Raw genomic sequence first — 72089 nt, 5'->3', positions numbered from 1 at the left:
AGCTATGATATTTAGAATTTTCTTGATCTGGTTGCTGACATCTAATGGTCATCTGGATCTGTGCAGGACAGATCTGGTAGCCTTACCTAAATGCTACAACAGGTTCCTTAGAAACAAACAAAATTAATATAAGCCATTTCAGCATACATAAATGTAAATATTTGCTTAAAGAAGAATTAAACAAACAAATATGGATCTGAAGAATAACAGCCATGGCAGCAGTACATGAGAAATGATTCTATAGATTTTCTCCTTGTACATTCTATCGATTTTAGTAAAACTCAAATAATCAGAGTCTTAATTTCCAGGGAATGAAGTACTGAAACAGATAGCTCCTTCTCACATCTTACAATGAACAAGGCAGAAATCCCATTTGTAAGTATGCTTAGTCTAACATTGCAGTTAAATAATTTATTTCTATTTTGTATAACCATAAAAGGGGATGTAGTGGCTCAGTGGTTAAGATGCTGAGCTTGTCAATCAGAAAGGTTGGCAGTTCAACAATTCGAATCCCAAGCACCATGTAATGGAATGAACTCCCATTACTTGTCCCAGCTTCTGCCAACCTAGCAGTTCGAAAGCATGTAAAAATGCAAGTAGAAAAAATAGGAACCACCTTTGGTGGGAAGGTAACAGCATTCCATGTGCCTTCAGCATTTAGTCATGCCAGCCAAATGACCACGGAGACCTCTTTGGACAGCTCTGGCTCTTTAGCTTTGAAATGGAGATCAGCACCGCCCTGTAGAGTCAGGAATGACTAGCACATATGTGCGGGGGAAACCTTTACCTATAACCATAAAAGCTTAAGCTAGGACTAAGCATGGAGGGTTTTTTATATTCTAGCAATGATACAAAGAGAAAATTCCCCTAGGATCTTATCATTAATGTTCATAAAGAATTTGCACATAGCAAATTATTTACTAAGATACTAGCTCATTCAAGGCAAGAAGAATTATTTGGCACCTCAGTGAACTATGAACAAGGGAATTCTTTGAAGGATCTTTTTTTTAAAAAAAACTCAAAAAGTGTTTGCATAGCAACTCTTGTCTTTCTCTTCCTTCCTTGTCTTCCACCTCATTCCAATTTAAATCGGACATCAATTTACTCGGTCCATGCATCTGATGAACTGAGTTGTAGTTCATGAAAGCTTATGCCTTTTAATAAAATTTATTAGTCTGAAAGGATAGAACCAGACTCCTTTTGATTAACTAACTCTGCTCTCAGTCTACCATCAATATATCAGCAGAAGTAGAGAGTGGATCTATTCCATTTTCCATAGACTTCTTCAGTTGACTGTACAACAAAGCTTGAGGTTGATTGAACTTTAAAATGCAACTTTTCTTGAAGTGCTTAAAATACCTTATTTACTCACTCACTAACTGGGTCTTTTATGCCTCACAATTTAAATGAACTCTGGTTGCTTATATTCACATCATTACATTAAATTATTGAAAACTGTTGATGTTAGGAGACCATTGGTAAGTTTAGTAATCCGAAGACAAAGGCAGATAATTCCATCTAGTGTTTCAAGTCTTTTTAAATGCTCAGATTTCAAACTGAAGTGTTTGGATTAAATCAGCAGTGTAAACTTAATTTAACAGCTAGGCTACTACACTACAGGTGTAATCACACCCACCCACCAACAAAACACAATATCAAAAGACATATAATATATATCTATTGCTCTTCAGTTATTGAGAATGTAATTTTATTTGTGTCAAAACTTCCCTTGCTTAAGCCAGCAATCAAATTCACTTAGCCACAGGACATAGTCATTGATTTTGACATTATGAAAAGAGTTTGAAAAGTATAAGAATGTAATGTGATTTGAGATAGATATTAAAGGGTATTAAAATGCATCAAATATTTTTGATATAATTATCAATGGTATGTGATATTGTTAAGTAAAACACGTGTTTAATAATGCCACAATGTATTGCTTGAATTTTATGAAGAACATTTAAGGAAATTGGATGCTTTTATGTTTGTTATCATAGCAGATAAGATTTTAAAAGAGCAAAATCAGAAATTAGAGGTGATAGGCTGAGTTCAATACTGTATTTCCTTATTCGTTTTGGGGATAGATGTTTTTAAACAAACAGGACTTATTAAAAAATGAACTTATTTGCTTTTTTGAAAAGAGAATAATTTAGCCAATTTGCTGCAGTTTCAATTTTATTTACTTATGTGTAAGAATATCATGATTTATTTATGTAAATAAAGTAAATAACTGTATTGTTTAACCATAAGTCAAAGTGATATAACTTAAACTAATATAAAGTAAAGTAACAAGAAAATAACCAAAAGAGGGCTGAATAAAAGATTACATCAAGATCTTGTTCTATCTAGTCTAAAATCTTCAGGCCAAATCAAAAATCTTCAACCCTTATGAAGTTGCTTTTGACCACATTCAATTGGCCAGTGACCTTCTAATTCTACATCCAAATCTCCCCTCTTATAGCACCTTACCCTGCAATATTTTAAATGCAGAGGTTGTCAGCCAGTCTCCTTTGGAATGGAAAATGTCAGGATAGTACCCACTCTATACTGAGTAGTTGCTAGAATTCATATAAGAGGTTTTCAAAAGGATGTACCTAGATATTTAAAATAGCAATAGCACTACCAATTAGACTTATATATTGCTTCACAGTGCTTTATTGTCCACTCTAAGTGCTTTACAGAGTCAGCATTTTGTCCCCAACAATCTAGGTCCTCATTTTACTGACCTCGGAAGGATGGAAGACTGATTTAAACTTGAGCCTGTTGAGATTCAATCTGCCAAACTGCTGCCAGCCAGGGATCAGCAGAAATAGCCTGAAGTACTGCACTCTAACCACGGTGCCACCACGGGTCTATAGAAATAGAGACATTACCCTATTTTTTGGACATTAATTGTCCATTTGTGTTTGGTATTACTTCTATCAAAGACCACTACCTTTGTTTTATCATAATTTATTCTCAGTTTTTCTCTTTCACAATGATCAGTTAATCAGGTCAACAATCTTTTAAGGCCCATCTTGGTGCAAAAAAAAGGAGACATTTAATCACATTAACGCCTCATTGATAGGCCTCTTTTATGTTTAGTGGTATCACAAACTGGAATTTGCCACATGGGATCTCTAAAACCGTCCTACCCATTTGACCAAATCTTTTGGGAACAAGAATTATTGATCCCTTGACCAGGAACTCCTTTCATCATTGATTAACTTAAAATCAAGAGCTAGGATTCAAATTGCAATACAATGTCATATGAAGTAGATAATCCCTAATGTCAAATATATCCCCAGTGTTATCCTTCTACTCTCTATTTGTTATGTGATGAGGTACTGATTTGTACTTGTGTAGCCTAACTACATGCTCATTCTATGAGAGATGAATATTTTGAATTTGCATCACAGATATTGAATTCAATAGCTTAAAGAATGACCCCTTATTCTGGGTCTAGTTTAGTTTATGTTTTAATTATATGATAAGGGCCTTCAGGTTAGTTATCTGAAACAGCTTCATATCTAAAGAAGAACATACATTCAATCAGATTTTTTTTTTAGTCTTTTCAATGGAAAATCTTCTATTGCATGCAATAGCATGGGGTTAATAAGCACTAATAGGGAAAAATGAGTGTACAAATATTTGAGTTCTCAGAAATTTTGCCCAGGCCTGTTAAGACAATCAGTCAATATCATGCTTGATATTAATTTGTATTCTGTAGCTCATATTAATCTGTTTTTTTACTACTGGGTACAAACCATAAGCAATAGAAAAATAGGCCATTCTCTGAAAGAAGCAATATGATTTAATTGGTTCTTCTTCTCCCATTTATGGCTCTTTTTGCTGAAGAGAGGAAAATCCTCTTTGCTCCCCATTGATTCCAGGACTGGCCATCTTTTGTATACTGATATTTATGATCAATCTCAAATTAAAATATGCTCCAAAATGAGAATAAAAGAGAGGAGAGAGAGGGGGAAGGGAGAGAGGGAAATGTAGATGATAAAAAAATCTTTGAGAAAGAGTTGATGTTTTCTCTGAAGATGTTGGATCTTGATGATGATGATGATGATGATGATGATGATGATGATGATGATATATGTGTGTGTGTGTGTCTTTGGTTATTCGGGTTTCGCCTTGTCTTGGCAATGTTTCGACGAAGTCTCATTCATCATCTTCAGGCTTCGTGCTTCCAGGAGCAATGCGTCGCCAAGACACCTCCAATTTTACGCGGGAGAAAACCTGAATAACCAAAGACCTACACAGTAACACCCGCGAAAACCTCAGAAAACATTATATATATATGTGTGTGTGTGTGTGTGTGTGTGTGTGTGTTTTATTTGTGCTGATAAATAAATAAAGGGTAAGGGTATGGCTAGCCTATGAGAGCTAAATAGCTTGAGATAGATCTATACTAGTCTCCCTTTATTTATTTATCAGCACAAATAAAAAAACACAAATATAACAAAGGCAACAGTAAAAATATTGGGTTTCTGTCGTGATGGACTCTTGTGATGAGCCCATTGACAGATGATGGAAGCGGTTGGCTTCCTCCCATAATTGGGGCTTACCAGGGGTTGTAAAAATCTAATAAAAAAAAATCTAATATATATATAATATAAATCTAATATATATACACATACATACATACATACATACATACATACATACATACATACATACATACATACACACACACACACACACAGAGAGAGAGAGAGAGAGAGAGAGAGAGAGAGAGAGAGAGAGAGAGAGAAATGCATTTTCTCCATATAGTTTTGAATTTGAGTACTCATTTTCTTTGTAATACTCACATTAGGAGAAAGGTGGTTTATCAATCAATCCTAACTAACTAAACAAACTTAAACAGTAAAGTACAGAACAGTACAGAGAAGTAAAATTTGAATTCAACTATGAAATATTGAATGATCTTATGATGAGTCAACAAAAAATAACTTTCTAATATTTTCCAAATAAGAGTTTCATAGAATTAACTCTAACACAAATCATCACAGCTTCTTCCAGTCTTTACTTTGTGTGCATTCTTCTAGTAATTTCTTAATATGTATGCATTATATGAGCAATTTAATATTTCAGCACAATGTTTATGCCTTGTTTTGAGAGCCTAAGTGAAATTCAAGAGTTTATAAGCCTTGTGCATATCCTCTGGAAGGCAGTAAATTTCTCTGCCTGTGAAAGAAGTTTGTTTTAAAATGCTCCTGTTACACATTCTGGCTTTAATTAGGAATGGAATTAATATCTGAGTAAGATAAACAATCTATCTGGTACAACTTACCATATGTTATATAAAAAAACAAGCAATAATTTATCACAGAGTGATTCTGAATGCATGTTTCCATGAAGTAATTTAAGCAAATAAGTAATAAACCGTAAACCCTCACTCAGAATTAATACTTGTGTTGATTAACTGATTTTGATTAGTTGGTCAGTAGTTACTTGCAAACATACACTGAATTTGAAAAGATAAAGCTGCAGTGTCTGCACTTAAAACAAGCTTCATGTTTATTGGTTGCAAATGGGGGCTGCAAACCTATTTTGGTGTGCAATTCTGGTTCTTACATTATTTGGGAATGTAGGATGTTGTATGCTGATGTGTCTGGATGATGCTAGGTTGAGGAAAACAGTTGTATTCACTTAGGTGGAACTCCCTCTTCGAAGTCACTGAGATTTCTTTCAGAATAAAGTACCATAAGAGTGCAATTTTGTTAAAAACCTAAATACTCTGACTATAAAATATATTTTTTTCATAAGCATATCTATTCTGTGTACAATGTTCCAGTAAAGATACTGTAGGCATTTTTGGCTGTAAGTTGCAGGGTCTTTATGTTAACATAGAGATGGAAGTAATTTCAGAATTCCTTTGTGCTATATCTTTCTTCAAAGCCTTTTCACAGCTGCCCTTTACATACATACCTTTAAACAAATTACTAGTCTTCTGGGAAATGATGTCTCAGCTCCTGTGTACCTACTAATTTGAAAGCATGCAAATGTAAGTAGATTAATAGGTACCGTTTTGGTGGGAAGGTAGCAGCATTTCATGTGCCTTTGTCGTATAGTCATGCTGGCCACATGATCACTTAAATTATCTTTGGACAACTCTGGCTCCCTCGGCCAAGAAACAAAGATGGGCACCGTGCCTTAGAGTTGGACACAACTTACAGGGAAACCTTTACCATTTATTAGTCTTCTAATACTGACGCTATCCTCAAATGTGTGCCTTCTGGTAATGCTAAAGCTAAATTATTCTAATATATTACCCTTTATAATATGTGGTTCTTGTAACTTTAGAATTACACAAGATAGTATATTTTATCTCAGTGTGTGACAGCACTTGGATGTCCTTGTTTGTGTAGAGTCGGGTAGACCTAATTAATAATTAGTAGCTTGCAATAGTGGTTTGCAATAGTTAACAGTTTCCATATTGATGCCAAGAAAATAACATGCATTTGGCCAGGATACAAGAGTTTTGAAAAAGTAACTTTGCAGCCAGTCCCCACATTTATTACCATTCAGAGGTGGTATTCAGCCAGTTCTCTTCAGTTCGGGTGAACCAGTAGCAGCAGCCGAGGGAGGCTCTGCCCACCCACCCCAATGTAATGTGCGAGCACTACGCATATGCAGAAAGTGATGTGCATGCGCAGATGTGGTGCATGCACTCACCTATTGCAAACCAATAGGGAAGGTAAGTGAATCCCACCGCTGTTACCATTGCAGAATTTTTGCAATCATATGATCATCTTTCAGGCACTTCACAACTGGCTATGCAACAATTTGTGCTTGTTGCATTGTCCCATGGTCATGTGATCACCACTTGCGTGTTACACAACTGGATTCCAAAAAGCAGAATCAATGGAGAAGCCAAAGGTTACTTGATGTCTCGTTTAATGACACTGGTTAACAACATTTGTGATTTGCTTAATAATGCACTGAAAGTGAAGTCATAAACCCATTGTGATGTCATGATGTTTTGCTTAACAACCGTATCACTTAGCAATGGGATTGCTGATCTCAGTTACTAAGTTTCTAAGCAAGGACTACAATACAATTAGCTTTTCTCCAGAGCACATAAACTAGTTGCATAAAATATGATGCGGGACATTCTTCTAGTGTAACGTCTTGGCAAAAATCTCTCTAGCACTCATTTCGTTTGTGAGGAAAACTGAAACTGCAGTTGCAACCTTAAAAGACAGCCTCCTCTCTTTAACCCATACCACCTGTAGAAAAGCATTCACTAGCTGAAATCTATGATGTTACAATGTGATTTCACTATTTTAACATTGCATTGGTTTCATTGGGCACATAGGATATAAAGTATACATGTTGCTGACTACTGCAACAACTGACTGCAGTATTTTCAATATGATTACTCAAAGACATTTTAACAGTACAGCCCACACCCAGTAGATCTTACTCTCAGGTGGGCATGCATAAAATTGCAGCTTTAATCTCCACATTTTAATGAAATTGCCCTGCAAAGGCTGCTTTGAGTTTTCAGACTTTGGAAAGGTGAAAACGGACCATTTTAATATGCATATTCTATCTGAATATAATTCCAGATGCAGTCAATCTGGAATTATATTATGTTTCAGCAGCAAATCCTACACTGGAAACCTCCTTTACCCTGTTTGCTATGCCCTTTTTATGGGGATAATGATACATATATTCTAGTTAAATGTTAAAATGTTATAACCTCAAGCATAATCTCATTCTTAAGCCTCTCTCAGTCATCTTACTAATGTCTATTTGAAAAGGGAAAGAACTCATCTCATTGAAGTTGATGATGAATTAATGAATTAATCTGTGAAACATGTAATGCATTTCATAGAACAGGGCCAGGGGTCAGACTAAGAAAATAGATAAGTGGAAAAAGATAAGTCATATTGACCCATTGTCCATATAGTATGATTATATGCAAAAGAAATTTAATTTAAATCTAAGCTAGAAGGTCACTCTTTCAAAATATTTACTGTACTATTAGAAATTTCCTATAGTGAGTTTAAATGGGAATGGAGAATTAGATGACCTTTTCACACTTTTAATAGTAAAAGGCCAAAGGAATCTTCAAGAATTGAGATAGAAATCAAAGTAAGAATAAAGCCAGAAGGTTTGGCAAAATGTACAGTGAAACAACCAAAAAAATAAAAGTATGATGTATTCTCAAGCACCTTTGTAGTTAAACTTTATAGTCACACTAGACAACATGTACCATGGTGGGTCATCCTTCTTTCCCTCCATCCACTTCCTTTCCTGCTCCTTCCTTCCTGCCATTCCTCCCTCCCTGTCATTCAGTTATTTCTTTTCTTCCTTCTCTCCCCCCCTCCCTCCCTCCATGAAGATGACATGCCTGGTGATAGTACGAATTGGAAAGGGTATTATCTCACAGATCAAGTAGAGTGTGCAGGGGAACAACACAGTTCAAGAAGAATGCATAAATGTTGCAGGGAGAATATGAGGGGATTAAGGTGCAAATGGTGCCACATTAATCAAGGAAATCATCTGGGGAACTGGCAGGGGTGAAATTCAGCAGGTTCTGGAGAACTGATAGCGAAAATTTTGAGTAGTTTGGAGAACCAGCAAGTACTACCTCTGGCTGGCCCCAGAGTGGGGTGGGAATGGAGATTTTGCAGTATCCTTCCACTGCCACGCCCACCAAGCCACACCCACAGAACCAGTAGTAAAAAAAAATGAATTTCACCACTGGAAACTGGCATAGGTTAGGAAGGGTGTGAGTGAACAAGAAATATTATATGGGTCAGGGAAGGTACATAAGGAGTGGCATTGGTCAGGAAAAGCATGCAGGAGAGGCAACATAGATCAGGGGAACACGTAGGGGAGTGGCATGATCTAGGAAGCGAGTGCAGTGGTTCCTCCCTCTCTTCCCCTTCTCCCTTTCCTTCTTTTCCAGTAAGTAGTAAGTGGCTGCTGTTAGTGGGGGAGGGAGAGAGGGATTGCAAGACTGGCTAGGAAACTGTCATGGAAAATCACAGGATTGCAGCATAGCAGCCACTAGAACTGATACAACCACTACTTTCCCAAATTTCATTCCCAGAGGAGTCATGGATCCTGAATATTGGGCACATTCTATAAGTTCTGTAAGTCAGCCCATTTGAAGTATTTTGCTTCAAAAATTGTTGCCCTATGAAGCACTGTTTTACCAGGTATAGGTCATGACAAAAATTTTAGTAGTATATAAATAATCTATAGGAATTAGCTGAATTTGTTGTTGTTGTTATTTGTGAAGTCATGTCTGACCCATCGCAACCCCATAGATGACATTCCTCCAGGCCTTCCTATCCTCTACCATCCTCTGGAGTTCATTTAAGCTCATGCCTAGTGCTTCAGTGTCTCCATCCAGCCACCTCATTCTCTGTCGTCCCCTTCTTCTTTTGCACATAATCTTTCCCAGCATTAGGCTCTTCTCCAGCGAGTCCTTTCTTCTATTAGCTAAATAGTATCTCTAATTTTTTTTTAAAAAAAACCTTCAAGTTCTATTCAATACATAATTGTTCCTAAAGCAATTCAAAAGTGTGTTGATTGATCATCTCAAAAACAATTTTAGTGGCAATAAGACAAAATGAAGGTGGAAAGTGGTTGTCGCACAATTGATGTATCTAGAAAATGAGACAATCAGGCAAGAATACGTTACTATGTATTATCAAATCAACAAAAAAAAATCATGCTACTGCATCTTTTTGGTCATTTTTTTTTTCTAATTTTGACTGAACATAGAATATTGGAATTTGAGGTAAGATTGTAAAAACTATGATGGGTGTTTTATACCTTGCTCTGGTTTCATCCACAAATTCAGAATAAAGATGCCTAGGATAAATACTTTAGGAGATGGTTTAAAACATTTGTTTGTATAGAGTATTTGGTTCCAATTGACCAATCTGGAGAAATAGTGCAATATCTATAGCAAGCTCTAAGGATATAAACAATTAGACACAATTTCTAAACAAATAGACCAAGTAGCTGAGATAGATTTCATTTCAATTGGTTTGTTCATTCACTTTTCTTTTGTTACTTCCCAAATTTTGTAGAAACATTGTTTAGTACTTTTATCCAGGTTGCCCTTAGGGAAAGTCTATATTGCCTTTCACTGAACTCATTTCTTGTAACTCAGAGACATTTTCAGTTTTCTTAGCAACAATATGTCAATTGTTTGCCAACAGATAACTTCCAGGCTTTTTCCTTCCTTCCTTCCTTCCTTCCTTCCTTCCTTCCTTCCTTCCTTCCTTCCTTCCTTCCTTCCTTCCTTTCTTTCTTCTCAGCTTCCTAGCCTACAAATTTGAGATTCCCTGGTGTTTCTCATCCATGTACATACCAGGTTCAATCTTGCTTAGTTTTTTGAGATCAAGTAAGTTTTGGAATCTGTGTTTCAGTTCACACAGTAATCCTCAAGATGCATGTAGGGAGACCACAAATAGAAGATTAAAGCTCCCTCCTCTTCCTGTTCTCTTGAATTTAGAAGGCAGAATGCCACCATACCTGGAGGCAACATTCAATCATCAAAGCTTCTGGCCATTTCTTTGAGCATTTGCTGTGCAAGACAGTTCCTGAATTGGCAATTGTCTAGAAAGTTGAGTTTTCCTGTCATACCTGAAAAAAACCTGATATTGCAACCAAATTCTACCTATTCAATCTCTGGTAAGTAATGCCTGAATAGAGATCTTTTAAGCTAATTTCTAAAAAAAAAAAAAGGACAGAAGTGATATTGATAGGATGCTAAACATTCATTGAATGAAAAATAATGTTCCATGAGTAAGAAGATCTGAGGAATGTTATTTATTCTTTGCTTGACATTTTATAGAATTGTAACATGTGCTAAATCAGCAAGAGTCCCATGAATGATGCTGTATCCTTGGAGCAATCAGCAGTCATGAAATAATAAAAAATGCAGTACTTCTTTTAACTAATGCATGGAATGCCTTAGTCATCAAGGTGAGAAAGAAAGCAACATTGCGTTTTGCAGGAGAAATCTGAAATAGTGCAAAAGTACCAGATTTATTGGCCTGTAGTATAATTGCAATGACTTTAACATATTGGAAAATTGTTAGGACAAAGCAGATTGCTATATCAGCATATCCATGGGCTTTTTGATGAATCAACCTCTTCAGTGTAATCTCTTTCTGGTCTGGCTGGGAAAATAAAAGTTCCAAGGTTTTGTCAGCAGATGCCATGGGAAGGCAGAATTGAGATTGCTGTCAAAATATCATAATATATCTTCCCTTTTTCCTACATTTTAATGGCTTATATTTTAGTTTGTTTTTTAAAAAACTAGAAAAATGCATTTACCTGTGTCAGGAGGAATGTGGTCATCAGAAAAAAATTAATAGTTGAAACATGTTCTAATCTTACTGACATCCAGAATAATTTCTGGATAAATTGTGGATGCCAAATTCATTCTATAAACAGTAAAAGAGAGCATCAGTGTCTCATGACCTGATGCAAAAGATGAAGTGAAAATGAAGAAAAGTCTATAATTTATTGCTGGTAACAGAAAATGAAGATATGTGCAATTTAATCCATCTTCCGGCTAACAGAATGAACTTCCTATTTGCATTCATTCTAACATGCTATAGTTTAACCAAATTGAAAATATTCTCAAAAAATACTTGAAACTTGATACAATTCTATAAAAGGAATATATTTGGACAAAATTATTTATTGTGTGTACCTGCACAAGTACGTGTGAGTGCACTTCTATATGAAATGGAACATTTATTCTTCCCAATCTCTCATAATCTTATACCAAGTTATAGATTATGGAATGGAATAATTATTTGCTACATGATGTCTACAAACTCATAAAATAAATAGGCTCACTTGGCAGTTGCTGGCCATATAAACTGAACAGACAATCAAAGTAGTTCCATCTTTTTATCTTTTTTTTCCTTACAAGCAAAGCACTAAGCAGTCTCTGTACCAACTATTAGCTCAAATGTATTTGCTAACATTGGTCTTTAAAAAACAAACAATCAAGGTTAGATTTATTTAATCTAGCTGGGATAGGAGATCACTAGGAAATCTCCAGGCTAAAAGATAGACTGGAAAGTGTGGGAGGTAAGGCAGTATTAAACTTGTCATCAGAGGCTAAACTCAATATCAAGAATGTTTTATTTTTCTATTTTTTCAGAATAGATAGATCAGAATTGTTAGAAATCCTGTAAATGAACTGCAGTAGCAACCAGTTTCAGAAAAACAGACAGCAAAATTATGTTGCCCTTGAAAGAGAGACACTTATTGAAATGCATGAGGGAAACATTACACAATAAATTTTCATTTTACAGCAGTAGCCCTGGGGTTCACACCTCTCCCTATTTCACCCACTCACCGTCATTTTTATCTCTTTGAGATCAAACCACTAGAAGTAATGTTGTGCTCTGGATAGTGTAGTGTCATACTGCTCATACTTACACATTCATTAACTCTCTAATAAATCTCAGTCTGGAGAAGAGAAATCATTTAAGGAATGATGTTTGTTCTAGGGATGACATCATTTCCAATGCACTCCAGTTTTGTAAATCATTACCCCAACTTCATATTCTTCTGTAGGTCTATTTGTTTGTTTCATTAAATAATAGCCCGTTAGATAACTTTTTGAAAAAAAATCAAGGGCCAGCATTCCCAACATTGGAACTGAATCACATCCAATTTTCTTCATTTTTATTTGGATTACCATTGACTATCTGTCCTGCAGTCTTTTAAATTATCTTGGCTATTGTTTCAACAAGTAGAGACTAACTTATGCTGGGCAAAATAGCATAAAATTCCATCAGTCTGCTTTTGCAAAAGAATTAAATAATTCTTTTTAGAAAGAAGTTTTATAGTTGAAAATCAACAGTGATAATGCAATTAAGACTGCATTAGTTCAGAGTAAAAGTTAAAATCAAACTAGGAAGAATCACTGTCACTAAAAAATATGGCCACAAGCATACCAATACATATGTTTTAGCTGTTGAGAGAGAGAAAGTAATTTGTGACAAACAGAATTAATATTTTCTGCATCTCTTTGCTGACATCTTGTGGGTATCTGGAGTTTTGCAATCCAAATGTAGAAGCTGCAAATAAGTAGTCTCAATTAGTCTTCAACCACTTCATTAGGTAATAACTGAAAACAGGCAAACCACACTAAAAGAAACACTGTTAAAATAAAAATGCTACTCACAGGATAGAATCTTCCATGATATAATCCTTTTAGAGATTTTTCAGAACATTTTTTTACAAGACTGGAAAAAGGGAAACTTGGTTTACTTACTAGGATAATTCCACATTAGCCCAGATGGCCCAGTTCAGCTAAATTCTCCTTAAAATATGAAACAAATTAAATCTTAAGCTTCTTAACTGTCAAGGTTTGCCTAACAGTACCTTATTTTTTATGCTGTCATTGCAAATAATTTAGATGTGACAGCTGAGATCCAGACATAAATGGACATGAAATTTTCTCTGGGAATAGTAAAGAAATGTGATGTGTCATGACTTATGGAGAAGGATATGAAAATCTACTCTGCTTCTAGGCTAGTTTATTGTTGGTTATATGTTGGTTTTCAGGGTATTCCATTGTACTGTGAATTCTTTAAAGTAATGCCATTTTAAAGCCATTTGGGAAAGTTGTCAATTAAGTAATAATAACAAGGCAGTCAGATTATTCCAGAGATAGCATTCATCATCCATTCAAAAAGTCCTATTCAAGGTCATAATCAGAACTCTGACTTTTAAATATGAAACCTCATTGTGGATGCTTCCTTCTACTATCACTGCCAATCTTTAAAACTGATGGCTCCTAAGATAAGAAACTCTGGCATGAGCCTTCTTGATGCCATTTGAAGGTTAATCATTAATCATTATCAATATTCTACTGTGGTCCACCACTCGATAATCTATTCATTGTTGATTCTGCCTAATACTTCTCAACATGCCAATGCATAAAGAGCAGGTGTTTACAAATGTCTAGGCAGCTGTACTTTTTCTGTTGTATTCTCACATGTCTCCAAGAAAAACTTTTCGTGGTGTTTCTTTTCAACTGACTCATATTTTATTAATGCATTTCTCAACGTTATTTATATTTATGACTAATAATATTTCCTATTCTATATTTGTTCATACACTTTAAGGTCTCTAATTATTAAACCTCCATCCCTTTAAAAATTCAAATTTTCCTATTGTTCAGATATGTTCCTAGGATGCTAGAAGGATGCTTTTCTAGGATGCTTTTTGTACAAAGGTCATTTAGAAACCAGTTCTTCTGTTTCTAACAAGAACAAAAATTATTTCTGCTGAAATCAAGTTTGACAGAAATAGAAAATTATTAGGAACAATTGACATTTACTAATTTGCTTAGTGGAGCGGTTTGAATAGGTCTCAGAAAGTATCCAATTTCTAATTAGTGTAGAAATATGGGGCTGAATGCATACAGTGTATACTACTGTTATTAATACTAACAATTCAAAAGCCAAGGTAGATTGCTGTACCAAGTAGTGACTATTAATTGATATGTGTGTACTATGTAACTTTATTTCTCCTACACATTATTAAAGTTTCCTGCTCTTTTCAAAAAGTAGAAAAAAATCCCTGCTATATACATGTTTGTGTATATTTCTGTGTGTGAGACCGAAAGCAAAAGAGACACTGCCAACAGATATGTCTTTTAAGCATTTTAGTGTAATCATTATTTTTTCATCTCCATATAATGATATTGTACCAAAGTGATATTAATTATCATGAATGATATCACTGCTGGTCCACTCAAGACTTCTTGCTTCCTGAGAATTGCCAACTAAATCATAAGCCAGTTCCATCAATAGAGTCATCTGCCATATGGGAAAGCATCATAATAGGATAGGGAAACAGGGGAATATTTAGGGGTTCAAGGTGGATTACTTTATTTCTATGTTAATGATTAAAGGTGGAATTGATCTTGTTGACATTCTACTCTTTGCCAAATAATGACTTCAAAAATGGCAATATATCTGTCCTTTAATATTTTCCCCTTGTCACTATGACAATCTTAAGTTTGAACAGAATACAAAATTGGAAATCCTCATGTTGCCTAAGAGCAATGGGAGAGTGCCCTAACATATGTATCAAAAATTAAGCCATAGTTTATTCAGCAAAATATAATATATGGACTTATTGTATCACTTATTATATTCTATTGCATTTGTACAAAAAAGGAAGGAATACTGTAAATCATATTGCTGGAGAGGAAACGGGACAATGTTTTCATTATATCTTAAAATTGTTATATTCTCAGAAAAATATATCAATTCCATTTTGTACAGCTGCAATGGATGCCAACTGATGGAAATGGATTCACCATGCGTTCTAATTGCTAAGAGACTTGTTCTTCAATAATAGAAATATAAATAAAAGGCCTAATTTCTTCAAAGTACTGAAGACCTGATGTAGAATTGCAATGTATGACTAAGTTGCTTACAGATATACAGTACACTATAAATGGATGGTTATCTGAAATATAGTAGCAATAGCAATAGCAGTTTGACTTATATACCACTTCATAGGGCTTTCAGCCCTCTCTAAGCGGTTTACAGAGTCAGCATATTGCCTCCAGAGTCTGGGTCCTCATTTTACGCACCTGGGAAGGATGAAAGGCTGAGTCAACCTTGAGCCGGTGAGATTTGAACCACTGAACTGCAGCTAACAGTCAGCTGAAGTGGCTGCAGTACTGTACTCTAACCACTGCGCCACATCGGCTCTGTTTTATAGTGTTATTTCATACATGAAAAATGACTATATATTTTCTTTTTTCCCCTGCTACTTTTTCCTGTGGGTTCTGTTTAATTAAAGGCAAACCCAAAAATAAAAATAATTCAAACACAGTTTAATATATCTCAGTCTAATGGACTTTAGATATAGTGGATTTCTTTTTTATTCGGTATAGAGAGTTTGTCCTTTTACTAAAGTTTAATTGGAATGTCACCATTTACATAAATTACATCATTACATAAATGATGTAAATTGAAACAAATGACATAAACGCTGCAAATGATGTAAATTCAGATTTAATGAACATCTGGATGTGGAGGATGCCAAAATCTATTAAATTGAAGACAAGGATCCGATTACATGAATGTTTTAGGGAAAATGCTGTTAAAAATTAAGATTTCTATCCTAAAGGCCTGAATGGGGAAGGATTTAATTTCTTCCTTTATCACAATCTCATTTTTTAATTTGTTCTGATATATATCAGAACACACGTGTGTGTGTGTGTGTGTGTGTGTGTGTGTGTGTGTGCATGCGTGCGCGCGCCGGGGGAAGAGGTGGTGGATGTATCCCTATGTGTACACACACACACACACACACACACACACCAAATATATGTTATGAAAAAATAATATAAGGTTTTTCATCTGAGATGAAGCTCATGATGAGTCATTACACTTGAATTACATTTTCATAAATATATGTATTTACATGCTTATATTGTTATCTGCTTAAGATATTATATACACACACACAAACACACGCACACATTTGATATATGTGCCACTTATCTCATCTAGGTAAATGAACATTTAAATCAATATGTGTCTTAATGTGGCCTTCTGCTCCTAAGCATCCTAAGTCACAAATGTTCTACTTCTGATATGTCACACATATTTTTTTGCAAATCTCTGGATGGTTTTTTATTATTAAAAAACTTAAGGTTCCACCCTAACCCATCCCTCACCCTTTGATGGAGATATGGACATCTATAAGTGAATATTTCCCCTCTGCAGTTGTTCAGAATGGTAGAAATAGAGACAACCGTGAATTAGTCAGTATAGACCTTTCCTATCTGCTGAATTGTAATTACTGTTTCCACTAAAATCCATCATAAGGGAAACAAAGGGTATGATACCCATACATTCTAAGGAGTAACTGTTGATAAGATGCATTAAATATCTTGGAAAATATTCCTCTCATATTTGTTGTGATTTTTCTGAAACTCCGTCTTTGGATATGTGAGATATTGGATACAGCCTCACAATTATGTCTGCTCAGAAATTTTTAAACAAAATTACCTCACACAGAATGTAGTCATCAGTTTGCTGACTAAACACACATTAAACATAAATATTGCAGTAACTTTCACAGAAGATTTATATAAATACTTGAATTTGCTGTTGCCATTTAGCAGAGAAGACAAATAATTCAATCAGGCTTAAACAGTTACAGAACAACTAAATCGGACCTTTCAAATCAGCATATTTTGATGCAAGAGAAAAGATATAGAAATGATTCAAGATCACAAAAAAGTTATGCATGAAGATAAGAAATAATAAACATTTAAAAATATGTGCTGGAGTAATGTAGGAAGTTAATTAAAAGTGATACATTGGCAGAAAGCTAAAGTAAAAACTAAAAGGTGTAAAATAACTTCAGGGAGCATTTACAGTAAATGCATGTACACACTACAAGTTTTAAAAAATGCAACTGAAGTTGATAGAATAAATATTTTATGTAAGAATTACTGTGATATATGTGAAAATTGGAAAATTAACAATTACAACCTAAAAATGAAACATAATACGTTGTGAAACATGATAGATTTTATTACTTTATTTATACCAATGAATACATTGCTTGTAATTTCAAACTCTGCTTTCTGAATGTTTAGGAATAATGGCTTGAAACTGGCGTCTTAATGCATGTGGTACATAATATGGTAAAGGGACAATAAAAAGGAAACAGGTGCGGTCAGGCCATTGAAAAAAAATGACATCAGATCAATAGCAATAGCAATAGCAGTTAGACTTATATACCGCTTCATAGGGCTTTCAGCCCTCTCTAAGCGGTTTACAGAGTCAGCATATTGCCCCCAACAACAATCCGGGATCAACTTCTGATACATTACAGACTTGAAGATAAATTAGCTTCCTCCTGTTTGGCAGAAATTAGAGATAGAGAAAGATCCAAAAGCAGACAAATAGCTACTATTTAGATTTAGATTGCTTTTATTTATAGGCCGCCCTTTTCCCTGAGGGGACTCAGGGCGGCTTACAACCTATAGGGAGGGGATACACGTAATGACATATACAGACAGTACATAATTAAAAAATAGAAGCAACATTCATTCATCATTCGGGTGGGGACGGATCCCAATCTTTAACCCCAGGCCTGGTGGGATAGCCAGATCTTAAGGGCTGTGCGGAAGAGATTTAGAAAGAGTTTGCTAACAAAAAAAAAATCCCAGCTCCTCTTGAACATAGACAGTGGCATTACAGATAATGCTATCCTTCTGAACAGATTGCATATGAAGAGACTGTTCATAAGTCCATTTGGTCGCAAATCAACCAACCATAAACATGCACAGTTCTTACCTTGCAATATGCAAGCAGATCTGTAAATGATATTAGAGTGCAGAAAGCACATAGAGCATGCTGGAAACTAACCATTTCCCTCTTCCTTCTGATTTCCTAGACCTTCTAGATTGGAGTTGTGGACAGGTTTGTTTGTATTGATAGAACTTTGTAACCTTTGTAAGTTCATAAGTAGAGTAACATCTGTATTCAAATGTGAGCAATGAATAAAAATAATTTGTTCTCCAACTATGATTGGCCAATTAGGGTGGAAAAATGGCTTACCTACATATAGCTGGGAGTAAGCAAGATATCCCGTATTAAGTACACTTTATCTCACCTTGCATCTTTTGGTCCACTATATTGCTGTATGATATATTGCTGACTAAATAATTAGATATATTAGATAATATATGAAATATAGCATTAACCATTTACCAGCTGGATGAACAGTTCATAGGGGAAAAAAATTGCCTTCTCTCTGCAGTTATATGTCTTCTCCCAAAACCTTCCTTGGTGATCTTTGGGATTGGCTCAGGTGAGTGGAGGGAAAACATTTAATTGTACAAGATGATATCTGTTTACACTATGGTGGATGTGAACCCTAATATTGTGATATTTTAATATGATTATTCTGTCAGGGTTCCAAGTAACAACCCCTATGAAATCAAAACTCCAAAGCAGGGTTCTTCAAGTTATAGACTTTTTAGGCATGTCATACTGGCACAGCTGGTGAAACCCCAAATCTGAAGTTTCCCGGGTTTTCCCCACCCTGTTCAAAATCCAAAGTTCTTCCTCCCATCACACACGACCATCACATGCCCCAATCACGTCTCTCTCTCCATCCTGGATGCCTTCCATCCATGTCCCATCCAGTGCTGGTGAGAGTGTCCTTGGTTCCAGAAGAAATAATGTTATTTTGGCTACATCTTGCCCCAGCTATCTCTACTCCCCCCTCTTTTTCCCACAGCACCATCCAGCCTCACTGTGGCAATCCTGAAGATGCTCAAAGATGGCTACAGGATTGACATTGACATGTTTCTTGCATAGTCAAGAAACATCTTAGAATAATGATTCAAACATGGATTAATATAGAGGGAATGAGGGAAGAAAAGTCCCTGTGTCTGCCACATACATATCTCCACTTAGACAGAATATTTACTGTAACACTAACTTTTAGCTACATTTCTACAATTAACAAAACTACATTGAAAACTAAGTTTGTTTATTTTGTCATTTAGCTTGGTATGCTTAGTACATGCTAAGGACTTTTTAAATTTTCTACTTTTAATGAGTGTCAATAGTGGTTACAGATTGCCTTCATTAAGATTAAGCAATTTTTAAAACAAAGTATCAGTTAAACCTATAATACAGGATTACTGATCTCTTGAAATAAATCTGTTGGCTACCATACTGCTATTCTTAATTAAAAAAAAATATAAGATCAAGAGCATTCAAAGAATTTGCATATTTTACATTGTCCTTTGTTGTATTTCAGGGATTAGTGAAAGTAAAATACTTTCATTATTGAAATAAACCAGCAAATCCTGCCTTTCAGATTCTTTTATGTAATTCTGATAGAGGCATGTTGAATAGAAATTAAAATGGAGATTGCTTTTAAATGTAATCTTTAATGGAAACTAGCAACAGTAGATTTATTCATAAGAAACCAAGTATCTGAGTCTTACAAATGTAAAGAAAGGAAAACCTGTATGAAAGAAAGGGAATGGAGACATTCCATAGTAGAAAAAGATTGAAAACATATTATACAAGAAAAAAATCAACAACAGAAAGCAAGGGTTGCATAATTTCTGCATGCTAATAATTATTGCAGTCTGGTCAACAAAAGGTTTTTTTCAACAAATTGTTTCCCCTCCCTACCTAAAAAGTAACATTAAAAGTCAAGATACACATAATATACAAGTTAAACCACTTTTTATCAGAACTTGAATCAATTACAAAACCCGTAACAACATGGAAAGAGTACTACTAATGGATCCATTAAATTAAAATGTAAGTTTATCTCTGGGTAAGAGTTACCATATCTGTTAATGTATCACTGGATGTCTCTTAAGATACAAATGATGATTGCAGAATAGAAATAAATTACTTTGAAAATAAAAAAATGGATAAAGATTTCTGGACTTCCTCCAAGTTGGCTGCTGCATTTTCTTCTCTTGCTGACAATTTTCTAATTTTACTGCTTGTGCTGGTTCTTTGGCAGTGCTGTGCCTTGATTTGAAGGGGAGCACTTAGAAATGACTCAAGAAGATTTTTGGGTGATTGTGGACCCAGTTGGAGGTGGGGAGAGGACTTGAAGATTACAATTCTCTCTGGAAGAAGTCAAAGTCACTGGGCATATATATCCTCCTGTCAGCAATTTTGTTTTCTTAAGAATGCCCAGGTATTAACTTTCACTTTTTGAACGTATTGTTTCATTTTGTTTTCTGTTTTTAAAGTTGAATAGTGGTTGAATGTTAATTTATTTCAACCCCTTGCTGGACTGTAATTGAGATTTTTTTTCCTTTTTAATGTATGTTGTTCTAGATAACCTCTGTCCTCTCTGTATAGAAGCACAGCAGATATTTGGAGGGGGGAGGGATGTTGAAGAGCTTTCAGACTCTTACCACAGGATTTCTGTACTTTATGAACTTGCAAAATATCTGGAGTTTCTCTCCACTGAATTTTTCTTTTAACTCCCTAGTATGCTCGGAAGGGTCTTCCACCTCCTGGAAATTTAGAATAGTGCCAATCATCCCATTTAAGCTTTGCCATACATAACTATGAAGAGAATAGTATTTAACCACCGGCTCAATAAAAGAACACAGTATGAGGTATCACTAGGAATTTACATGGATATTATTTACGTTTCATTTATTCATTCTATTGGATGCCACCCAGTTTCAAATGAAAGGGACCCCATTTCTTTCCAGAACACTGGAAAAACTTTAAACATTTTATTTTATGGTATTACCCTAAATTTGGAAGAGCCAGTTTGGTGTACTAGTTAAGGCATAAGACTGGAAACCAGGAGACTTTGAATTCTAGTCCTACTTTGGGCACAAAGTCAGCTGGGTGACTTTGGGCCAGTGATTTTCTCTCAGCCATGAGAAAACATGAAACCACTTCTGAAAAAAAATGTGGCAGGAAAACTGCATGGATTCCCCCAGGCTGTCTCTGAGAATTGGATATGATTGAATGAGAAGAGAAAAAAACCAATAAAACATTTTTCCTCAGTTCCTTCCATCTCTTTTTATAGAACTCTTTTGCCTGATCATCTTTGTTGTCCTTTTCTGGACCTTTTCCAGTGTACATGATGAATCCTTTTTTTCAATGTATGTTAAATTTTGTTCTGTTATCTTCAGCTTCTTTTAACCCATCAATACATTTTGGGGGTAATATCTGATAAATGACAGAAGAGCTTCTGAATATTCTGATAATATTTATTTTATTCCAGGCAGATGACGTCATCTTCACATTTCTTTTTCTTTTTCCTTTTGTTTTCAAGCATAGAACCAGGGGGACCAAGCCATGTCAGTATCATTCAATCAATGCTAAAAAAAAATAATTGTCTGTCTTGGGGTTTGCTGAATGATATGGTCTAAAAGGTAGGGTGTGAATGAATAGGTACTAATAGCCTGTAGAGAGATTCCATAAAACTCTGACTCTCATTAAATCTCTAGGATCACAAAGCAATTTGAAATAGCTGAACAGGAAAAGTGTTTAGAGATTAAGGTACTATATGAAATTGCCACAAACTTGGTAATGGATGATTTTAATTACTATTATTGATTGGAGAGCTGCCTAACAATAGAGCAAAATACTGTGTGAAGAGTGAGCAAAAGGAACTTTCTATACATTTTATTAAACAGCCAATGTCGTCTAGGTACTATTATGTATTTTGTTCCTCTTAATCCTAGGAAGGAAAGCAAATATGATGAATTATTGAAGAAACTGCATAAGTGGGAAATAATCATTGGAGAAAAAACATTATAAAGAATTGTGGGAGTCAGTTGTTCCTTCCTTCCTTCCTTCCTTCCTTCCTTCCTTCCTTCCTTCCTTCCTTCCTTCCTTCCTTCCTTTCTTCCTTCCACTAAATTTACCCTATCACATTGTAAGCATGTTTCTTAAAGCTAGGGGTTGGGTAAATCATTAATAACCATAAATGATTATGGAATAGAAAGAAGATTTCATTACTTTTATGGATGCACTACTAAGTCATAGCACTCATGGCACATGTTCATCCAATGAATTGCCCATCCGTATCTGAAAAATAAAACTATTGACCTATTACCATATGTATCTTCACATCTTGAATGCTCAAGTTTGACAAATTAAAAAGAGAAAAAGAGATCAGAAACATCTTGACCACAAATCCAGGTACCCATGACTCCTAGGATTCTCTATACTATTTTGTATAGTTTGGGTTTTTGTAATTTGGGTTTTGTCTACACTGTTGTGTAGACATGGAGTCACCTGCTCCTTAACTTTCTTACTGTTAAACATGTTTGTCTCTCCGTGTGTGTTTGTATGGGGGGGAATGTCAACATGGGGAGCCAAACACAGCCCCCTTTGCATGCATTTGATGCAAAGGGCGCACATTAAAATGGAGCCATAGTTTGATTACCTGGTTGCATCTGCCAGTGATTCCCAACACCAACCCACATGGACACTTGTGATTATGGTGATGAAATGTATCATATTTCTATTTAAATCATAGTAATTATTTCTAAATTTGCATCTTTACATAGTCATTTGCACACATTTTATGCAAATCTAGTTTTTCATTCTGGGGGATTCATTTCTGGTGTCCTTTTTTATTTGTCCCTTTCTTTCCTTTTTTTTCACATGTAGGTAAATGAACCTTGCTCATTGAACATTAACTGCCCACAGTTGTAGCTAAATTATTTTTAACAAACTAAAACAAAACACAAACAGCAAAGTCGATAAATTATATACCAACTATCAGAAGAAAAGGTGTGTGATGCCCAAAAGAATTTGATGTTTAATCTTACAATGTTTTAATTCTTATGAAACAGTTGTTTCTTATTAAAATAAGTCTCTTAATTTTACTGTATTTTTTCCTTTTTTTTCTTGTTCTCTATCTCCTTTTTCTGAGAACACACACACAACTCAAACACACAATGAATACATACACATACATATTAGCACACATACACATTATGAGTTTGCTGCTGAGTTTCACTTTCACTATTTAGAGGTCTTGAATGATTGTTGTATCTGTCTTTCTCCTTTACTAAGAAATTTAATTAAAATTCTGAGAAAGATTTAAAATTTGAAGTCTTTCAGTAGTGACCTTTTTAAAAAAAAAAGAAAAAAGAAAATTGTACTTCTAGGGTGAAAAAGAAGAAAAAAGACTCAAATATCATTCTCTTTTTTAGTATTCACTTCTTTGTGGTCGCATATGTAAGCTTTAGCATTTAGAGCAAGCAGATTATAAATCTCACTTATTACAAGGTCTAACTCAAATTAAAAACTGTAGGTTTTCCTCTGGCAACCATGTCCTGAGAAATAAAATATTAAAAATCCTTACAAGAATTTGATGTTTTACTTTGCATTTCCTAGATACTTATATTAATTCATGCATCATTTTCTATGGGCAGACGTAAATACATAAAATTTCTTCTGAAATTTGGGGCTTTTCATTCTCCTTAGTCATTGCAATGGAATAGCTATTAGTATCAAAAGTCTACTAAAATTTATTTTTCCCACAATACATAGATCAACATCAATCATAATTTCACCCAAACAAACAAAAAAATATTTTGGTAAAGTTAGACACAGCTGACTTTAGATGATATATATACATACAAAAAGTCTGTACTGGGGAAATTAATGTTAGGGGACAAAGATGGGTTTGTTTGCTCATTTATTTATTTGAATTATAAAGCTGCTCATCTCATGCAAAACACACACACACACACACACATATATATATACACGTACACGTACACACACACACACACACACACACACACACACACACACACACACACACACACACACAGATATATATATATATATATATATATATATATATATATAATTTGTTGTATAATTTATGTTAACAGATATGAAAATTAAAGGAAGAGGTTTACCACATCTCTACAGTATGTTTTCAGATCATCTATTAAAAAAAATAGGGTAAAAAGCTTATCTAGAATATTGCCATACCAACACAATTAATAAATGAATCAGAGTTTTAGGAATTGACATACAGTATCTCTACCTGGAGATGAATATACTTAGAAAAGTAATTAATGCAACATTTTAACAGAAGCCCTAATCTTGGGATTTCCATTGTTCATTAGCTTCTCAATGCTAAGATTGATTGACAGAACTCAGAATAATGAGCATATGATTTCCTTCATAGTACTGGTTTGAGAGTATGTCTGGAAAAGAAAAGAACTTTGCCTCCTACCTTGTCACACTCTGTCACTCTCTTGTCATGTTCTTGTCAATTCCATCTTGTACTGCCTTCTCTTTCCTTTTATAACATGGGACTTCCAAGATCAGATTTGGCAGATTCTTTGAGAACTAAGAGGCGATTGTAAAGTTAGATCTTTCCACCCACAGATTATTCTTCATTGACAAATCATTTGGCTTCTGAGAAGTTTCTTGGGGTCATTGGATTACTCCAACTTCAGTGGCACTTAAAACAAAAGAGAGAAATGGGAATATGGTTTTCAAAATTCTCTAAACAGATTTTCACTGTTTGCCATTCTATTAAAAATGTTTGCTTTGTTTTCTTAAAGTGATAGAATGAGTGTTTATTTTTCTAATAAACAGTCATTCAGTTGTATCTAGTAAGGATAGTAGTGCCTATTCACTATTTGGTTAAGCTTTGCTTACAATAATTTCTATCTGTTGCCCATTTGCAAAATAAATATTAGAATACCCTTAGTTCCCAAAGCCTAGTGTTTTCATAATTTTCTAATTTACATATCTATGTTTGTTTTGTGAACTAAATTATGTTTACAGTTTCATATCTTCACTTTCAATTCTAAGGCTGGTTGTAATACTTGTCATTATTTTGGACTTCTTTATATTTAATCTAATCCATTTTTTTACTGTGCTCCTTGACTTTAAATTCTAGATTCTTTTAAACCAGGGATGGGCAATTAATTTTCTCAAGGGGACACATGAGAAACTGAGACTGTTGTGGAGAACCAAATCAATTGTGAAGATGTGTAGGCATGCACATGTGCACACATGTAAATAAAGCAGTCACCTTCAAAATAAAAGCAACACAGTTGTCTTGTGTGCATGACATATAACTTTCTTACATTTGATTTCTAATTTCTGATTGACCTCACACGCGGTCAATCAGAAAGACAGCCAAATGACTTTTTAAGCTATCAGGGTAATATCATCCACATAGTGCAGGTTATTGATGTTTCTGCCTCCAATTTTAACATCTTTCCTTAAAATATAGTGTGTGTGTGTGTGTGTGTGTGTGTGTGTGTGTGTTTGTATCTCTATCTATCTATCTATCTATCTATCTATCTATCCATCCATCCATCCATCCATCCATCCATCCATCCATCCATCCATCCATCTATCTTATGAAAGATCATACAGTTGTTTCACTCCTTTTATCATATAGATAAGTTGAAAAATTATGAAAATACAAGGAAATGGGAACTAAGGATATTCTAATATTTATTTTGCAGATGGGTAACATAAATTATTATAAGCAAAGAGTAATTAAATATTGAATAGGCACTACTGCACTTGATTTTTGCCCAGAGTTGTATCCTTGAGATGGTCATTCTCAGAAGAGGTCAAGCTTGCCAACAATTATGTCAGTCTTCTTGGATTTAGATGTTCTGACACCTAATAGTTCTCTGAAACACTCAAGTTCCTTCTTGGCTTTGGCTTCCCTTTTTTTCTTGGCAATTTCCATAATATTTCTGATATCCAGTTTTATTTCCTCTGTTTTAAAATATAATTCTTACGATCATAAGATTAGACTGATTCAACAGTAGAATATTTTTCTATTCTCTCAATTTTTTAAAATTTATGTATATTGAAACAAATGTTAAAAATAGGGTTTTTTAAAAAAAATATTTAGGTATCAGCAAACACTACCACACAAACACAAAAGAGCTGACTTTTCCAAGCTATACCCAGAAGGAGTCAATATCTGCTGAAGATAGAATCCATGTAAGTATTTATTCCCAAGTTTGCCAACCAACCAAGTCAGTCTTCCTGAAATCAAACTAAATCCATGATCAGAAGCAACAAAACCATACATATCCAAAATGATAATTTAATGGGTATTGTGAAAACCTTATTGTTGTGAGATACTTGAAACAATCCAACAGAGTTAATGTCCAATAATGAATCTATTACTCTTGCTGTTTTCATCATAATATAAAACAAGACACAGGTTTGTCATTTTGATCTTCACATGAATTGAATTATGACAATTTTTAACAGTGCATCCCCAGTTGTGGAATATAAGCTGATTTCCAAAGACTAAGACAAATTATGATATTGATTTAACTATAATTCCTTCTCCGTCTAAAATTCTAGACATTTTTCTTCACTGAAATGAATGATATCTTACTAAATGCTTTGCAGAAAACCATACTCTAAGCTACAAGTGCAGCTATTGTTTGAGAGAGTCCTGAGTATAGACTTGTTATAAAAACAAAAAAGGTATAATGTAGGTGCACCCTAATATGAAAGTGGGAGTAATGTTGTGAGATTGTAAAGAAAAGCTCATTCAGGTAATGCATAAAAATGATACTGCAGTATTGCAAATGCTTTTTGTAAGTTTTATATAAAATCCAGTGCCTCAGAGGTTTTTTTTTTATTATGAACCACACTTATCCACGGAAATTGCCATATGTATGAAGTTGATCAATGAAGGAACAGGATATGAATTTGTCAGGCAATTGTAGAAGGAATGTATTCAACCATCAGCCCTCAACCTTCCTATTCAACCTTCCTATTCCAATTAAAGTGGATTTTTTAAAAAGCTGTTGAATGTATTTTCAACCTACTGTACTCTCTGATTGAGAACTGAGTCACTGCACCTCATCACAATGAAAGAAAAATGTACCTTGCTTGGAAAGAGCTAGCAACTCTGACTTTCTCTATGGAACAATGAATAGCAAAAGATTACTTCATCTCCTATCTAGGCCTATAATCAGAAAGTATTTGGAGTGTAGAATAAACATTTTGAGAGCACACTTGAAAATAAATGCAAATGATTTAACAAGACATTATGTTTCCTGTTTTGGAAGTTTGCAGTGATTATATGAAGAAGATGAAAAATGTAGGAATGCCAGACCTGGATCAAGTTATGAATATTTTATAATTTTGCTTTTAACCTTGAGATACCTCTTTAAAAGCAGTGTTTTTCCAAGTGAATTCCTTGTTCTAGTATTTTTGCTTGAATGGAGACAACTTGCATGTCTTTCTTCGGAGCTACATTGTTTGCCCTCTATGTTTTATAAAAATGAGGAAGATTTTCTTTTTAAATAAAATGGATGGCATAAATATTTATTGTATACTAAAGAGAAGATATTAGTAACTGAACAGCTTAGGTGGGATGTTGAGCTGCTTTAGAGATTTGATTAATCTGATCTTGCCTTCTGAAATTGACAAGTATTTTACCATTTATGCATGTGGAGCTTTGATTTCAGTATTTATGGATTTGTGCAAATTAATGCATATCTATATGCTCTTCCCGACGCTCTGAAGCACAAATTTGGTAAGGTTGCAGATGCACATTGATGTATTATATTACCCTGCTTTTTATTTACTTATGCTATTTCTGCTTAGCATGCAATGAATTTACTCCAGGAACTAGAAAAAATAATAATTCAGTGTAGCCAACAGCTGAACATCAAATATTGCCTGTTTTTGAACTTCTGCTCATTTCCCTAAGTCTTTATTGAAGATTAAAGTGCAGCCAGAGTTGTGTTTTTAATACTACTCATGAAGTTTACTCAAGAAATAATCAACAAGGGCTAGACACTTTGTATTAATGTTTGATTATGTAATGCCAGAACTACTGGGTATGATTTGGCAGAATTTGCACTGAGACATTTTTTTTTCCTTTCACTTAAGTGCTTTCTCATAAATATTTTAATTTTTAAAAATGTTCATTCTTATTTTCTCTTAAAATCATCAAAGATAAAATTATTGGTAGAAGATCAGTATCTGTGGGCCTCATCCTGTATGAACCCCTCTAGGTGGGAGAAACATCAATAATGATATTTTTGCACATACAAAAATACCTGTGCCAGTAGAGGAGAGATGTTGTGGGCCCCATTAGCTAAGCAATTCTAGCTGGTGAGCTCCAGGAGAGAGCCCTTCTCTGTCATTGTTGTGCCCTCTGAAACATCTTGCCTCCCAGAAGACATGCCTCTGCCATTAGGTTTGGGGCTCCAAAGGAGGGGCTTCATGTTGGAGGTAATTGATAGATTAATATCAAATCCTAAATCGCCCCCCATCCTACTCCCTCCCTCCCCATCTTTTAACTATTGTATTTAATATTTTGCAGTATTTATATAGTTTTATCTTTTAATACTATAAGCCTTTCATAAGTTACCCTGTGGTAAGATGGGCAGTCAGTAAATTTGATTAAAAAAAAATTAGATAGTGATACCAAGGAGACATCTGAGGTAAATATACACCCCAATCACCTAAATATATTTTTTTTGCAATGAGCTGTTTTAAGGAATAAATAATATCAATGTTAATGTTACCATTAATTTTTATACATATACTAAAGATATGTGCAACCTTAAAGTCAGCATTGGGCAATTGGTTGGACAGGTTCCTGCAGTTTTCTTAGCAAGAAGGTAGAAGAGGTTTTCCATTGCTTATCTCTTAGGGTTGAGGGAGGATGATTGACCCAAAATCAGTCAACTGTCTTTGTACCCAAGACAGGACTGGAACTTACAGTCTCCCAGTTTCCTTATTTGATACCTTAACCACTACACCAAATTAGCTCCTTAATATTTATTTATATTATATAATTTATTTATTTATATGAAACTTGAAGGTCATTTCTCACCTTATGAAATTTAAAGCATTGTGGATTGAATTCATTGCCAAGTATAATTTTTCAGTTGTTGCAAGTAAAAAAAAAAGGCTTGAACTCATTCTGTTCAGCACTCAATCACGCAGTTATATTCTATCATTGTTCAAAATTTTGTGCTTTTTGCGATAGGAGTCCTGGTATTTTTGAAAGTTTTCCTTGGCTTTTTAAAATTATTCATGAACAAGACTAGGCTCCTTTTCTGAATATCCTAGATAAACTCTTGTGCAGCACAAGTCCTTTTCGTTTTTCCAGTAGGATTAAAAGTAGGTTTTTGCCTTTGATATTGCCTTACAGTATCTCCCGGGGGGGGGGGGGGGATCTTCTATGTAGTATAAATACAGGTTCATCATGCAGGCTCTTCATGACTGTATGTCTGCCATGACTATGATTTCCATGACACAATGTTTTCTAATATTATTTTTCCTGTCATTAAATTGGCAGCTTTACCTAAGAAGCAGCACTGTAATATATGTATGTTTATTTGATATGTACATATAAAACATCTTATTTTTTCTCCCAGATGGATCCAGGTTTCCAAAGAACACTGTAGGTATAATGGATCTGAATGGCCTGCTAAATATTTTATAAGATTCCCCTGGAGCAGAATAAATACCGAATCCCCGATGTTCATGTACATCACCCTATTCTTACCAGTCTTATTTTGTTTAGGAGAAAAAGAAAGATCCCGGGTAGAAAAGATGCAGCAGAAAGGCTGATATAAAAACAACCCTCTCCTGAAATCCCTACAGCCTAACTTCACAAAGTCTCATAACCAGCTATCTACAGAGCAGTGCCCATGAAAGACATCAAGGGGTCAGGGATGGCAATGGTTATTCTCCATACCAGCCCTAGCTTCATGGACAATGCCACATGAGAAACCTGGCAAGGGACATTCAGTGCTCAGTTAGCTCCTGCAAGCAAGGTCAGCCCATTTGTTCTGTGTGTGTGTGTGTGTGTGTGTGTGTCTGTGTCTGTGTGTGTGTGTGTGTGTGTACTGTATGTATGGAGAGAGAGAGACAGAGAGACAGGGAGAGAGAGAGACAGAGAGAGAGAGAGAGAGAGAGACAGAGGCAGAGACAGAGGCAGAGACAGAGACACAGAGAGACATAGACAGACAGAGACAGAGACAGAGACAGAAGATAGCCAATATATCATCCTCCTTAAGATTTACTTAGGAAAATGTAAGGAATTTGAATGCTCCAAATTATGCCATGAATGATATGAATGGTTGATTTTATTATGGAATCAGACCACTTTGAACCATTGCTTCAATGCAACACAATTCAGCATTTCAGTTTAAAGATTTATATAGAAGGGATGGCACTGACCATTTTATCTGATTTGGCACTTAGCACCAGAAAAAAGCCATTTCTGATTACCTCAACTCTTACATAGTAATATTATGCATCAGTATGAATCTAACTCATTTTACTATTCATATTATAAGGGTAGAATTCTAGTCCATTTTTAAGGAAACAAAATTGTTTATATTTAGAGGATCTAATATAGAATTTATTGCTTCCTCTAATTTACATACTATTTAATGAGCATTTTGTTTTGTTTTTTTAAAAAATGTATAGCATAAGCATTTTATATGTAAATTCTCCTGTGTAAATCCTTCTAAAATATAATTAATATATTCCAGTAAGATATCTCATTTCAGAAGAACATTTGTGAGCACATTATGTGGAGTCTTGGTGGACTTTGATGCAAACATTTATGCCATTTCAAAACCTGTCATGGAATTCTTTAACACCTCTCTTCTGAAAATCACTGGGACACACAAGTTCCTTTGTATTAAAATAAATGATTACATGTGGGTCAATACAAAGGAACTAAACTCAAAAATCTATTCATTAACTATGCCTTTAGATCACAATGTGGTTGGTACCAGTTAGAGACATATTTTAAATTTTAAAATGGCCTACATAATATGTTATCTTTCAAAACCTATTTATTATCCTCGAGTCTGCAGATGATAAAAAGTGTATTGTTCAATATCTGGCACAGAAACCCATATGCAGAGAATAGATTTTCCTGTGTGAGTTTTGGCGCAATGTGAAAGAGGCTTTCATTTCACTCCTCTTCTATGAATTCCTGGTGAAATCTTATAGAATCCATTAGCATAGCCACCTTGTTCCTGATTGGATACTGATAGGACAGACACCAGAAGGGGTCCATCAGTAAATTGCTTCCCACATTCCCACATTAACGTTTTATTTTTAAATCTGAAGAATTTCCCCACACCCACACACATTTGTTTATACAAGGTTGTTTATTTATTAACTAGATTTATAAGACCACCTGACTCAAACAATGTGATTCTGTATGGTATGCAACAAAAACAACAAAAATAAGTGCAAAATATATCATGACAACCAAGCACAATGATACAAATACAAAAAAGGAACTCTATTCAACAGGACCCAGATGCCGGGGGGGGAGGAAGCACAGGTTTTAATGGCTTTCTTAAAGATTAACCAAGTTGAAGCCTATTGTATATCAAGGCAAAGGTAGCGGGGATGGCGTTACAAAGCACAAAAGCAACCACTGGAAAGGTATACTACCTAGATTTTCTAACATTACAAGATTTAAAAGAGAAAACGAGGAAAAGAGGAAGCCTATGAGGTGGCAGATGTTCATAGGAGTAGGCAGTCCCACAATATATTGTAATCAGCAATTATTGAAATATATTCATCAATAAAATTGTTATCCATTTTTGTCAACCAAATTTGTCAACCAAATTAAACCTGTGCAACTCTTCTCTACGACAACAGTCTGCTTGGCACATGGCTGCTAAGGAAGTGAAACTTCAGAGAAAAATAATTGGCAAGCAAGAATGTGAAAGAATTTGACTGCCAATTTTGAGGGGAGTACATTTGTGATTTTTTGCTTTCACAAAAACACCATGTGAAGTCTAATTCAATTTCTTCTTTCTCAATTAAAAATCTGCCAAGGTCCAAGACACAGCACTTTTTACATGTAAATAACATTTTAATTTACATCTCACATGCTTTAGCCTCTTCAACCTGAATGTATATGATCACCTGGAGATCAGAGAAAGCAATGAAGACTTTTCTTTTGATTTTTAACACATGAATCAAATAGAACGTTCAACATGACTTGATTGAACTTTGCTCACAGGAAATTATCACAGGACATAGCTGGTCCAAATGGAAGGATCTCGGTTGTACAATGTCATTTGCTCTCTCTACAGCCACCCAACCAGAGCAACAATTTATTGCTGTCATAATACTGCTCTTGGTTTCATAGTTAGGCATTTCTTAATGCCAATTGTGAAGTGTTTTATAAATAAGTAGAAAGTTTTATTTTATGATGATGATAATAATAATAATAATTAGGAGACAAAAAAAATTATCAAGATAAAGTGGGGAAACCTCAGCCAGGCCAAACACAGTGGCATAATATTAATATATGAATACTATTTGATTTTTGTGGTTGTTGTTTTATACAATAGATCACAGGTGTCAAACTCACAGTGTCACTTTACCATCATTTGATGTTCCATGATGTTTTTCCCATTTGCGGAGCTGGGGTTGGTGTGGCCTGGACATGAAGCATCCTGCCCACAGGCTGCCAGTTTGACACCCCTGCGATAGATCATCTATATAACTTCATTTATTGTAATACAGTCCTGGACAGAGTCTTCTGATAGAACCTATGAAAATGTATGGGGAATCCTGGTATTGAGGAAATCAATGAACTGCAACCATGAACCAGGTTTAGACTAAATGATCTATTATGAAGGAGAAAAAAATTAAAAAAGAATTTTTAAAAAAATGCAATATAACCAGTATGCAGGGGAAATCCTGCTTTATTCTTCTCTCTGAAATGTTAGTTTTCCATCACCTGGCCTGAGGATCAAGGAGTGTGAAGTCCATAAAATGGTTGTATTGTTCTTGAATGGTTGTGCAATCTGTGGATTGTACTATATATGTGTAATTGTTTAATGGTGTTTAATGTTTGTATTATTTGTATGGCTGATTTATTTGGGGGAAAGTACAGTTTCTATTTAAATTGTATGACCTCCCAGATTCATAAATATAAGTTGAATAAATACATAATTCTCTCTACAATATAATTTTGTTGAACTCATTAGAGTATAATATACAAATTAAATTCAAAATAGGAGTAAAAAGGGAAAAAAGAGAAAGTGAAGTGATAAAGAGAAAAAGAAAAAAGCCATGAATTTCCAACTCTTTTTTGGTGCAGTAGAATCAACGTAATAACATTAGAGCCACAACTTTTAACTTTACATACTCAACATATGCTGGTCGTTTCTATAACAACAACAACAACAACAACAACAACAACAACAAAAATCCTCATCTAATCAGTAGATCCCAAAAATCGACATTTCATTTTTTTTCATGCTTCCAGCACAAACTCTAGAAGCTGCTTCCAGATAGAAATAAAATTAGATGCATTCTTGTCTTAAATTATAGCAGTTAATTTGGCCATCTCTGCTAGTTCCATCAGTTTCTCCAACCATTCTTCCCTTGTGTGAATTAATACACCTTTCCATTCTTACCCCTAAAGCATTCCTACTAATAAATAAATAGTTCTCTCATTAATCACCAGAAAAAATGTTAGTATTTGACATTGCTGATGGTAGAGTCTGGCTCATCATTGGCTCCCAGCATTCTGCAGCATTTACTTGACGTGAAGTCAATTGCTGCACAGGTGCTATCAATGGGGGTCCTTGGTGGGTTGTCCCAGTGAAAAATGCAGCTGGCTGTCTTTATACAGACATCTCCCCTGCTGGGCACACAGAGTCCAGCGTATCTTTTCTGCCTTTAGCGACAATGGCTCCTTTTCAATTAATTTACTTCATATTTCCTGACACTGTGTTATACTTAAAATCAAACAGATGACAGAGGCAGGTTGCATGTTTCTCTCTCTCTCTTCCTGTCTCACAGAGACAGCTACTGGACAGCTTGTGGTATCCTGTACTGCTATGAAGTTGGTCTTTGTCAAAATGCCACTGTTTCTGGCAAGAGCTGTGTGAGGGAATGCAATAACACCAACACATCTGGAACATCCCACTGTCTGATATTTCAGGAAGAATATTGAAGAGGAAAGGCAGCTGCTTTCATTCTCAGATGCTTTAGAGAGATAGTGTAGCCTTTATGTGTGTGTGTGTATGTGTGTATATACATATATATGTATGTATGAATGTATGAATATGTCTGTGTATGTATGTACACACACACACACACACACACACACACACACACACACAGAGTGAGTGAGTGTTACAACTCCCGGTATGGGAGGAAGTTCACTACTTCCATTCTCTGTCCATCGGCTCGTCACAAGAGACCATCCAGACAGAAACCCAATATTTTTACTGTTGCCTTTGTTATCACAAATCATACATACATACATACATACATACATACATACATACATACATACATACATACATACACACACACACAACATACACAAATACAACATATATATAATTTACTTTTGCCATAAGTTTAGAAACTGGCATTCTGACATAAATGCTTTCAAGGAACAGTGGAGCATATCAACAAAAATAGCCTCTGATGTACAACTCCCTCAAAACACATTCATAGGCCACACAACAACATAATTTAAATAATTGAAAGAATACATAGTTTACTCACGTAAATACTAATTAGAAATGTTGGCAAGAGCTCATGTAGCTGCCCAGCCTGGCTCCATGTGGCAATTAAAATTCTTCTATATTTCAATGATGCACAAAACAAAATGAAACCAATCAAATAATATCACAAGGACACTATAAGGGAATGCAAGTAATGTTTAAGAGGATTTTTTTTCCTTCAACTAATTTATGGAAGTTAAAACAGTCTTTTCCATAGGAATATAGGGGTTTTCTCTATCCACACTGTTTCTTTTCATATATATCCTAAATATTAACTATTTTTAAATTTTAATTTGAACTAATAACAAACCAAAATTCCACGAACCTTAAAAATGTGCATTTTAAAAATATTCTGATATAGTCTTTTCAAGACATGGTGGACATAAAAATGGGCATATATAGAAGAATGAAATGAAAAGTACATTACAAAACATTGTTTGAAAATGTTAAAAAATATTTTTAATTGGATTTTGTATTTACAATAGAAAAATTAATACAAAATTTGATAAAATATTTCATTTTTCCCCAAAATTTTCAAATCAGTGCAGACATAGGAAAAAATATGTCTACAGTTAAAAAGAAGAAAAGCTAAGGGAAACAAATTAACTAATTTGCCATACCACTGAAGTTTAGATATAGCAGATTATAATGAGGAAAAAAGGGATGCGGTGGCTTCAGTGGCTAAGACGTTGAGCTTGTTGATCAGAATGGTCAGCAGTTTGGTGGTTCGAATCCCTAGCACCGCGTAACAGAGTGAGCTCCTGTTACTTATCCCAGCTTTTGCCAACCTAGCAGTGCGAAAGCATGTAAAAATGCAAGTAGTAAAATAGGAACCACCTTTGGTGAGATGGTAACAACGTTCCATCCGCCTTCAGCATTTAGTCATGCCGGCCACATGACCATGAACATGTCTTCAGACAGCACTGGCTCTTCAGCTTTGAAACAGAGATGAGCACCGTCCCCTAGAGTAAGGTACAACTAGCATATATGTGCGAAGGGAATCTTTACTTTTATGAGGAAAACAATCTATACTTTTTTTTTCTTTTTGCCATCAGTTTTGACTTTTGGTGACTACCTGGACAAGTCCCTGTAGTTTTCTTGTTAAAGTTTTTCAGAAATGATTTGCCACTGCCTACTTCTTCAAACTGAGGGAGAATGACTAGCCCAAGATCTCTCATCTTACCATTATAGCAGTTAGACTTATATACCGCTTCATAGGGCTTTCAGCCCTCTCTAAGCGGTTTACAGAGTCAGCATATCGCCCCCAACAATCCGGGTCCTCATTTTACCCACCTTGGAAGGATGGAAGGCTGAGTCAACCTTGAGCCAGTGAGATTTGAACCGCCGAACTGCAGCTAACAGTCAGCTGAAGTGGCCTGCAGTATTGCACTCTAACCACTGCGCCACCTCGGCTCTCCAGTGCCACCTTTATGCCTAAAGTGGCACTGGAACTCTTCCAGATTCTAACTTAGTGCTTTAGCCACTGCACTGAAGTGACTCTCTTGATTACTATGTTTACTTTCATATGAGGAGTATTACAAATATTACCTACCTCCTATACAAAATGTACCCACATTTTGCATACACACACAAACACACACACACAGAGAGAGAGAGGGAGGGAGGGAGGTAGGGAGAGAGAGATATGATAGATAGATAGATAGATAGATAGATAGATAGATAGATAGATAGATAGATAGATAATTTGCTTTCATATATATTATATGTGAGGTCAAATCATATCTTTTCACTTAAATAGGGGAATCTAGGACATTTTTACTTTCAGTTATCATTTTAATTACTTCTACCAAACATCTTCATGAAGTATTAAATAAGGGAAAATCCATAATTTTCAGATGATGAACACTTAACGATGGGAGCAGCGTGAACACTTAATGATAAGGGAATGAAGTTTTCCTCCTTTTTTTGCATGAAGCAGCATAGAAGTAAGGAAAAATGTAAGTTGTATTTAGTTTAATAAGTATCTTTATGTTTCCCTGAAAAAAAATCTTCTGCACACAGAGATACCCTACAATTTTTATTCAGTTTGATGGAAACACATTTTGACAATTTTTTGAAGGAGAAACAAGCTTTGATAAAATACTTGCATGTGTTCTAAAGGTTTTTTCCACTTTAATTATAAATAGCTGAGACCATGGTTGAATAGCATATAATTATTTATTTAGTTATTGGACTCTCTTTGGCTTTGGCTTTGGCTTTCCACACTTTCTAAGGAAAAAAAAACCTTAAAGGAACTTTCCCACTGAACTTTTTCAAACTGAGAAATGTGATAGCCATGGAAAGTTTGGAGCGGAAGAGAAAGGTGAAAAAAAAGGTTTAAAAAGTTGCTGTAAGAAACTAAATTATTTTTAAAACATTTCATGAATGAAATAGCACAAAATAGCAGAGTTTTATTTTTCCTAGGGGGGAAAATGTTGCTAGGAGAACATTTTTGGACATATTTTTTTGATGTAAGCAATGGTAAATGTTAATTAGTGGCCGTTCATTACAATGTTCCAGCAAAATTAGGCTTAGAATTATCAAACTAAGATTTTAGGACCATAGGAAAGTTACTGGTTCGACAAGACCTTTTGTGTCCAAAATCACTGTCAAATGCTTCTTGAGAATCCACAAGATTCAAGGTGGAGATTTTCTCCAATTGCTGCTTCTTTACAATGAATGTTGCCCAGCGTTAGAAACAGCATGACAAGCTCATGTTGTTATTACAAGTATTACTTGACTTAAGACTATAATGGAGCCTTGATTTTCTATTGTATGTCATTATGGTTTTAAATTAAGGCACTTCAATCAACTCAATTTTACAACATTGCCTGTCCATTAAGCTAAGGCAGCAGCGATTAAGTCAATGTGGTGGCCATTAAACAAATACCATGGTCACTAAGTGAATGCAACACATCTGTAAAGGGCATTTTTTTGCTGAAAATTGAAAGTAAACTACGACTTCCAGCAAAAAAAAAAAAAAAACCATTATAAATTGCAGCCACAGAACACAGAAAATGTGATCATGTGACCATAACTTCGAACAGTTTCTAAGTGATGGGCTATAAGTCAAGTGGTAACTGTATCTATTATTGCATTGTTGCAAAAAATTTTAGAATTTCCCACCACCGAGAGACACTGAGTTGAGATGGGTGGCTACCAAAATTAAAAAGTCACCTAACTGTGAGTATAAGTGTATTTAAGGAGAAAACTGCCAACATACATCCAACATATTTATCAGTTAATTTGTTATAAAATGAAATGCAGGGCACTTTTAGTCAAATGTAAACCATCAGTCTACATAAACTGCCTTGGGTATTTGTTTTTCATGCATGCTAATAACTTTCTATAACTTTTCATTGGTTTACCGTTCCCATTCTTAAGCAATGCACATTGGTCATGTAACGTATTTCCCAAATACTATATGCAAGGCTGCAGTGTTTGTTTTTATTCTTCTTTATTATATGTCAGGTATTTCAGATAAATTTAATTAGCATCTGAAGAAAATGCTAGTGGATTATAAATGATTTTTTCCCATTGCAATCCCACTCTCATCTCTTTAAATGTATATTTTTTCATTGATAGTCATTTCAGAAAGAGGCTTTCAAGGTCAGTGCTACTAGTATTCGGAATACAGTTTGCATGCCAATTATTCCAGTGAAATTTGATAAGGATTTGTTTAAGTTTTTGCTTTATGCTGGCTTCAGGTGAACCATCTCCTCTCTGCTAAATCATGTATAAAAGGTCTAAATCAAACTTTGGGCAATTTGTGTCTTAAAGAAAAAATGGATTAGCACCCCAGACTTCCTATTTTGGAATTATCCCTTCTCCTCATGTTCTTTATTCTGATGTATGGCGCCAGTTTGTTTATACTTTTTAAGAACTGTTTTAAAATAATGTATTGCAAATGAATACAAGCTAGTGATGCTCATACACATTTCATTTCTGAGCCTGGGTGCTCAGCAGGAAGCTTAAATTACATCAGCAGGCTGAAGCTTTTCATGGTAGGGTTCATGTTTAGTGAAGCCTTTTTTAAAAAGCACGAAAAAAACTTTTGCAAGGGTAGTCTTCCTTTCCAAATCCTCTTTTGCTTTTTACCCTATCGGTTTGTTAATAACTTGTTTCTATGTGATCTTTCACTGTTTGCGGATTGTGCTAGATAAATTGGAAGTTACATGCTAACATTTGATAATGTCTGAAGTTGTCTTATAATATTTATAACATTTTCTGAAAAATCTGCAAGGAGAAGAATACAATTGTGGCTGTTGCATGGTAGAAAAATCTGTAATTGTAACTTTCAAAAAGTCTTAGGATTTTTTTCTTATTATTAAAAACCCGATTTGGGCATATTCATTGATAATCCGATGGTTATATTATCACCAGGGATTCTTGATGTCAAGATCTGTTGTGATGCATCTATTCATCTCTTTGAGTCAGATCTTAGATAATCCATATTTATCAACTGCATTATGCAAGAAGATCCCATGTCTTCTTTATTTTCTCCTGTAATATATCATTTTCATTTGTATTTTAAAAAATAGTCAGAACATCAAATGTTTGAGACACTTTGTTGTTTTACAGCTATTTAAAATTGTAGGATGAGGGCACTGCTAAATAACCAGCAGAGCACCATACTCAGCTGCTTCACATTGGTACTTGTTTTCCCATTTAACACCACTGTAAGTTCTTTACAACCTTAAAATAATTCCATGCCCCCCGACTTAGATGAAATGTCATCCCCAGATCTTTCAATGAATTAGAGACTATTTCAATTTTTCCTTATCAAAGAGATCTTTCTAGTTCTCTTCATGGGACATGAAAGCGAAGGCATGAATTATTTTGTGTTTCTCAAAGACAGCAAAAGAAAGACTTTTTTTATGGAAAGGCTTAAAATGAAATTTCTAACATTTCTATGATTGCAGCCATACATACAGAAAAAAAAGTACACCAGTTGATCTGAGAAGTTGGCAGGAAACACATTGCACTTTTAACAGATATAATTTGAAAAAATATAAAAAAACAATTATGGCACTGATTTTAACTGACAAAGAGCCAGGATATTTGACAAGCTTTTCAGGGAATTCCATTTTATAAAAAACGACATCATGTATTTAAACATAGGTTCTTATTTTTAAGAAAAATAATTTACTTGGCAACATTTTTCATAAAAATTGTGTTTTAACAAGAAATACAAATACATAATAGAACATAGTTCTGAAAACAAATAAAGCAAAATCTGGAACTATGAACAAAGAATGATGAATGAGAATTTCAACAATTACATGTAGAAAGAAGTAAATAGAGAATAATTACCACTAATTTTAATGTTACTTTAGTTTTGAACAGCAGATTTATAGATGGGTTCCGATTTTGAGGGAGCCAATGTAAACAATGAAATAGATGTTGTCACTCAATAAGCTTTATACTAATTGGAATAATGTCCTTATCAAACTTTGAATAGTTGGACAGTGTATAAATTTATTTTTTTTCCTTTTTCTTGAATTGATTTATACTCAGCCTCCCACACACCCAGGTGACGGTTCAAGGCAGCTGACATTTAAACAAAAAACAAAAAAAAGAATATATGAAGTTAGAAACAGATTAAAATAGCACTGAAATGTGAAATGAAATTTATTTAAACATTAATTTGAAGAGAGAGAGAGAGAGATCTTTTCAGATTTTCTAAATATAAAGGTTGACAACTGCTATCACAGTGTTTTTCCCCCAGCTTGGGAACAATGCAGCAGTTACATAAGGATGGGAAATCCTTGAAAAGACAGGATCGGAATAAAAGAAGCAGACCCTTAGATTCTTGGCTTCCTTTGCTTAAGATTTTAAAAGGTAATAAAATAAGTTTTCCAGTGAGCCAAACTCAACTTCTGGTTACTTAATAAATACATGAGTAGTTTTCTTGATAATTACCGTACATAGAAGTACTTTGTCACTACCTTCTTCCAGATGTTCTTTTGACTTCCTAATCTAGCCCATTCTGTCCCAGGATTTCCTGATAGTCTTCAACTCAGGTACTAACTAGGTCTGATTCTGCTTAACATTTTCAGATTCCCAGCTTAAAATTCAGTATAAATATTCCAAATTGCATACAGAATGTTCAGCTTTTCTTAGTGGCCTGATAAGGGATGTGTATATGCTTTCCTTAACTTTCAGGTATAACATTGTAGTTTTTTTAAAAAAAATCCTAGCCTTGTTTGTTTCTGCAAGCACACAGCATGCATATACTCCACTTTTAGCACATACATTTGTCATAAAAAATAAACCACAGTACAAGAAACAAGGGGCACTAAAATGCTTGTCTGAATGCCCTTAAGGATGATCAAACTGATAAATCTATCAAAGGAGACTCTCATTTGCATCCTAGCTTGTATCTTGTAAAATGCAAAAAGGAGCTTCAAATAAATCCCATATATACTTTAAAATAATTTCCCTTTGTATTTAATCTGACTGCCACAACAGCAATCAAATACTGACCTAATTAGACAATTACCTAGCTTTGCTTGTGATGATGATATCAGAGTAAATCAAGACACATGGCAAAATAATTTTCAGTAAACAAGCAATAGAATAATGGTATACATTAGATACATTGTCCTTTTGTGAAAAAGAAATGAATATCACTAAAGGACTTCCAGAAAGGATTGTTATCTGTCTAATAAATATGCAGTTTTCTTACCTGACATATACAAATGGATGAGCTGCATAAGGTTAGCATTTAGAGATTCAGTTCCTCCTTAATGTTTTACTGATGCTGCATCTAGGATTCTGAATTTAACATTGAGAGTTCTGAACCATTTCTGAAATTTAACTCTAGCCATTATAGTTTTTCAGTTCATCTTTTAAACACTTTATTTAAATACTTTTATTTTAACTTTAAGTGTGGGAAACTCAGACAGATTATATGTGTTTCCTCCGATCTTATCAGATTTCTTGATTATTTGGAGGGTTCTGCTCAAATGAATGCAAGTAGAATTGATATCTGACCTCCTTCTGGAATGTGGGAAGGTTGAACTTTGAAAGGATGGTATCATTGGAGGTCAAGTTTTATGCATGCATTTTTATCTCCTTAATTTTAGCCCTCATGTAATTTGCCCTTAGGAGAAGAAGAATCAGAAGAGTTTCTGAATCATCTGAACTATGAAATTGCTTTCAGTATCTTTCCAATGAAAGTGGTTCTTAAAATGCCTTCTCTTTTTCAAGGACATCAGTAACAACCCTTGCCTACTAAAAAGAAGTGGAATAAGGTGATAGCTATAGGAATGCCTGCATTTATCAGGGGGATCTTACAACAATAAATTCCCACAAATCTCCTAATAAATCAAGCACTATTCCATTATGCCAAGGTATCAAACTCATTACTCTCCAGATGATGTTGACTCTTGTAATCCTTCAGGATTAGCTATGCTGGTTGAAAAAGCTGCAAAAAGTAATTCAGTAGCATCTGGAAGACTTTAAATTCTTCTTCTCTGCATAAGCCATGGCCTGTATAAAAGAAAGCCAAGAAAGTCAAAGATATCAGGAAGAAATGTAACCATTTCAGAGCACTTAGAAAAGACAAGAAGCTGAATGACCACAACATTTGTAACAATATGGAAGATGGAAACAAACAGACCCAAACACAAAAAGTGGAGGGGAAGAAATTTTTCCCAAAAAAAAATGAACTCAGAAAGAAGTTTTAGCCTCAAATTGGTATGCTAAAAGATGCTAATGGACATATAACAGATTCAAAAAAGATCAAAGATGAAAGAGTGACAAGGCTGCATAAGGGTTTTTTTTTATTTATGCAAGTTATATTCAAATTATATTCTGAATATAACTATATATATATAGTAAGGGTAGATGTATTGGAGGAAGATGAACATGGTTTTAAAATTAGAGAAAGAAACATTAATAATTGCTGATGATGCTCCTTTGCAGGCTGTAGTAATGAAAATCGAGCAACACAATGAAATACAGTGAAAAATGAGATTAAAATCTATCTATATAAAAATGGGTATGTGTACGTATGTTACAGCATAACTCTGGAACGCCTCAAGCAATTTCAACCAAATTTGGTACACAGATGACTTACTCTTTGGAAACAAATATTGTGGGGATAAGACACCTCTAAACCCCCTCAGCGTGTGTGTTTTGTGAAGAAACAGCCTTTTGTGCAGTAAAATGGCTTTTACAGTACTTCCGTAAAATTCCTTGCTGAGGCTTGACTTCAGGACACTACTCACCCATTGCAGGGAGGTGGAACCGATTAAGTGGTTCCGCCCCAGGCACCTAATGGACCCGATGAGATTTCAGAGGGAGCTTGGAGAGATACCTGACTCCCTTGCCCGCAATCCGACCGAATCCTTAGTCGCTGCCTGGAATGTTGCGGTGACTGAGGCACTGGATCGGATTGCGCCTTTGAAGCCTCTCCATGGCAGTGGATCCAGGAGGGCACCTTGGTTTACTGAGGAACTCCGGGAGATGAAGCACCAAAAGAGATGCCTAGAGCGACGTTGGAGGACTAGTAACTCTGAATCTGATCGAACACTATTAAGAGCCTTTATTAGGACTTACCTAGTGGCGATACGGATGGCAAAATGCACACATTTTTCCACTCTTATTGCGTCTGCGGAATCTCACCCAGGCGCCCTGTTTAGGGTGACCCGCTCCCTCCTGAAAGGTGAGGAGGTGGGGGAACCCCTGCAGGGAAGAGCTGAGGAATTTGTTCAGTTTCTGTCGGATAAAATCACTCAGTTTCGGACAGACCTTGACTCCGCTTGGGCAATACCAGCCGAGATGCCGAGGGTAAGCCTTACTCGGATTTCCTGGGATGAGTTCATATTTGTCACCCCTGAGGAAGTGGACAAGGCCATGGGAGCAATGAGTGCCTCCACCTGTTTACTGGACCCGTGCCCCTCCTGGCTGGTTTCGACTAGCAGAGAGGTGACACGAAGCTGGCTCCAGGCGATTACCAATGCATCTTTGCAGGAGGGGGTCATTCCCACAACCATTGAAGGAAGTGGTGGTGAGACCCCTCCTCAAGAAGCCTTCCCTGGATCCAGCCATCCTGAAAAACTACCGTCCTGTCTCCAACCTTCCTTTTCTGGGGAAGGTTGTTGAGGAGGTGGTGGCGCTTCAATTCCGACGGACCTTGAATGAAGTGGATTATCTGGATTATCCTTTCAGTCTGGTTTCAGGCCTGGGTACAGCATGGAAACCACTTTGGTCACACTGATCAATGATCTCTGGCGGGGCTAGGGATAGAGGGCATTCCTCTATCCTGGTGCTTCTTGACCTCTCAGCGGCTTTCGATACCATCAACCATCGTATCCTTCTGTGATGTCTGGAGGAGGTGGGAGTGAGAGGCACTGTTTTACGGTGGTTCTCCTATTACCTCTCCGACAGGTCATAGTTGGTGTTGGTCGGGGGGGCAGAGGTCGACCCCTAGGCCCCTCAAATGTGAGATGCCGCAGGGTTCGGTCTTGTCCCCCCTCCTATTTAACATCTGCATGAAACTGTTTGGTGAGATCATATGACAGCACGGGATAAAGTACCATCAATATGCAGATGATACACAACTGTATCTATCTGCCCTGTGCCAGCTCAGTGTAGCGGCGGACATGACGTGCTGATACCTGGAAGCTATCAGGATCTGGATGGGATGAACAAATTGGCCCTCAACCCCAATAAGACTGAGTGGCTTTGGATGTTGCCCCCAAAGGACAGCCCAGACAGTCCATTCTTGATCCTGGGGGCAAAAACTTACATCCCTCAGAGAAGGCCCACAACTTGGGGGTCCTCCTGGATTCACAGCTGACACTGGAACACCATCTGTTGGCTGTGACCGGGGGACCTTTGCCCAAGTTCGCCTGGTGCACCAATTGCGGCCCTATTTGGACCGGGGGGCACTTCAAATGGTTACTCACACCCTTGTCACCTCAAGGCTGGATTATTGCAATGTGCTCTACATGGGGCTAACCTTGAAAAGCGTTCAGAGACTACAGCTAGTCCAGAATGCAGCCGCGCGAATGATATTGGGTGTACTGAGGTATACCCATGTTACACCTGTGCTCTGCGAGCTGCACTGGCTACCAATTGGTCTCTGGACGCAATTCAAGGTGTTGGTTATTACCTTTAAAGCTCTACATGGCTTAGGACCAGTGTACCTGCGAGACCGCCTACTGCTACATACCTCCCAACGGCTGATAAGATCCCACAGATTGGGCCTCCTTCGGATGCCGTCAGCCAGACAGTGTTAGCTGGCAGGCCCCCGGAGGAAAGCCTTCTCTGTGGCTGCTCCGACCCTTTGGAATCAGCTACCCCCAGAGCTCCAGACCTTACCCACTCTCATGGCCTTCAGGAAAGCTGTTAAAACCTGGCTGTTCCGGCAGGCCTGGGGCTGTTGACCTTATTGTTAAGGTCCAGCCCCAATTGGAACGAATGCTTGTTGTGAATTTTAAACTATTCTTTTTATTTTTCTTTTCTTTTTTCTTCCTTCTTTGTAAGCCGCCCGGAGTCCTTCAGGATTGGGCGACCTATAAATTTAATTAATAAATAAAGAAATAAATAAATAAATAAATAAACAAACAAACAAACAAACAAATAAATAAATGGCTTCTACTGTGCAGCGCAGTGGAGTTGCCATGGTAATGGATTCACAGTACTCTACAAGGGGATTTTGACTAACTGCTCTGCTGCCGCCTAGTTTATTTTTATTTTGTATTTTACTTGATGTTATACTATATGGTTTTTTTTTCTGATGTTTTTATTGTCTCTTGTTTTATACCACTTAGACAAGTTTGGCTATTGATTGGCTTTAAAATTTTCATAAATAAATACATTAAAAACATCCAGGAATTCATCATTAGGAAATAAAATGCAGATTAGAACTTGGTTAGGATGCAGTGAAAACCTTGGAAAAGATATCCCGATACGAAGATGTGTCCATATCTACAAAGTTCAAAATCCTGCATGCAATAGTTAAACCTTTAACACTATAAAAGTGAAAGCAGGATAGGGAGCATATTAGTGTTTTTAATTGTTGTCATTGAAGACTTCTGAGAATACAATAGATAGCCAAGAAAGCAAAAAGATCATATATAACAAATCAATCCTGAATTCTCATTCAAGGCCAAATTACCTGTACAATAGAAATCTAGTCATCAAATCACATTAGGGGGGTAAGGTAAAGGTTCCCTTGCACATTCCCGACTCTAGTGGTCGGTGCTCATCTCTGTTTCAAAGCTGAAGAGCCAGCATTGTCAGAAGACATCTCTGTAGTTCTGTGGCTGGCATGATCAAACACCAAAGCACATGGAACGCTGTTAACTTCCCACCAAAGTGGTCCTTATTTTTCTACTGGTATTTTCACATGCTTTCGAACTGCAAGGTTGGCAGAAGCTGGGACAAGTAATGGGAACTCACTCCGTTACTAGGGGCTAGGGATTCGAACCGCTGAACTGCCGACCTTTCTGATCAACAAGCTCAGAGTCTTAGCCACTTCCCTTTAAGGGAGTAAACCACCCCTTTAATTTCAATTTGAAATTCTTTTATAGTGACAACTCCCAGTTAGCATGTAGAGCAAGGTATTTTATACTAACTGAAATTTCTGGGGGTCTTCCAAGGCAATCCCTGTAAAGTGCATAAAGTGTAGTGTTAAAGGTATGAATACTGTCATATTACCTATTTTTTGTGTGGCTATGCAAGAGGACAAATGGTGACTTATGTTATGGACACATAACATCATCAGGCAAATGATGCAAACTGTGTGGGAATTGACATTCAAATTCATAAGGGAGACATTTGTGGGATGATGTAATTATATGCATATTCTTATTTTGACATCATCACAGTTTGCACTATGCTCCTGCCAACCATCCTACAGTGAATTGAATATGCAGTTATGGAAAACAAAAGAAAAAGGATGCACAATAGTAAGTCTACAGATGTCTCTGCTATGCATATAAGGGGGAAAAATCTTTAAAAGAAGGAAATTACATTATCTGTTTCAGCCACAACTGCAGAGAACAGAGAATTTCTCTTCCCAATGAAAAATATGATGAATAATTTTTGCACATTTCTCTATGATTAGTTTGAAAAGGCTATAGGCAATAGAAATTACGAAGGAAATGATGTTAAAATTGACTAAATTTATAAAAGTAGGCCCACTTTCTTTATTAGCTAAGTTCTCTTAAAGTAGAGAACCACAAAAATGAAGTTTTTTTCTCTTGTTCTAACCGTTAGAAATGTGCTTTTAAAAAAAACATTTCACATGAATTAAGCACTTTGTTTCTTGAGTTAAGGCAAATACCGTATAAATAAATCCAAATTAAAATTTGAACTCAAACTTACTGTTACTTTTTACAAATAATGTTAAATGTGTTTTAAAATTAATCACATTGTTGAATATATGCATTGTATACTTTGTAAAATTATTCTGAAAATCTTTAAACAATTGCATAAAAATAGTTATGTGAGGTACGTATCTGGATGCCTGAAGAAAACCTTCAACTAATAAATATTGTTTACTTGAATAAAAGTAAATGTAAATAAAAATAGCTAATTATATTAGCTCCTAGAATAATTAGCCAACATCTATGTTATAAAAATACTTCTTCATACTAAGAATGCAAAACAAATGTTTTAAAATATTACATGAACATTAAAAATATTGTTCAATAATTCTTCAGTCACTAGGCCACATGACAATTGTATTTAGTTGGAATATTTTTAGGTTGTTCTCTAGAACATCTAATAAAGCTGATAAACCTGATCTACAAAATATTCAGAAAGCAAGAGACCAAAAGGAAACAAACAATCTGGGGCACATGCTTCCTTATCACACATCTTGCAATCAACAAGTATGTAACTGAGAACAACACAAAAAGAAGGGGACAGTCTAAATCACAACAATACAACCAAGCAAGCCAGGCATATAAATTACAACAATCCTGCTGAAGACAGGCAGGAAAAACTACCACAGTTTAAAAAACAACAAACAAATAACCAACAAGTCCATTCCCTTATGTTAAAATTAGCTTGGCAATGAAAGATTTGCAATAAAGGGAAGAGGGAATGAGCCCATCTCTAGTTCACACAAAGATAAAAGGATGGGTGATGGAAGCATATTCACACATGTAAGATTCCATTCCATTCCATTAAAAGAAGTATTGGCCTACATCAATTTATTTATTTATCAGCACAAACACAATGTGTGTGTGTGTGTGCGCGTGTGTGCGTGCGTGCGTGCGTGTGTTATTTGTGCTGATAAATAAATAAAGGGAGACTAGTATAGATCTATTTCAAGCTATTTAGCTCTCATCAGCTAGCCATACCCTTACTGGGATTCGAACCTGTGCTGTATTGCATCTTAGGCAAACGTCTTAGCCATTATGCCACAGGTCTCCTCCTTATCAGCTGAAGCCAGGGAAGAAGGTATATATTTAGTGTCACAACCCCTGGTAAGCCCCAATTAATGGGAGGAAGCTAACTGCTTCCATCATCTGTCAATCGGCTTGTCACAAGAGTCCATCACGACAGAAACCCAATATTTTTACTGTTGCCTTTGTTATATTTTGTGTTTTATTTGTGCTGATAAATAATATACATATGATAAATGATATACATACATACATACATACCCATACATACCCATACATACACATACATACATACATACATATGCATACACACACACATTCTCCACCATAACTTATAATAAAGTATGAAATAAGTAAACCAACAGCTAAAAAATACAGTGAAATATTCTGATGATATAATAGTACACATAAAAGCTAATGTAATTCTGAACTATATTAAAAGTGCTATGCAAATTAAACAAATTAAGTTAAAAATACACATTTACATTAGTGGTCAGGCTAAGCCAAAACAGTTTAGTAAGTTGCCTATTAGTGCTAAAGTTACTTTTGACAAAGCTGTCTTCATTGGTGGCAGCTTATCAATAATACACCACTTCTTTCAACTGAAATCTGTCCCTTTGTGATGAATGTGTTAAAAATGACAGCAAGGATCAATGGCCTTTTCAATGGTGAAGTACAGATGGGAAAGCTGGACCCTGAAAAAAAAGTGTGAGAGAAAAGGCAAATATTTTGAATTACAAATTTGGAAAAGTTATAAGAATGAGAATGGAAAACTAAAGCTTGTTACTGGAGATAGTTCAAGAAACCATCATTTGTCCATGGGGCAAATTGCTGCTCTATATTCTAGCTACCTTGAATATAAAGGTAGACAAATAAAGTGTCTTTATTTGGGAGTGGGCGGCATACAAATCCTAATAAACTTGAAACTTGAAACTTGTCTTCAGTTTGTGCTTTGACAAGTAGCTGCTGAAATTATGTTCTCTCCTCTCTCCCTTCAATCTTGAAGGGATGTTGGTGGGAAAACTGTGCTTTCTTAAGCACTGCTCTAAAGAAGACTCCAAAATACCTTTGAGCATCCAATGACACTGAACTCTAACTAGAAAGAAGGCTGGGGATAGGAAGGATGGTCTTGCTTGTCGCCCTGTCTAAAGTCACACTGACTAGTATTTGAAAGTTGAACTTCACGATCTAATTCACCCAGTTGTTTCTGAATGAAACCCAAATGGGACAATATAGAGCTTGATACTTGGGGGATTCATAGAGCATTCCCAATCAGAAGGAAACATCTGTTATAGTCCATGTCTGCCTCTGGCATTATTCATATTTCATGCCTATGGACTCTGCTTTTGGACCTTAGAGGTCCTTTAACCAGGTCTCTCTTGTGCCTGCTTTTCCTGGATGCAAGTAGACGATGAATCCCTGGGGTTGTTATTCAGATGATTACTATTGGCTGATGAATAAACTCTTGACAAACCATTGCTGGCTATACCTAAGCAATGTCTTGGTTCACTAACCACAGCAGATTTATAATTTGCAGGTAATCCTAACCTTGACAAGCAAAAGTTGCCACACTGTATTGCTGTTATTTTTATTTTTTATTTTTGGGTTTAGTAGTTACTATGTTAGAAATGATAAATCACCACTTCTTGCCCGAATAATTTCTAGCTTAAGAAGTAGGAAATAGAAAATGTGGTCAGCATTATTTTTAAAAGGTTTTTTTTTAAAAAAAAATCTTATTTGAACAGTGTTGTTCCAATTAACATACAAGTTTGGGAAAATTATGTCTAATTCAATTGCTGATATATACTCAAAAGAAAGTAGTGGAACAAGTCAGGGTAGTCTACAGAGATTTTTACCTGTCAAATTCAATAATTGTAAAGGAGTTACACTGCAGCCACCATTCGTTTAGATCAAAAATCATTCTTTAGTGTTTTCAATTTTTGAAAAGAATCTTTGTGATTTAAATGAAATTTTCAAAAATATTTGAAGTTAATCATCTATTTTATTGTGTGTGTATACCAGTGCATATTATCTCCATACACCATCCTAACTTATCGTTTGCTGCCAAACACAAAATAATAATTTTATATATACTGTATTTCTGTGGGCGCATTTGACAGCAGCACAGAAAGTTAGATCTTAAAATTCAAGAGAATGTAAGCACCTAAGAAAAGCTGTACATCACACAGAGGCTAATTCAGTGTATATGATAACTTGTTGACCCAAACAAGTTTGTGTGAGATTTATCAGCTATGTAAATGCTAAAAAGAGGTGCTAGGCAAGAATTTGGGTCATGTAACTAGAAATTGGAAGGCTAATAATAATAATAATAATAATAATAATAATAATAACAACAACAACAACAACAACAACAACAACAACAACAATAATAATACATACATACATACATACATACATACATACATACATTTAATTAATTAATTAGCCCCTGGAGCAATACCTAAATGGCTACCTCGCTATTTGGAAATTTTAAATTTATCAGACTTAAACATTCTGATTCTACAAAAAAACCACCCTACTTGGAATAGCTTATAGCTTATATCCTCTGACGTTACCTTAACCGTTCCTAGGTCCTTGGTTAGGACTCGAGCTGTTGAGCTACCAACCAGCCTGAAAAATACCAAAGATCAAAATAATAATAATAATAACAACAACAACAACAACAACAACAACAACAACAACAACAACAACTCCGCCGTTGCTGGTCCCAAGCCCGGATGAGAAAGGAGGTCAGGTTGGCAACCTGGCCCCATAAAAAAAAAAAAAACCCATACAATATGGGAAAGAAGCGAATAAAAATTTTATACCGCATTGGTCGTCGCGTGGGTTAACAAGGGCCGCGGTGGATGTTGGGGTCCCTGGACATCCGTCGACAAGTGGACTACAAGTGGACCAGCCAACAAAATGACAAAAATATAGTGCAGATGAAAACTGTGCCATAATAGCCTGTTACTACAACTCAGAGCCAGAAAAAAGAAGTTATTTAAAGCGAATGTATGAATTATGGAAACAACAATATCCAGATGCAAAAGTTAGTGAACAAGGATTAGCAGATCAAAGACGATTTATTATATGGAATGAAGTGTTAGTGAAGTTGAACTTGAGGAAATTCAGGCAAAACCAAAAAAAACAATATCACAAGCAATAGCAGTAGAATTATATATATACCGCTTCATAGGGCTTTCAGCCCTCTCTAAGCGGTTTACAGAGAGTCAGCATATTGCCCCCAACAATCTGGGTCCTCATTTTACCCACCTCGGAGGGATGGAAGGCTGAGTCAACCCTGAGCCGGTGAGATTTGAACCGCTGAACTGCTGATCTAGCAGTAGCCTGCAGTGCTGCATTTAACCACTGCGCCACCTCGGCTCTCACAAGCAGAAATAACTGATATTCAAGACACAACTAAAGACATTATAATAGAACTCCCAGAGAAGCTCTCGGGGAGGAAATAACACCACCACCACTAGAACCAGTTATCACTGAACCAACCGATGAACTAACTCAAAAACAAAAAGAATTGAAGGATAAGATCATGGAGCATTTTCTGCTTAATGAGGAAAGGCAACGTTTACCATCACTAAAAACTGTGCTTAAGAAAATTTTGACCCCTATCATGAAAATGGTTAATGCAGTGTTTTCAACAATCAAATCGGGATCCATCTTGGAAACGAACCAGTTAATATACAGAGCAGCTGTAACAGTCACTAATGAACTAGGCATTAAAATCAAAGTACCTAGTCACACAACAGAAAAAGCATCAAAGCCAAAGTGGAAAATCCGATTAGAACAAAAAGTCAAAAAATTAAGGGCAGATGCTAGTAACTTAAAGAACATGCATCAGCAATGGCTTAAAAACAACAAAACCATAGATTGGCTAATCAGAAGATATAGATTGGATACAAGAAACATCAATGAAGTTGTAGAGATTGTAAAACAGTGGATAACAGCAACAGCTGGAAAAATTGAAAGATATGAGGCACCAATCATCCAATATAAACAAAATTAGCAATTTCGATCAGACCAACGGTGTTTTTATCAAAGTCCTAATGTGAATGGTGACACCAAAAGTGAAAAACCAGAAAAGCAGGCCACAGTTGAATTCTGGAAACAATTGTGGGAAAATGCAAAGGACTACAATAAGGAAGCAAAGTGGATATACGACTTTGAGAAAAGCATTGGCAACAAACAAATGCAAATATTAGAAATAACAACGGAGATGATCAAAAATCGAGTAAAAAAGGTAAAGAATTGGACATTGCCTGGAAAGGACCAATTACATGGTTTCTGGCTCAAATATCTGACCAGTTTACATGCAATATTGGCCAGGCAACTGAATTTTACAAAAGGGCCAAATTGATGAATGCTTGACAACTGGAAAAACATACTTGATTCAGAAAGATGCAACTAAAGGAACAACACCTGAAAACTACAGACCAATAACATGCTTGCCAACAACCTTCAAATTACTCACAGGCATTATTGCAGATAACATGATGGATTATTTGGAAACAAACAACATCTTGACAGTAGAGCAAAAAGGCAACAAAAGAAGGAGCAGGGGCACAAAAGATCAGCTCCTAATTGATAAAATGATATTAGAAAATTTTAAGAACAGAAAAAGGAACTTGAATATGGTCTGGATTGATTACAAAAAGGCATTTGACTCATTGCCACATAGTTGGATCATAAAATGCTTAGAAACAACTGGCATTAGCAAAAATATTACATCTTTTACTGAAAAGGCGATGAAACAATGGAGAACTGAGTTGGCAGTAGGGAATGAGAACTACGGAATGGTTAATATCAAGCGAGGAATTTTCCAGGGTGATTCACTTTCACCTCTTCTCTTCAACATCACCATGATCCCACTATCAGTAATCTTAAAATAAATAAAATTAGGCTACCAAACAGCCAAAGAAGCTGAAAATTTTTCATTTATTATATATGGATGATTTGAAACTCTATGGAAAATCAGAAATAGAAATCCAATCTCTGATGAACACAGTCCGAGTATTCAGCGCCGTTATTTCAGTGCAGTTTGGCATGGAAAAATGTGCCACTGTATCCATAAAAAGGGGCAAAATCACTACATGTGAGGGAGTTGAAATGCCCAATGGCCAACTAATTAAATGCAACGAAAATGAAGCCTACAAATATTTAGGCATTCTGCAGTTGTTATCTGCAGTTGGATAACATCAAACATGGAGAAGTAAAAACTACTGTCAGGGGAGAGTACACAGAGTTAGGAAAATTTTGAAATCTAAATTGAATGGTGGAAATACAATCAAGGCCATAAATACTTGGGCAATACCAGTTACAAGATACACGGCTGGTATAGTTAACTGGACACAAGCTGATTTGGACCTTTTGGACCGAAAAACCAGGAAACTAATGATAATGCACTACAGTTTACATCCGAGTGGTGGTACTGGTAGATTATACCTGCCCCGAAAATCAGGGGGCAGAGGATTATTACAAGTGAAGCAAACAGTTGAAGAAGAAAAACATGCACTGGCTGATTATTTAAAAGAAAGTCAAGAACATCTATTAATCGAAGTAAAGAACAAAAAACTACTGAAGGCCCAACAGACGAAACAAGAATACAGAAAAGATGTGATAAAATCAAGAATGGAGAGTTGGCAGAACAAAGCACTGCATGGCCAATTTCTGGAAAAAATAAAAGATAAAGTGGACAGTGAACAAACTTGGTTATGGTTAACAACAGGTACATTAAAGAAAGAAACAGAGTCACTAATCCTGGCTGCGCAAGAACAAGCTATCCGCACAAATGCCATTAAGGCCAAAATCGAAAAATCCTCTGATGATGCCAAATGCAGACTTTGCAAAGAAGCTGATGAAACTGTTGATCACATACTCAGCTGCTGTAAAAAAATCACGCAGACTGATTATAAATTGCGGCACAATTCAGTAGCACAAATGATCCATTGGAATTTGTGCAAAAATTATAATATCAAAACAGCAAAAAACTGGTGGGAACATCAGCCTGAAAAAGTCATCGAAAATCAGATGGTCAAGATCTTGTGGGATTTTCGCATACAAACAGACAAAATACTGGTGCATAATATACCAGACATCACACTGGTTGAGAAAAATAAGGTCGCAATCATAGACATCGCAATACCAGGTGATAGCAGGGTCGCCGAGAAGGAACATGAAAAAATCGCAAGATACCAGGACTTAAAAATCGAAATTCAACGACTATGGCACAAACCAGCAGTGGTAATTCCAGTGGTAATTGGCACACTGGGTGCTATTCCAAAAGCACTGGAACTACATTTAAAACAGTTAAAAATTGACAAACTCACCATCAGTCAAATGCAAAAAGCCGCACTGCTTGGATCTGCACGCATATTACGAAAATACGTTACGACGTCCTAGGCCCCTGGGTGGGGCCCGACTAGTAACTAATGCCAAATCCGGCAAAACAACTGGCTGCTGTGATACAATTGTATAATAATAATAATAATAATAATAATAATAATAATAATAATAATAATAATAATGATAATAATAATAATAATAATAATAATAATAATAATAATAATAATAATAATGGCACTCAGCAAGTCAGATTAGAGTGCTAATGATTTCATAGACACAGTCATGGAAACAGTTAAAATGGTTTGCCATTGTCTTCCTTCCAAATATGAATCTACCTACATACCTTTTCTACAAATCTGGTAGTTCTTGGTTGTCTCTGATCCATATTCTAGCAAGTCTGACCCTACTTAATTCAATCCCCAAACATTGCCTAGGTGTTGACCACAAAATCTGTTCTGACATGAATTTAGTTTGTGATTTTGAGGTTCTGTATAGCCCTGTATGGGCTAATTTCTATGATCTTTAAATATTTAGTTGGATTCATTCTTCCTTTCAACTGCTCAATAGTTCCTATGATATTGACTGCTACACAACCCCAAAATATAATAGAGCCACCATTGTGCTTCTTAGTTAGCACTTTTTCAAATGTATTTTAAGTTTCCCAAAAACTTAACTCACATTTCATCAGTCCAAGGCAATTTCTTCAAAAACATTTCAAGATTATCAAAGTGTTCTTTTCCATATTTTAGATAAAGTCTTTTGGGAAGATGATGGGGGGGATTGCTTTTGACAAGTCTCCCATACACATCACTCTTATATAAGCAATTCTTTTCCTTGGACCAGTTTAACCACTACTCCAGCATAATCTAAACTTATAGTAATTATGACAGTTGGTTCATCTTCACAGATATCATCAGTTTTTAGTAAGTTCTGATAAAGTCTTTCAGATCTTACCTTGGTTTCAATAGATTATTTCTTAATAGCGATTTTTTTTTACAATTGAAACTACTATCTTCTTAAAAGCCTTTGTGAGAGAGATTTGTCTTTATTTTTACATGCTTAGAGAACTGCCTAGAAGCACTACTACTTATTCAAAATAGACAGAAAAGTCACAAACTGAAAGTTTAGAAGGCTCTGAATAGTTGCTCACCTGTGGAATTTTCTGCACCTGGCTAACTATTTTGTATATATGTATGTGTGGAGAACTTAATGTTACAGTCAGCATACAAATCAACTGGAAACTTCTACACTTACCATGTTCATGTTTTTTTAAAAAAATACAGACATTATTCTACTAATGAACTTTCAAGCTGCAAACTTTTGCTCAATAGTTTCTATGATATTGGCTGCCACACAACCCCAAAACATAATACATAATACAAAACATAATACAAACAAACCTGTTAGCATCCAGTAAATGAGACACAGGAAAGAGCCAGCCTCTGGTCCACCACATACATAGGCAGCATGCTGAAACCAAGCCTCTCTCATCCTCTCCAGACCCCTGGGAATCTTGGTTGGAGTGGTGACACTCACACAACCAGCAGCAGCATAGAAAGATTTGATGGGCCCAGAGAATCTTGCAAGGTAGTGGGAAAAGGTAGGAAAGGAAATTGTGAAAAGGCAGGAAAGAGCACACTACAGTATGTATATGGCATGCCAGAAACCAACCGCCTCTAACCCTCTCTGACTCCCCCTGCCATGCTGCCTCCTGCCAACACCCAAAGCCCAATGGACAACCATCCATGTAAGGAAAGAATTGTATTTTGCATATTTCTTATGCTTGTGGACTTGTGAACAAAACAGACTTAAAGACAGCCTCTTGGAACATAAGCCATTAATAATAGGCGACTGTATCATTACTTTATGAAGAGTCGGGCCCCATGTGTTGTGGCAGAAAAAGGTGGTACTGTCCATAAAGCTTGATAGCATAGAGAAAATTAGTGGATTATGTATGATAGAAAAACCTGCACATGGATTAGAGAGCAAACACAAGTATATGATATCATCAAGAAAGTAAAAGAACTGAAATGGAAATGGGCTGGTCACATAGCAAGAAGAACTGATAGCAGGTGGACCAAGGCAGTCATAGAATAGATCCCAATTGATAAAAAGCATCCTTGAAAGATACTTAAAACAAGATTGGCAAAAGGAAGCTCAGGACCAGATAGGTTGGAAACATGCGAATGAGGCCTTCATCCTGCAGTGGATAGACAATGGCTAAAATGATGATGATCATAATCATCTGCTAATGATGATCAGAACAAGATACTGATCCCATCTCAGGTCTACCTTAGCTCCCCAAAAAAAGTTGATAGCCAAATGCAACTTCATTATCAGGACTTGCTCTAATATAAATTAATAAAGCAATAGAAACTTTAATTAAATGCAAGTGTCTTCTTGACTTGTAAATCAGCAGCTTAAAACTGATCAGATTTCCATAGCACCTCTTATAGTCTTCTGCTGTGATGTGTCTGATGTAATTTATCAATCCATATTGAAATTAGGGTTACAATGGTTTAGCTTTTAAAAAGAGGACACCCTGGGGAAGAGGTTATAAATGTAATACATTCTCTTCATTTATTTTTGCTGCTCTACACAGTGAAACTGTGAATGGCTCATTAAATCAGTTATTGTTCCTTTAGTCTTTCCCAAGAGAGCTAACTAAGCCTAAAGCAGTATTTCAAAATCAAAAAATCTCTGCCACTTATAACCACTTTGATATGCAATGCATACTGCACTAAGTACTTGTGATGTTACACTGATACAATGAATGAGTCATTAATTGATTGTAAACTAAGAATAACTTTCTAAAAATTAGATTGAAGATAGTTAACTAGATTCTAAATAGCTAGACAGCTAGATATCTGGATAGCTAGACAGACAGACATTGCTTAGCATTAAATCTATGCCTGGGGAAGGATAGTAGAGTATCTGGAACCTCATGAGCTGGTTCCTAATGCCCAAATGGCCACAGTCTTGTGTTGTTACTCTCTCAACAGTGAGATGGGTGCAAATAAATTTAATAAATATTCTGGTGTCTGAGATTACATTTGCATTTGCTGAGTTGCTTGATCATGAGTATGGTCTACCAATAGAGTCTGGACAGTAGGAAAGAACATTGTCATCTTCTATGTACCTCATGCCCATTTTTTTTCCTCCACTGAACTGGAAATAGTATTTGTGGGCTTGTGCTGATGGTCTGATTGCCTTCTGTGCATTGCTTTATTCTGGATCTGATGGCCAAGAGCCAATCTGTGGTTCATTTACCCGGCGCAAGGGCAAATCAATAATGCAAGGTTGAGGAAAGTTGAAATTGGTCACTTTATTTCTGATCAGAAGCAAAAGAGCTCTCCATTGGCAAACAAAGGAGTTGCGGGGACCATTGAACAAGACTGACATTCTATTTTTTACCTTAGGATACAGACAATTGAAACCAGCAATAAAATGATTGGTTACAAATTTATTATCAATATAACATGTCTATAAGTAATGCTGTTCAGCATGTTCAGGTGTTCTTAGCATGACTTATACCACCTATACCTCTGCTTGCCCTACAGCCCAAGCTGAACAAGTTCTAGGTAGTGTTCTAACCCCTTCCTATGTATCCAGCTATAGTTTCTGTGTGGGGTCTGTCTTCAGCATTTCTTATCAAGCATGCAGTTCTTATTCTCATCTAGCTAAACTTCTGGCAGCTTCCTGTTTTGAGTTTCTACACAGACAAGATGCAAACAGACTGAAAAGAATTGAAAATAATATGTTACTGTTTAAACGAAGTGCTTTCAAAGTTGGAGTCTCAGGCCCATAAGATCTGAAACTCAATTGGTTATTGTGTCTTCATTCTTCCAGCTTTTCCTCTTCTGGTCATCGTGTTATAGGTCCTTCTTGGAGATTAAAACATTTGCTTGATGTACTGAATATCCATGGTTTGAAACCTGCTCAGAATATACCAGAGTGCCTACCGTCTCTCTCCTAATATTCCCTTGTATTTGTATCCACTTCATGTATCCATAATCATGTTTATACATATACCTATTATCTAATTCATGCTTGACAAAATGAATGAATAAAAATTTCCTGAGATGCTTCCTTTTCCTCTATGTTTTTTTTAAATATACTTGTGCACTGATTCATTTTTTCCACCAGTCACTTGAAGTGAAAGTTCCCAAATATTGCATTTGGTTCTTCATAGCAGGATCAACTTAAGAATCCAGTTTTAAACATTAAATTAAGACCAAAGAATATATTCTAAAAAATTGCCAAAAGATATTCCCAATTCCAGTGCTCCAGATTTCCTTTTTCTTTATTTACTATTCTAGTGTCATATAATAAGGCATCAATAATTCCATTCTCTTATTTGAAAATACTACTTGACACCCACCCACACACAAATATACACATACCATGTTCAAATAAATCTATACTTTTTTCAACTTAAGCCAATTTCTTGGCTTTGTTTTTTTTAAAAAAACACTTGCTACTATAGAAAGTGGATGTAGTGGTAATTTTCTTCCTATTCTAATTATAGTTAGAAAATTTAGTTTGGTGTTTTCTAGAATTCCTATGAAATCTGATGTTTAGTTTCCTTCAGCTAAGATTATTAATTAGAGCTATCCTATGTGGGTAGAAATCAGTAGATGGCAGAAGAAAAATAGAAAAACCTATGTCTTTGTTGCTGAAATCCCACAGCTTTGTTACCACTATCATCTCAGATAACAACATAACATGTCTGTAGTCTCATCCACTCTTAATATTACCTAGATGTTGATGACATGTTACAAAAGCAAGTGGTTCTTCAAAAAGCACCATGTATCATTTTGCTACTTATAACTCCATCACAATTCCATTACTTTGTCATTTAAAAAAAAAAACAAATCCTGCTAAATGAGAAATAATTCCATAGAAAGGTGCTTTGGTGAAGAGTAGGTGAGTGTTCAGCATCATTTTGCTGATTTAATGTGTTCTCAATTATCTCCCTTATGGAACACTATATAAAGTGTAAAAACTTAACATGACTAGTTATTGTATTTCTTTAATATATATTTAATGCCTTTCCTTTATGAAAGAAGTTAGCACTCTTATATAACTCTGTCCATATGAGACAAAGGTTTTTAATAGGGATTTGCTCATACTGAGAAATACATTCTAATACAGATGTGCTAGCTGAGACTACAAACTCCCTGGAGGTGGTATCAGCCCTTTACTAATTACTGGAAGTATGTGGAACACTGAAGTACTTGGATTATTGTACTATAGAAAATGTTAAATACTAGATGTTATAAATCCCTTTGCTAATACTTTTTTCAATAAGATATTGATTTCCTTCTATATAGTTCTGCCGGGATCACTTGCACTCTGCATATATGAAATTTGTTCTGATAACTATACACACTTCTTTGTCCTAATGCTGTCTATTTATTACCATGGTTGCTCTCCCTTATCAGCTGATTTATTATAATACAGAAACCCTGGAGAGTATCTCTAAATATAGGAGAGTATCTCTAAATATAGTCTAATTAAATTATGCTAGTGTGAATTATTCCTTCTCTCAGAATATTCCAATTCATTAAAAATCACTTCCTTAAATACAATATCTATATGTGGGATTATAATAATCATCAAGGTTAAAGGTAGATTTGGAATAAAAACTATAACAAGATGTCCATACAAGTTGAACTCTGTGTTTAAAATGATAGCTGAGTTTTAAAGTTGTCAACAAGATAATGAATTATGGTCAGGGGAAAAAATCCAGATACTTGATTTTAGGTTTCACTTAACAGCAGAATCAAGAAAAGGAATCAGGTATATAATTATAATTAAATTTCAGTCACAGTGAAGAATATTCTAGATATTCCTATTTCTAGATTAGAAAATCAGAGCTAAAGTACAAGAGTCTGTGCAGTATTAGCAATTGAACAGAATTTATCAAACTTTTCTAGAAATCTGAAATGACAAGTCTATTAGTAGAAAGGTTACATTCATCTCTGACCTACCGTAATGGTTAGTAAGCAGAAGAATTATTAAGTCAAAACACAGTGTAATATTACAGTAGAACATGATGAATTCACTCAGTAACTCCCTCTTTCTGAGTGGGGGTAAAGATTATCTTATGATGAAATGTTTTCATATCTCCTTTCTAAAATCATGCAAAGTAAAGCATTGATTTTTGCCAAGAAGATGGACAGTATATGCAGGATGGCCAAATTGTTTGAAAGATAATTGGTAGCAGAAAAGCAAATAAACCACTTTTTCAGTAGGAGAGATGTTCCAAACATTCTGGAAATCAAGACCAAGAATCCATTGTTTTTAATTTAAAATTGGCTCTCTGAAACCCATGAAACTAAATATTGATCTGAGGGAACACAACATCTAGGTATGCAAGCACCTCTATCTTCCAGAAGGCTACAAAATTATCATCAAGGATTGGGGATGCCAAAGATTTCTCCATGGGAAGTAGTTTTAACCAGAATTTGAGTTGGCACAGACTTGGATAAACTTCAACAGTGACTAGTCCTGATTCCAAGCACAAAATGTATGATGACACATTGTGGAACTCAAAAGTATAGCTCTAATGAGGTCAGATTGAATTATTTCTTAGGTTCTCGGTCCTCTATAATAACAGCTCTGTGAACCACAGAGCAAATATTTTTGTTGTCAAGCAAAGTATTCAATCTGGTTTCAATATTATTATTTGTTTGTAAGACTTAAATTGTGTATTACATATACATTTAAAATATTTCCTTTCTACTTACTTGTATGTATCTGATAACTGTTCTAGGCATATTTCTCTTCCTTGTTCCTGCATAGACAATGAGATAACTTTCTAGCATGTTTTCCAACACAAACAGTTTCTGCTGTCACTTCTTAGATAGGTGTTGACTAAACATGCTTCCCTGCAGGGGATAAGATGAGTTAAAGTGCTATGTCAGACAACATTTATTTACTGACTTAGTTATTTAGGAGGCCACCTAACACAAGAATGATTCTGGGCTCCTTATATTAAAAGAAAAAAAAAAGAAAAACAATGTTCATAAAAGAAAAAAAATCCAGATCCAGATAAACTACACTCCATTTGTCACAAATATGCAACTAACGGGGATTCCATAACCACTTTAAACCAAGATCTGGCAGAATGAACAAATGTTTAAAGACTTCTGAATATCATCAGGGTGGGAAACACACAGATCTCAAGGAGGATATCATTCCAAAAGACAGGGATCAGAACAAAGAATGCATGCTTCCTGAGTCCTGATAGAAACTTTGTCAAAGAAACTTTGTCAAAGTTGAAGAAGCTTCTTGGATAAGAAGCGAAGCATCTTCAAAGAAAAACCAGAAAGTCCAGTTGCCTCTTGAAAAAGCACCTTTGGGATTAAGGGTAATAGTTTCCTATGTTGCTAAAAATTGACACAGACTTAATAGTTTATAATAATGTTTTTTTTAAAAAAATCAATGTTTTTCAGAACACTTTTTTTTCTGGAGAATCTGTATAATGAATCTGTATAATAAAAAATCTAGTATAAGTTGAATTTGGAAAAATAGAATGGGTCTGAATAAAGAGTGGAGCAAGTCAGTAGATTTCATTTTTCCCATATTTATTTAATTTGCACAACAAATGAAACTGTGGTCAGATTAGAAGAGCTGATCAGATGGAATCAAAATTACAGAATGAAACATTAGCAGTGTAACTTATGTAGACAACAGCATTTCAGCATAACAAAATACATTACAAAAGTGAAAAAAATGGTTTCATGTTAAATAAAAGGGAACAAAAGTAATGTCAACTTGTATGTGTAGCGAACTTACAACTGATGGTAAAAAGTGAAGTACTCAAGGGTAGGTAAAAATCAACAGTGTGTTTGGTTAATATAATATTGTTTAATTATTAATTTATTAATTTTAGAGAAGAAGGAAATAACACACTAACCCTGACTCTAAACATTGCAATTTTTTAAAAAAATCAGAATAATTCCTTTCTCATAGTAATGTAAAAAAGTAATGTGAAGACTGTATACTAAGAAAGAGCAAAATAAACATAAAATAAAATAATAAAATAAAAGTAAATAAAAATAATAAAATAAAAATAAATAAATTAAAATAGATTTCACTTTTCATTATACATTTGGCAGACCTTCTCAAAATAGCAAAAACTGCATGTGAAATTTTCTTGGAACTGGTCTATTGAAGATGGAAGCCTTCCCTCACCTTTTTCCAGATATAAACATACATACCCATTTGTATTATGCCAAATGCAGAAAAAGAATAATAGTAAGTGAATAAAATAAAATTCACTAGTTAAAAAAACATAAAAAGAAATATACCTAAATCGAGTTTACAATAACCCCATTCTCTACTCTTCTCCATGTCACTTTATATTTGTGAACCATTCTTGCAAACTATGTGGCTTCCACCATATCCACACAGTTTCATATACTGTTTTCATTTCTGTAATCATATTTTTCTCTAAATACATATTATATGTTTTTTTTTCTTTGCACAACAACTATTCTATTACACTGTATGTATTTTTCCTCTCACTATTTTCATTCATTCCAAATACTTGTTCATATTTTTTAAAAAAAATCCCATTCATCTATTACATCTTCTAAAACAATTCCCTTCCACCTCAGATCACATTTATTTAGGATATTGCACAATTCCCCACCCCCACTCCAACCTCATGTCTGGGTGTTTTTTTTTAATTCTATCCACATTGTGTATACCATAATTTGTAGCTATCACCACTAATGGATTCTTACTTTCATACACATCCACAACAATCTAAGTGATAACAGTTAATATTTTCCAACATACATTTTAGCTTTTTTTCTCATCCGTATATGAAACCTACAGCTTCACTTCCTGTGTACTCACCAATTCCACAAGATTAGACCACTTTCATTAAGACCTTTATCATGCCTTTACTCTCTAGTATGTTTCCTCTGAGATGCAAAGATTATTGTTCCATTGCTCAAAAAGGCATTGCAGGGAAGTGCTAATCCTTGGAAATCAGATGATGTCTGTGGCAATACATATTGTTTCAAAGGAAATCAAGGGAATGTGTTGAGGTAATCTCCAGGAATGAAACTTGTCTTGAAGGAATGTATTTATACAGTTTAGGTAACCAGACAAAATCACCAAACTTCTTCTATTTTATGCTATTAGCATTTGAACTTTGTGACTTTGTGAATGGAAGTCATCCTGTATGTTACAATCTGTAATTGTAATAAACAGCATGTGGACATATGCATAAGTTTGTATTTATTTATTTTCTCATGTTTATATAGTTTATATTGGAGGTGATGACCCTTTGAGAGCTGTATGCAACAGAATTTCATTTTAATGTATGCTAATTAGTGTACATTCAAAGTGACAATAAAGTTTATTCCACTCTACTCTACTTTACTCTTTTGATCATAAAGGAAAAGGATGCTCATTTCCTTTTATATTCAACTCAGAAATTTCAAATTCAACTCAAGAACAGAAATATCAGTTTTTACTAAATCCAGGATATAATTCATCATGAAAGATTAGAAATGTTGTTGGTTAAACAGCAGAAGAAAATATTTAAAAAGCAAAATAATTATCCAAATAGATTCATTAATGAATTGCTGTTCATTCATTAATTTATCATGCAGTTATATTATTGTTTTAATATAGAAGGATGGTAGAACATATATATATATATATATATATATATATATATATATATATATATATATATATATATATATATATATATATATATATATATATATATATATATATATATATATATATATATATATATGTAGGTCTCTAGTTGTTCGGGTTTTCTCCCGCGTAGAATTGGAGATGTCTTGGCGACGTTTCGACGAAGTCACATTCGTCATCTTCAGGCTGCTGCTGACTACTTCAGGTTTGGTGTTTCCAGGAGTAGTGTGGGACCTTGGCTGTTTGTTCCTTATAACTGCTGGTAGGGGATTAATTTTTTTTTTTTTAACTGCCAGTAGGGGATTAAGTTTTAACTGCCAGTAGGGGTTTAAAACTGATTGAATGGGGGCTTGGGTGTGTCTTGATTAGGTGGAAGTGTGTCATTATTTGGTGGAGGGGTGTTCTGTTCTTTTTTTTATTATTATTAAATGTTTTTTAGTTTTAGTTTAAAACTGGTACAACATCTTTCTTAATATATCAATCAATTACAGATAATACAGAAAAAGACAAAAACAACAATCAGAAAAACAAAACAAAACACAGGTGTCTATTATGAAAAAATAAGAAGTATATCAACTGGTTACAACATGTTTTGGTGCTTCTCTTCCGTTGACTCCTATTAATTCAAATATCTTAACTCGAATATTTACCATATCAACATCATTATACCTCCGGTTTTAATTATTATAGTTATTTAAACATCCTTCATCCTTAGTTATGCTAAGGAATTAGTCCATAACACATGCTGGCAGTTCATTTACTTATTTGTAAAATCCTCTATTATCATGAAATCCTCATATTCTATTTTGACTAAACATCCATAATATTCAATTATATCATATATCCTAACATTTTTCCAGTATTGATTAACATTTAATTATATGGATTTTATTTAGTTTTTTAATAGTGCTAATTATTATAGTTAATACTCTTTATGTATAACCTAAAGGTATTTTCTCATATCCAATTGTTAGTTATCATATCAACTCCACATTATATACATTACTATCAATATCAATTATTATTCAGCAATATCTGTTACACGAAAAAGCAATTAGGTTTAGCTAGTTTTCAGTTGTATTCATCAATCTATCAACCAATTCCAAATTATATATATTGCTATCTATATCAGTCATTATTCAGCTATATCTATTACAAATTGAAGTAATCCGATCTAGATTCTATTTTAGCTAAACATCCATAATATTCAATTATATCATATATCATAACATTTTCCCAGTATTGATTAACATTTGATTGTATGGATTTTATTTAGTTTTTTAATAGTGCTAATTATTATAGTTAATACTCTTTATGTATAATCTAAAGGTATTTTCTCATATCCAATTGTTAGTTATCATATCAACTCCACATTATATACATTGCTATCAATATCAATTATTATTCAGCAATATTTGTTACACAAAAAAGCAATTAGGTTTAACTAGTTTTCAATTGTATTCATCAATCTATCAGCCAGTTCCAAATTATATATATTGCTATCCATATCAGTCATTATTCAGCTATATCTATTACAAATTGAAGTAATCCGATCTAGCTAATTTTAAATTGTATTGTCCCATCTGTCAGCCTGTGTCCCTCCAACAGCACGATTTCCTCCGTCCAGTAGCCATTCGTTGGATAAATTTACCAAATGTTTCCATAAGCAAGTCCAAACAAAAATATTTCGGCACCTTTGGATTCTGAATGTCGGTGATGAAATAATAAAGTTGTCCTAGGCTTATAAAGCTTCCCAATTTAACTTTAATTCTCAAGGGTGGATTCTCCATTCCTTCTGCACACTGTCTCTTTAAATGAGTCGTCTTTATGGCTTCCCCCCTCCTCTCTTCCTCTGAGATAGACCAGACACCATTTCTCACATTTTCCGTTTGTGTTTCAGGAACATTTAAGCATTCAACGATCTCAGTTTTAACTTCATATTTTAGAATCAATTGATCCAGTTTTCTTTCCAGTTTTTGGTAAGAATGAAAGAGTCCTCTACACGCAGAGAAAAGAGTCTGAAATGAAATCTTAGAGGTATCTTGGGACGCCATGATGTGTCGTAGTTAAAATAGAAGCTCTCTTTTTTTTCCCCACAGGCTTCGAAGCACTTTTTACTTTTTTTTTTTTTTTTTTAGTCTCTTACCGGCTGTCAATCTTATCTAGTTGTAAACAGAACTAGATAGTAAAGTAATAAAAATGTCGAATTGTGACGGGCTAATTAGTAGGAGATAAGTTTTACGATCCACTTAGGGAGATTCAGAGGGGGGAGGGTGTCGCGGAGTTTCTTGAAGCATTTAAGAGGTAAAGTAACCACCAGTCATAAATCCATTAGAAAAGCTAATTCGCCGCTAAATCTTCTTGTTGTTTGGTTTTCAATTAGCTTAATTTTTAACACGAACAGTCTCTCTTGGGTAATAAAATCAGCTTACCAGATGACATCACTTCTTCCATTCTTAGGGGCAACCTGCAGTTTCAGTTAGCACGCAGCTAATCCAAAAAGGAATTGGCACGGGGAGTTAATACCCTCCCCCAGAGATTTGGTAATATCTCTGGGGTCCTGGGTCCCTCCCCACCTTCACTGTCGTCTCCGGGACAGCTAGGGTTCAAAGAACCCGTCCAAAAATCCTTTGGTATAGAGGAATTTCAGGAGTAGCCTAAAACTCCATCTTCTCACTGCTAAGCCCCGCCTTCTTCCCCCGGGTGTTCTGTTCTGATTGTTTGGGGGGTTGTGTTTCCTGTGAGGGTAGGAGGGGTTTCATATTCAAAGTAAAAACATCTTGTAGCTTTATTCACTTGAAAGATTACCAAAAATGTTCTAGATACTTCCACCTCCCCCCTCCCCAAAAAAGTTTCACATTCATAAAATATTTGTCCTATACTTCTCAGAGTTGCATTTTGTAGAAATACAACATCCATTTGCTTGTTAGTCAAGATATTTTTTCTCCATTTACAGTGTAATCAACCTATTATGTAAATTTTAGAAGGGAGAATGTATACCAAAAACTTGCAAAGTTTTTTGTCATAAGAGTAAAGGAAAAAGCAATAACATTCATTATAACATCAAAACATCAATGAATAGGGACAGCTGTTTTCAAATCTGTCACATAAACTGTATTTTGAATACAGTAAAGTACTATGAGTTTATGAGAAATTGGGACACTTGTATATTTATTGAAACATGCAGTACTTCGATTCAAGCACATTGAATATTTTGCCTATATAACAATATTAGAAAATATTATAAAGAAATTATATATTTCAAATCTGATATGAATTAAGTCATCTCGTAAAAGTCACATGAAATCAATGGAATTACTATTCTGAAATTGTTATTCATTTTAAAAAGAAGATTGATTTGCTAGTTCAGGTTATTTCTTGTTGGCATTTGAGATTGGCACATGAGATACAAGAGAGAGGGAGGGAGGGAGTGAGCAAGGGAGAGAGAGATCTTTGTGTGTATGTTTATTTATCTTCCATCATGTTTTCATCATACGCTAAATAATAAGAGATATATGATGTAGGTTAATAGAACTCAGTGAAAACCAACATATTCAAGCAGAGGGCATTTTCAAAACTTCATGGAGCCAAGATTAAAAACTAGATTTTAAAATGTTATCTTTGAATTAGTATAAAATAATATTAAAATAATAAAATACAATTCCTCTGATCCACAAGTTTTGGATTTTTCCCCTTACCTATGTAATAAAGATAATTTAATAATATTTAAAAATGACCATATGGACCAAATATAGGTTGATAAGGATTGGAGTTCCTTAGCCTAGTGACATACTACAAGCAAAAAGATGTTGACATGTTCCAAAGGTGATTCCTTTCAAAAGGCAACTAGACTTATTTTGCTAGAAGACATTTTTATTCTCAACCAAGGAGCTTCTTCAGGTTAGTCTGAACTGACGACCTGGATGATTGAAAATCTCCATAGACAAGATGATAACATGTTCTGCATTTCAAAAATAAATTACAATAAACTATTCTTGGTGCTGCCCCAAATAAGAGTTCAGCATTAAAAACCCAAAAGTTTCTAGCTGAGGGATGGACTAACAATGCGCACATGAGATATTGCCACTATTATGCATACCAAATTTTTACTCAGAAAATGATGATGGGAAGAAAAGCAACATTCCTATCTTCTCCCTTTTAACAGAAGTTTTAGATGGATCAGTTAGTCAAGAAACTGACATAAAGAAAAGACAAATCTTCTTCTTCCAATAGGAGATTCCCAGTCAGAATACTCCTTTCTTTTTGAAACTTTGTGAATAATGAAATCCTATTCATCTTTTGACTCAATTATTTTGAGGTTATAAGAGGCTGGAAAGGATGAAACAGGTTGTTGATGGAGGTATTGTTTCTTTTTTTGGTCAGGGTTTGTTGACATATCTAGTTCTGTCTCTACCTGGTAGTCTTTGGGATTCATGACTACTGCTGGATGAACAAGGAGAAGCTGTTCCCAACTTTGGCTGGTGGACAATTGGAGTTCTATACACCAATATTTGTCTGGACTGTTGTAATGTGATCTACTTGAACTCTTTGAATAGGAAGTTTGAATAGGAACCCTCTAGGAAGTTTCACTTCATCCCAAAAACTGCAATATAACTGCTGATATATCATTGACACCTTTGTTCCAGGTCCTTGGTCCATGGAGTATATGATGCACTGTGTTAGTTATGACCTTTAAGACCCCGCATGGCTTGGCATTGGAGTACCACCTTATCCAATAAGTTTTGACCTACTTAACTTGGATTTTCTAGGAGAATCTACCTGTAGTTCCTGACTTTTATAAGCAAGAAGGATGGAGACTTCGGTGTTCTCTTTTATTTCTTGGGTGCCTGTACTTTGGGAATAGTCAACCTCTAAAAATATGATAATTATTAGCTGTCGGTACATTATGAAAAATTAGATTATTTGAGATTCTGAGAAAGTTGATGCCACTTGTTATAGATCTTTGGTTTATTTTGATGCTTTTTTTGTCTTTATACCAAAGATATTGTATTATATTTTGAAAGATGTATGTAATTGCTGATAGTCTTTCTTGATTGCAGCAGTCCTCAAGTCAAATAATTAAATTATTCATGGGTCTCTCATGAAACTTCAGTGTGGTAGTATAAAGAAAGAAAGAAATGAGGAGCTGAGGTGGTGCAGTGGTTAGATTATAGTACTACAGACTACTTCAGCTGACTGCTAGCTGCAGTTCAGCAGTTCAAATCTCACCAGCTGAAGGTTGACTCAGCCTTCCATCCTTCCGACATGGGTAAAATGAGGACCCAGATTGTTGGGGGAAATATGCTGATTCTGTAAACCACTTAGAGAGGGCTCTAAGCTAAAAGCTAAAAGCACTATGAAGCTGTATACAAGTCTAAGTGCTAGTGCTAGCTAGGAGCAAAATGAATGTGTTTCTGAAGAAAAAAATTAGGGGGAGATAGAAACATGTTCCTGGGTCAAGGATGTTTGCTGCTTTACTTTTCCCATAGTACTTATATATTTAAATTTACTGTAAGTAATGGGACTTGCAGTGATGATGCAAATCAGGTATGCAACACACAATTTCCAATGCTGTCCAATTCATCCTGCTTCAAAGAAGTCCTATCATATTTTGGAGAATGTCCCAAACCTCTGAATAAGCCCATATGTTTCCAGGGAAGGCTCACTAGGATCTCAGTATTGCCAATAAGTTTTATTTCATCTGCTTTCTGTTTTCATTAACCGCTGCTCCTATTTCTATTTGTATCTCTTGCCTCTATAAAACATAAAGGGATTTAAGAATAGGGAGCACACATGACTGAAAACATAGCTGCCAAGAAATATAAAATATTCACATGAGGAAAAAAGTATCCATAATCATTCGAACTGAAAATATTTGATAGTTCATTGTGATTTTGATCCATGTTTTGACAGGAAGTTCCACTGTGGGTTATACTTATTATACCATGCAAAGTAATTTGTTATAAAAATAGTCATCAGCAGCCTCGTATCATTGTCTTATTTGAGTAGGGAAAAGCTAATATATCAAGCAGAAGGGTGCAGGAGGTGGAAGAAATAATTATACACTAACATTGCTTTGCTCCAACTGCTATTTGTAGACGTGACTACAAGACTACTAGAACAAATTTGCTCTTATTTTGACAAAGTGTATACAGATGAAGGGCTAATTAGCCCAGGTTGCTGCTGAGGTGCAACTTCAGATGGATTATATTTGAAATTTCAGTTACTTGTCTTTGCAGGAATGAACTTTATACAAATCCAGCTGTTTAATTTTCAGATTAAAAACTGAGGACTTTACTACCTCCATTGTGCCAGAAAAGAAAATGCCTATTTTTAACCTTACAAAATTTAAAATGCTACTTTTATACAAAAATGATACTGACAGAAAGTTATTATAACACTACACACATCGATGGATCCAAGGGTGAAGTGATATGATTCTTTCCTTGTTTCACAGAAACAAAAGAATCCAACTGTGTTACTCTGAAAGCACATTGCGAGATGTGGAACTACTGCCTGCTTAGGAATCCCTAGGGATCCATTAGAGAAGCCGCCTTTTGAGTTTCTCAAGGAAGACATCAGTAACACTGAAAATGAGTCTAATTCAAATTTGAGATTTGAAAGGAGAAAGAATTAACTTAAACAAGTTCAAGATCTGATTTGATAAAAAAAAAATAGCCATTAAAAAAAATCAAAATACCAAAAGCAAGATATAATGAACATAGCAGAAATGGTTGCTGGTTTAAAGGATATTAATTCCATAAATTTTTGGCTAAATAATTTTATGGGTTTCTTACTGTATGTTTTTTTAAAAAAATCTTTCTCCTACCCCTTTTTTAAAGTACAGAAAGAGGCAATGCCTAACTGAAGCTGGATATATTTGAAAGAAAAAGAAAACCTACGTACTATTGAAGCTAGTGAATATTTTGATGGGAGAACTCTAAGCAATCCTTGAGCTGTAGATTAAACTGGGAATTTTAAAAAAAATCTAGAAAAAAGCACTGACCAATTAATTCTATAAAACAACACAAACACCTCCAAAGATTAATAGGAATTAAGACTAAGTTGAGAGAGCTTTCACCTCGAGGATAATAGAGATAGCACAATAGCCTCCAAACTGTCCCATATAGAGTTTAGAATATTCTGCTGAAACAATATAGAATCTGTCCTACTGTCAATTGGAAAAAAAGTGATCAAAAGATATTCAAAAAGGACGTTTATGTTATAGACTGAGGATGCTCTACAATGCCCTGACCACTGGCTTTTTCGATTAATATAGCTATTATGGCGTGCTCTTATTATTAAGTTGCCTCTTCAATTTACATACCTGTAAAAAGAAAAGAAACAGCAACAGTGAGAGAATCTCCAAAAGCAGAAGATCCTAAAACTGAATCTTGGGAAGTGATTCAGAGGTCCTTGATTCTATTCAGTGCCTCAAATGGTTCTAAAGACTCAAATTCAATTGAATGTCCTTCGAATTGAATCTTGCCTACAAACGCCACACAGTTCTAATATAATGATGAGGCATGTTCTACTGCACCCTTAGCCACAGAAGCTCAGTGAGTGATGTCAGCATAATCACTCTGTCGTAGCTAGTCTACCACACAGAATGAAAGTTG

The sequence above is a fragment of the Thamnophis sirtalis genome, unplaced genomic scaffold (genome assembly GCF_051295495.1).
Source record: "Thamnophis sirtalis isolate CommonGarterSnake01/CBP01778 unplaced genomic scaffold, rThaSir2_p1.2 scaffold_5, whole genome shotgun sequence".
Lineage (NCBI taxonomy): Eukaryota > Metazoa > Chordata > Lepidosauria > Squamata > Natricidae > Thamnophis > Thamnophis sirtalis.
The sequence above is the reverse complement of the archived record's forward strand: the minus strand, read 5'-3'. Positions refer to the sequence as shown.